Genomic DNA, 72089 nt, shown 5'->3' with positions numbered 1-72089 from the left:
GATCTAGTATTGGACTTTGAAGTCTTAGAATTTGACTTTTCCCTGACCACAATGCCTTTTTCCTTAGGCCTTGGAGGTTTCTTTGTATCAGAAGCTTTAGACTTAAGATTTGTCTTCTCAGCTGCAAATCTAGCTTCTTCCTCCTTGAGAGTTTCCAAATCCAATTCTGGATTTTGTTTCAGAAATAATCTTCTAGCTATCTCCTCATCAAGTGTCTGGATTTTAGGATTTTTGTAATAAACAGTAGTCTGCTTCCCCTTTAGCTTCAGAGTTTGTAAAAACTTCTGAGAGTCTTTAGATCCTGACTGAATCAGAATATCAGAACTTGACATCAGACTTTGTTTATCAGAACTTGACTTCAGACTTTTAGCATTCACAGCATCAGAACTTGACTTGTTCTGTGTAGAAGATTTTCCTTGAACTTTTCCTTGACCTTTACTCTTATCAGAGTTTCCCTGGTCATCACCTTTATCATCCTTTTTCTTCAGTATTTCAGTAGGTTAGCATTTGGACTTAACTACCTTCTCCCCCTTTTTGGCATCATCAGAAAGTAAGAGAGAAAGAAGAAGTTCAACTGAAGATTGGATTTCTTCCAATTGAGCTTTCTGAGAAACTTGGTTAGCCAGGACCTCATCAATTTGGGCATGTTGCTTCTCTTGAATCTTCTCAATGGCTTCAATTTTCTCAAGAGTAGGTTTGATATATCTATTCTTGTCAAGCTGAAGCTGTAGATCTAGCTTATCAGCATGTTCCTTTAGTGTATCAACCTTCTCATGAGTAGAAGAATGTAGACCTTGAAGATGTTTGGTAGATAGAACAGTGATCTTGAGTTGTGTCTTCAAATCAGCATTTGTGAGCAACTCATCAGCTTTAGCAATATGCTCTGTCAGAATGTTAGAACTTGGAATAAAATCAGTGTCATTCCACTTCTTGGTCCACTCCACACCTCTGTGAGTATCCTCCCAAGGAATAGGTGCTTCCTTTTCAACAAATTTCTTCACCAATTCTTCCTTTCCCAGAATGGGAACTGGAGTCTCAACAGAAACATTGTCTTCAGAACTTGAGGAAGACTCATTATGTTCTGAAAGCACAACAGTATGTGAAGCAACTGGAGATTCAGGAACAGCTTCATTTAAATTCTGAACATCAGAATTTATCTCCAGAGCTGGTGTGGTTGATGTAGATGGTATCTCAGCATTTAAAATTGCAAAATGAGTTGGAGATTGCTGAGCTTCTGTAGATGGAGCTTCCAGATAAAGAACATTTGGTATATTCAAATTGTGAATATCTATCTCAGAGTTTTTAGTTTGTTCTTTAGCATCATCTGTAGCTTTAATAGGAGAGACATGAGGGGTTATAACTATATCAGTAGCAGTGTCTTTGGCTTGAGCTGGATGGGCTTCAATGATAATTGGTTCTTGTGAGATCAGAGATGCCTGATTCCCTTCCTCAGCTTCAGTTGAATCCTAAGATATAGGCTTGGCCTTGTACCTTTCTGCCCTCATTTTCTTTAGTCTCCTTGAGAGTGAAGGAGTTGCTTTAGCACCTTCAGAACTTACAGATTGCTTTTTCAAAGTATCAGAACTTTGAGCTGCAGTTTCTTTCTGAGAGGTAACATTCTCAGCTCCAACTATCACAGGTTCTGATGCATGAATCCGTGCTTCAACTATTTCTCAAATCATCACAATTTATTATTGACCATAATTTTAATCAAAACATTCATCAAAGGATAAAGTTCAAATAGATGAAGTAAAGATTAACAAATTATAATTAGAACATGCACAGTCACATAATATGAGAGAAACAGAGACTAAATCTTGCAATTAAGGGAAATTTCATTAATATATCAAACGAGTACATATCATGAAATTTATAGATTACATGCAAAAATTACAAGATAGTCCTAGTCTAAGAATCTTAACATCAACAACCTTAGTCCTAGTCTAAGAAAACCTATCGACTAGTTCCTCCTGCTGTTGGCAAAGAGCCCTGTAAGACGGATGATCCGTTCTTGCTGAAGGAGAGCCTCTCTCCTTTCTTCTTCCAATTGATCAAGATGAAGCTGGTAGTCCATCGAAAAGAACAAAAGGTTTGTGTGAACCTTTTATGGAACAGAGTTCCAGAGCTCTTTAGAAATGGCGGTGACATGCCACTCCTGTTGCCAGTCATCATAACTTAACTCTATATTAAAAGTTTCATAGTTCATGAACAAATTGAAAAGAACCATTTTTGTTTATGAAGAAGAAAAATGATGAGAATTAAAAGAGAGAGTGAGTTTGTGAGAAAATAGAAGATGATTTGGCTGAGATGAATTGTCGATTTAAATAGCCAATGGAATACCAAGGGACGCGAGGACTGTTTAACGATTAAGAGTAAAACATAATGATGCCTCATCTCCCTAGACCAATGTGTAATAATAACAGTCAGTAAAAAGTAAAAGCAGGAGTTAATGGGCATAAGAAATAAACAATAATTACTGCGCACATGCAGTTTTTCAAGACAAACACGTTTACCACTAACCCATAATGATTATGACTGTTTTTATCTTACCCACATATATTCTGATTTAAATATGACTGTTTCAGTTTTTACCACAAATAAGTCAAGTAAAGAATAATGCCACGTAAGCATCAAAGATTCCATCAGGATTTAATATCAGAACTTAAACTTATATCAGATTTTAATAGTCATCAGAATATGGCTTCTGAACTCAAAAAGTGAATATCTTTTTCTGTGATTCTTCATACAAATACTGACTTGTTTTCTCCAGAGTTTAATCATCAGAACTTCCATCAGAACTTGTCCTTAGAATTTATGCAAGTGACACTTAACTGTTTTTCAAAAACAACTTAATCACCACAGTAATTTTCATCATTCATATGGAGTGAAAGTGTGTGCATTCAGCAGAATATCAGATAAAGATTAAAGTCTGATAAACTTCAGTACATCTTAGAAATAAGGCATAACTAAGAAAAGTGCTTAAAATCTGTCAACAATCATGAAGTCTACTATAGAACAAATTTATGCAAGAGTCCACCTCAACTATTTTTGCTCATTTTATGCATCTTTTGAAATTCCTTTTTACAGTGACTTCTCAGTGTAAGTGAGTCACGATTGCTTATCAGAATTTATGCTGTTGTCATAGTATTTCTCCAGTAATCAGAGAATGTGAAAAGTCACCAAGAAAATTTATTTGCTTTTCTAATGCATATTACTTAATACCAGCAATGCACTTGGGTCTTCCCTCCCACATATTTACTCTAGATCTCAAAGGAGTACCTGACTTTTATTTTCTTTCTTTTCTTTTCTTTTGATAAGTGAGGCTTATCAACATTTAGTTCATCCTTAAGATTTATTGACATCAGAATTTGACAGATAAGAAGCAAGAATCTAGTTTTTGACTTAGTAATAAGATACACAAAGTAAACTTGACTAAGCTCAAAATCAGAATTTGCTTCTGTTAATGAGTTTCCACATAAATAACTAATTCAAACATGGGATTTCTAGTATGTTAAAGACTACTAGGTCAGCGTCTAGCACAATTATCCTCATTGGATTGAATAGTCACAAATCATTCAAAACACTATCAGAGTTTAAAGATCCACATCAGATAACAATCAGTATTTAATGAATTTTAATAAAAGAACAGATTTCATGAAGATAAGACAATCTGTAAACACTGATAATAAAGTCTGATGCATGAGAACAAAAACTAAGCAGATTTAGAGAAAGAACCTGAAACCATATCAAGTTCATTTACCAGTCTTGTAAAAGTAGCTTCACATAGTGGTTTGGTGAAGATATCTGCTAGTTGTTGATCTGTTGGAACAAAATACAATTCCATTGTACCTTCCATCACATGTTCCCTTATGAAATGGTACCTAATTCTGATGTGCTTTATCATTGAGTGTTGAACTGGATTACCTGTCATAGCAATAACACTTTGATTATCACAGTAAATAGGAATTTTAGAAAATTCTAACCCATAATCCAGTATCTGATTCTTCATCCAAAGAATCTGTGCACAACATCTTCCTGCAGCAATATAATCTGCTTCTGCAGTTGATGTGGAAATTGACTTCTGTTTCTTGCTAAACCAAGAAACCAATCTGCCTCCATGAAATTGGCAGCTTCCACTAGTATTTTTCCTGTCTATTTTGTATCATGCAAAATCTGCATCTGAGTAACCTATTAGCTTAAAATCTGATTCTCTTGGATACCACAATCCCAGATCAGCTATACCCTTAAGGTACTTGAAAATTCTTTTCACAACTATCAAGTGAGGTTCTCTTGGATCAACCTGAAATCTTGCACAAAGATAGGTAGCGTACATGATATCAGGTCTATTTGCAGTTAAATAGAGTAAAGAACCAATCATACCTCTATAGTTAGTAATATCTACTGGTGAGCCAGTATCTTTTATCTAACTTGGTTGCAGTGGCCATGGGAGTGGATGTAGTTGAAGAATCTTGCATTCCAAATTTCTTCAAAAAATTTCTGGTGTACTTGGATTGACATATAAAAGTACCTTCTTCTTTTTGCTTGACTTGAAGGCCCAGAAAAAAACTAAGTTCTCCCATCATACTCATTTGATATCTTGACTGCATTAGCTTTGCAAACCTCTCACAGAGTTTGGCATTTGTAGAACCAAATATGATATCATCAACATATATCTGTACCAAAAGTAAGTCCTTCCAAGATAGTTGCGGTATCCAACTGGGAAAGACCAACTACCCCAACATAGGTTATGAGCTTTGTGGGTTTAGCAGGATATTACCAGAGATTCTTGCAAGACTTTTCTAAGATAGCCGACCCATTGACTAGACTTACCCGGAAGATAGAAAAGTTTGTATGGACAGAGAAATGTGAGGAAAGCTTTCAGGAACTGAAAATGAGACTGGTGTCAGCACCAGTGCTCGCTCTTTCCGATGGAAAGGGTGAGTTTGTGATGTACAGTGACATATCACATAAAGGATTAGGATGTGTGCTTATGCAGCACGGAAAAGTTATAGCGTATGCCTCTCGACAATTGAAGGAGTATGAGAGCAGATACCCGACGCATGATCTAGAATTAACAGCCATAGTGTTTGCCCTGAAAATTTGGAGACACTACCTATACGGTGAGAAATGCGAGATTTACACAGACCATAAGAGCCTCAAATATATTTCTACTCAGAAAGAACTGAACATGAGACAGAGGAGGTGGTTAGAGTTGATTAAGGACTACGATTGTGAAATTTTGTATCACCCGGGTAAAGCCAATGTGGTGGCTGACGCCCTTAGTAGGAAGGAAAGACTCAAAATGATAATGACATCTGAGGAATTAATTAAAGAATTTGAGAAAATGGAAATTGACGTGAGAGTAACCGGTAAAGGGACATAAGGATTATTTGAGATTAAGCTAGTGCCGGAACTGACGAAAAAGATATGAGTATGTCAGGAAAAGAAGATGAGTGAAGAAAGAGGAACATTGACTGGTGAGGAAGTGAGATGGGAGAAGGAAGAGAAAGGGATTATGAGGTATGCGTCCCAAATTTGGATTCCAAATGTGCAAGAGTTAAAGGACGAGCTGCTGTACGAAGGGCACAACTCCAGATATTCAATCCACCCAGGAAGTACGAAGATGTACCGTGATCTTAAGGAATATTATTGGTGGCCTAACATGAAGAGAGAAGTAGCAGAGTGGGTCAGCAAGTGCTTGATGTGCCATAGAGTGAAGGCTGAACACCAGTGACCTAGTGGACTATTACGGCCCCTGAAAATTTCGGAATGGAAATGGGAGCATGTAGCCATGGATTTTGTGACAGGCCTACCAAGGACAAAGACCAATCACGACGCCATATGGGTTATCATAGATAGACTGACCAAGTCCGCACACTTCCTACCAATCAACGAAAGGTACACCATAGACAAGTTGGTGGATATTTACTTGAAGGAAATTGTAGTGAAACACGGCGTTCCTGTAGCTATAGTGTCAGATCGAGACCCACACGTTAATTCCCGATTTTGGAGAAGCTTCCAAGAATGTGTAGGCACCAGACTAAACATGAGTACCGCTTACCACCCCCAGACTGATGGGCAAAGCGAAAGGACTATTCAGACCCTAGAAGATATGCTACGAGTGTGTGCCATCGACTTTAAAAGAAATTGGAATGACCACTTACCCCTGATCGAATTTGCTTACAACAATAGCTATCACGCTAGCATAGGAATGCCTCCGTATAAAGTTCTTTACGGAAGGAGATGTCGCTCTCCCCTATTTTGGGATGAAGTTGGAGAACACAAGATAATAGGACCCGAGTTAGTCCAGTAAACCAGAGAAATGGTGGAACTCAACAGGAAGAGACTGGTAGCAACTCAAGACAGACAAAAGAAGTACGCTGACCAGACCAAAAAGATAGAGTGTATGAAGTAGGGGATTCAGTGCTGTTGAAGGTATCTCCGTGGAAAGGAGTAATGAGATTTGGAAAGAAAGGGAAGCTGAGTCCCAGATTCATAGGCCCCTTTTAAATTTTAAGGAGAATAGGACCTCTAGCTTACGAGCTCGCCTTGCCTCCTAATCTGCAACAAGTGCACAACGTGTTCCACATGTCCATGTTAAGGAAGTACCATGCAGATGTGTGACATGTAATAGAATACGAGCAGGTAGATTTACAACCAGACCTGACCTACATTGATCAGCCAGTAAGGATAATGGACCAAAAAGAACAAGTGCTGAGGAACAAGACTGTGAAGCTGGTTAGAATCTTGTGGAGGAATCAAAATGTCGAAGAGTTAACTTAGGAACTTGAAGACGCAATGAGGAATAGATATCCCCACTAATTTTCTAATTGATTCCGGGACGGAATCCTTGTTAGAGGGGAAGACTGTAATAACTCAAATTTTTGAGACATTGTAAAAATATTTAATGAATAGTAACCCTGACTGACGGGAAAAACGTTTTTGGCCCACACAATGTTGTGCATGAGAAAATGAGTTTTGGAGTTGATATTATAATTATGCGTACCAAATGAGTGTATATAAACGCTATTAGTTTTCAAAGAAAACGTACTTTGAAAAACAACCATATTTATGAATCATCGAGGATTACGGGAATCACAATATAATTACGAATTTAAAACCCTACGGATTTATGGCCAAGTATTATAATTCAAACCATAAGGAATAAATATGAAATGATTTACGTCGCGAACCGTTTACGAGAAATTATTACAAAAACGTTTAAGCGACCGAGCGAACGCGTAAACGATTAAATAAATGTAATGCACTAACTAACCATGGTAGAAAAGTAACCATGGTTACTTTATCAAATAGTGAGCTAAGGTATAGGATGATCAACCAAGGGCTAGAAAATAGTAAGCTAAAGGGGCTAAGCTAATTAGCTTAGCTTGTAAACTACAAAGGCTAGCTAGTATTTGTCCAAGGATTAGGCAACAAGAATAAAATCCTAGGATCTAAAATAGAGAATAACAATCAAATAAAATATATCACAAGCATTATTTTCAAGAAGCTCCCAAGAAGCAACACAAAAACACACACTCTCTCTCCCTAAACTCTCCATTCGGCTTCTTCCAAAAAGAAGAAGAAATCAATTTCAAATCTTCAAGCTCTAGCCATGGATATATCCTCCCATTAATTCTCAAGCTTTATACCAACCAAACTAAGGTCAGATAAATCTTTGAGCTCTTTTTATCAAGGTTTGATGGGTAAAATAAATTCAACAAAGATGATAATGAATAGTGTGAATAGTAACTCTTCTTTGGTTTCTTGATTTTAATGGTTGTTTTAGGTTCCAAAAACCATACTAGGCACTCCCAAGACTTCACCATCATCAATAACACATCTCAAGCTCTCAATAAAGGTATAAATCTTTAACCCAAACTTATTTAAGATTTAAGTTCATGATCCTTTTAGAACATAGTTGTAAACCTAGTTTTGGTGGAAGTATTGTTGTAATCTTGATGTTTAGCAAAGTAGATTTAAGGTTGATTGTTGCTGCCTCAAAAACATGATGTTCTCGAGAGGAGTTAGTGTGGTGATGATATTATGTTGATTGTTGGTGGTAGTATAAAGATTTAAGGCATAAACGAAACTCCGATCGTAACCGTAATCTCGTTAAAACAAACAAAACGTAACTTTAAGTTTCTGCAGAAAGTCCCGAAGATGTAAACTATAGTTTCTTCCAAAATAACCCTTGATTATGATATACAATGTTATAAGGATCGTTTAGGCGCTTGAATCACGTGATTCTGATTTACGGATCAAAAGTTATGGCCGTTTTACTAAAAGTGATTTACGCGACAAAAACTGCTACGAATTTTAAACTTTGAAAATAAAAAGGATCGACTTAAAAATATTTATAAATCATGAAATTTTTATAGAGATTAGTAAATTGAGTTTTCTAACTGTCATAAAAATTTCAAGTGAAAATAATGATTTTTCAATTTTATTAAAATATCGGAGCCGAGACCGCGCAATTAGAAAACCGTATAATCCATAAGCGGAGCCAATGATGAAAATGAAAACGGACTTAAGGTACCCCGGGAAAGGAAGTGACCATAATGTAAATAAGGACTTAAAGAGATAATAAGGGTAATATAAGTTGAGAGGGTGTATAATAAGTAGTGCATGAGTGCGAGTCACCGTAGATTAGAACGGGACCTAAGGAAACGAATTTTGTTTATGATTATAGATTTCCGAGAAGAACCTAGAGCATCCTTCAGCTCGAGATACCTAGGCAAGTTTAGGGACTCAACTCCATTTACTGTTGTGTTGTGAAATAATTGTTTTATTATCATTGCATAAATACCATGTTTGCTATGATACGTAATAATTGAATTTTTCGCATAATGTAGTGATGTTGTACGATAAGTATGTATCGTAAAATGTTTAATTCCGCTTTAAGCGTGACGTATAAGTATAAGACCGAGAGTCGGTCGGGATTTTAAGATAAAAACCCGATGATCATCCCGGTGATATTATAGGACGATTAATAGTCCATAGTAGTATGTTTTAAAAGGACTCAACGTCCACTTACAAAATATTAAACACCTCGAACTTTTATTAAAACGATTTCCAAAAATCGTATTCCCTCAACTATACTTTATCGTTCGAACAAGAAATATTTATCTACTATTCATTATTTATGGAGAAGTATTCTCCAGTGAATATTTATTTTCAAACTCGATTAAATATTAAATATTATTAAATTATTTAAACATAAATTAGTTGAGGAATATTATTTCAAATATTCTTTTAAAAAGTTTAATTATTCGAGGTTTAATTATTTAACTATTAATATTTAATTATTTAATTCATTTAATTGTTTAATTATGATTTAAAAATTATAGAACCTGATTCAAAAAACTTTCTGATTTTCGGAAAATCATTCGAATAATTTCAGATCGTCGGAGAATATTATCTCGACTTATTTTAAATATTTTGATTATAGTTTCAAAAGAAACTCCCCCTTATATAACAAATATGTTGACAACAGTCAACGAATTGTATTCAAAAAAAATTCGTAAAATTTGGCGCACATCCTTAGTAGTTCCTCCGAAAATTCTCGAAAGTATATATATATACGTACATAACCAGGTGTACCTATCAACAAGTAATATGCTTGGGGAACAATACAAGTTCCAGATATATGATGAGATTCTTACAAGGACAAGGAGGAGTAGACTCTAGTACTTCGTGGACTGGGGAGACTACCAATTTACTACCACATGAGAAGGTATCTTATATATAGGGCTGAGCATTCGGTTGGTTCGGTCCAAAACCGGACCGAACCGAATATACCGAAAAAACCGAATAGTCATTTTTTCTTGGACCGAACCGGACCGAAGTTATATTATGGACCGGACCGAACCGAACCAAAATAATTCGGTTCTGTCCGGTTTTGGACCGAATAGACCGATTTTTTTTCAAAAATAAAATTGCATTAAAAATTAAATCACAAATTATAAATTTTAAAATATAATTAAAGTAATGTGATATGTGGAGTTCTAATACTCCATAAATATAATTACAAATTAAAAATTTTGATTATAATTTTTAAGATATATGTAAAATATATATAATACAAAATTATAGTATCTATGATTTGGTCTATTCGGTCCGGACCGAAATATTTGTGAAAAAAACCGAACCGAACCGAATTTTATTTCGGTCTATTCGGTCCGGACCGAATAGGATCAAACCGAACCGAATTTAGGACCAAACCGAACCGAATTAGCACGGTTCGGTTCAGTTTTTCGGTTTCGGTTCGGTTTTGCTCAGCCCTACTTATATATTGATAAACATGTGGAGTATACGTACTTGAGAGGGATGGGCGCAAAACCGTGTCTTGAGAGGGATAGACGCGAAGTGTGTACCTGAGAGGGATGGACACAGAAAGGCCCGAATGTGGCCAGGGTGATAACCAATAATAAAAAGGGAATCTTCCATCTACATGTAGAAAATGTTACTATTCCGTAGTACGACTGATCATCGTATGCGGTGGCTCCAGTGAATGTCATATTCTTCCAATTGGAATTGTGATGCAATACCGTAACCCAAGCCTAAGTGCTGGGTTTACCATTAAGGTATTTGCATGATAATAAATCCCCTAAAGAATTATTTTCAAAAGAAGGTGTGTATCACCACTGAAAACTATTTTTGAATAAGATATAAATATCATATATAATGTTTTTACTTGAGTTTATCGTATAGTCATTTCATACTGTACATTATTATGCTGGGCATTATAGCTCACACTTGTTTTCTTAAATTGATACAACACAACAGTGAACAAAGATACCTATCATGAGACACACATCCAGGAAACGGGTACGAAATGGCCAGCTATTTCGTAGGTTATTTGGTGTTGTACCACAGGTAGACCGAATAAGCTGAATTGGTTTTCAGTTATTTTTAGTTCGAATTATTTATAAGTATGACTTATATAAGGTAATAAATAAGCAACGTATATTTGGCCGACGGACTAGCCTTACTTAAAGGTTATTCCCCGGTAAGACTTAATTACTTTTGGGTTGTACTAATTATCACTCTGTGGTTTGATTTACTCTAGTAATGAATGGCTCGTTTCCAAGACAATAACCTGTAAGTGTGTGTGTGATAAGTGTGGGGTCATTAAGTGTGAGTATTTATATATTGTGATGCGATGTATGTGGTTTATAGTGATTGAGATGGCGTGGCCTCCGAGATCCCTGACCCCGGATTTTGGGGCGCCACAAATATACATATAGGTGTATAACTAAGTGATACTACAGTTTAAAAAAAATGTAATGATTGAAATTTATATTTATATTTTTATTTATAGGTGTGTTTACGAAAGATTACTATATTTAATTAAAAGGTAAATTTTAGCTGAGATCAATAATATACGAATTGTTATTAGTCCGTGAACTGACCAAATTCAACTATATATTTTTTTAGAGCCACAACTAACTATATTCAAATTTATATTAGTTTAATATGTTTAAACCCGAATCAATGGTAAAATTTTATGTGTCAATGACAAAAAATTTATGTTAGCTTGAGGCCCGTTATATCAACCAAATCCAGCTAATTATACTTACTATTTTGTTTAATTTTATTTTAGCCTTGGGTGATTATTATTTTATTTTAGACCGAATGGATAATATGTATTATTTTATTTTAGTTTGATAACATAATATCGACACCACAAATTTCCTTTCAAATTTTTATTTTGTTATAATTCGTTTCATTAATATAATATTTTTAGCGGGATCAATAATATTTATTATTTGATTTTAACCCGATTCTTCAAATACAACTAAATCTATGTAGTTTTTTTAAAAAGAAATTATTTAAAATCAGATCAATAGTATAATTTTGTTTAGCCCGATCGACAGAAATTTATATATTATTTTTTTTAACGAAAACATATTATAATTATGTTATGAATATTTATCTATTTATGAAAGTATTTTATTTTAAATAATACTATAATTACGGTGACTAGACGAACTATCAATCAAACTTTCATTATTTCATCTTTAATGCTGAATCGGGTTAGAAACAAAATCAAAATTTGAAAGGTAATTCGTTGATCGATATAATGCCAATATGCTAAAACAAAATAAAATATATTATTTATTCGATTTAAAACATAATAATATTCACCAAGCTGAAATAAAATTAAAAAAAGTTAGATGTAATTATCTAGATTTGGTAGATAAAGGGCATGTGGCTAAAAAAAATAATGTATATTATCGATTTACGCTAAAATTAAATTCAAATTAAAGATAATTATTATATTAAGGGTAATGGCTGCGGGTTACCTACGATAAAAAAAATTAAAAAAAAAATTAACATGTATCTAATTCATTAGTATGTATAATATAAGTTTAGAAGAGTGGGACAAGAAGGATCCGACCCTTATAGTAAAAATACTGAAGTTTGATAGTTTACTTGTGTGTACAATGTTTATAATTATACTTACTATTTTGTTTAATTTTATTTTAGTCCGGGGTGATTATTATTTTATTTTAGACCGGATGGATAATATGTATTATTTTGGTTTAGTTTTATGACATTATATCGACCCTAAAAATTTTCTTTTGTTATAGTCCGGTCCAATAATATAATATTTTTAGCGGGAACAATATTTATTATTTAATTTTAGCCCGATTCTTTAAATCCAACTAACTATATGTAATTTTTTAAATTTTTTATTTAAAATTGGATTAATAGTATAATTTTGTTTAGTCAGCAGGGTGAATTTTATATTTTATTTTATTTTAACAAAAACTATTAGTCATATTATAATTCTGTTATGAATATTTATTTATTTATGAGAGTGTTTTATTTTAAATATTATTATAATTATGGTGACCAAACCTACTATCCACCAAACTTTCATGGTTTCATTTTTAATATAATAGTATAGATAAGAAAAACACGGATAAAATCCGGCCCAATCTTCTCACGGACCTAAAATAGATCTCATATTTAAGAGGAAGTCGACCCGACACTATTTTAAAAAAGTCTGACCCTATTTATTTTAAAAACTGGACTTTTTAAAAATTGAATAAAACCTGAACCGATAAGACTTTTGCGCATTTTTAATATCAAATACAAATTTATGATTTTTTCTTCAACTAAATTATTTCTTTGCTCTGAGTTCAAATTAAAATTTTATTATTTGTCGTCCCAAATTCTGGATTCGACTGTCGTTTTGCCAAAAAATTTGAATTTTTTTTAAGAACGGTTACTCATTTGTAAGGTTATAATTCATATTTGTCAAAAATAATTATTTCTTAGCATATTTTGAATTGTAGTCGAATGCTTTATTCATGTTCATCCTTAAATAAAACACTTATGTATTAGCCTAATTATTCAAAAAAAAAAAATTACAACCTTGAAAAAAAAGGAAATTATTTTTACAAAATTGTTTATAATTTTTTTTGAAACTATTTTTAAAAATAAATACATTATTCTTATAAAATAGTAATTAAAATTTATTTAAATGTAACAGAATATTTTATTTTATATGTAATCCATGATTTTTATGTATTGGTTTTTATCTATTGATATAAAGTATAAGATCAAAACTTTGATTCCTAAAGGTAACTTACCAAAAAAGCATTCTATTATGTTATTATAAATTGAAACTTTAACTAATATTAAATAAATTTAACAAACTTCTCCTACTATATATTATATGTCAATTAAGTGTAAAAAGAGCCATTTTAATGGCCGTGAAATCACAATTTTGCCCTTTTGTTTTGAGAAATTATAAAAATGTAAATCAATTTTGCCCTTTTGTTTTGAGAAATATATGTCTGGATTTTAATTTATCATATTTTTATATTGTAAATCAATTTTAATATGATTTGATTTTAAAAATATGAGATATTACTAATGTTTTTGTATAATACGAATTAGTAGATTTTTTTTAAAAAAATAAAAATAAAAATACATGATTATTATTTTTAATTATATCAAGAATTCTCGCAGGATTCCCCATTCGAGTCGAGTGAGGACTGGAAAGGAATAGAATATTCATTCGGGGTGTAGGGTGAGTTTGGGGATCAAATAACACTTCCCGATCACGATGTGGCCCAATGCATATCCCTATAAACAAACTTCAAGTATTTTTGTGATAATAGTATAGTTTTAATTTTATTAGTAATCATGTTTATCTGCCTTAAACTAAGTATCTAATATTAAAATTATCAGGGGTGAGTCAGAATCAAACTGTACGACAAAAATAAATTTTCACCACTTGAAGTTGTCTATACGTTTGAAAAGAAAAAAATTAAGAAAATACAGTTATGACCTTTATGTCATCTCATTTTAATTGCATATTTATTTATTTAAATTTTTATGAAATGTAATTAAATTTATAAAAATTTATCATTCATTATTACGTAATTGATGTATGAATATAAAATAAAGTTAAAATAATCATTTCTTGTATTCGAAAATTAATTTCTCATAGACGTAAATTCGTTCGAAATAATATTTCGATAAAAATAGAGACCCGTGCCTAGCATGGCTTTTTACTTTAGTTAAATGTTAAATCCAAACCATAGATCGATCGGTAAACACAGGACAGGAGGAGCCTGATTCCTAAGCATAGTCGGACTATTAAAAGTCTCTATAAATATATATTGTATGAAGCCTTGATCGTACATCATCAAGTAAATTCTGAGCATCTATTGAGTTCATTCTAGATGGATTACGTAGCTCCTGCCATCGCAGCTTTCGAAAAACTCACAATAACAGATTCTTTTAGCCCTCCCATCAATGCCTTAATGAACCTCACTATAAGCGAGAGCACCAACACTTCGAAACCTGTCATGCCAAGCCCAAAAATAACCCCAGAAGAATCATGCAGCCTTGTCAATTTACGCACTCTTCTCGGACACTACTATGGAACATGCTGTAAGCCTTCCATCTGCTTTCGCTTTCAAGACCCGTCTTCCATCCTTACTCCAGCGGTAAGAATTAGCCAGTATCGATTTCATTATGCTTTCGTTAAATCGGGCATGCGAGAAAACTTAAAGATTACAAAAAAGAAGGGTAATGCTGTTGAATATGAGTTTAACACAGTACGCTCGGGAAAAGATAAATCGCCTGCTAAGCAATATGGCCGAGAAAAAAGATTGGTTAGAGCTGGCTAAACGTTATATTCAGCAGGGTGAGAATCAAGAAGAAGTTCTTAGTATTGTTAAATCGCTGTACTAATTACTGTGCGATAGGGAAATTTGTTGGGATTTGATTTTATTACGATGAAATTAGGAACTCTTACATGTACTTTATGGCTGTTTTTATATTATATTAACATTGTGTTAATTACTGGGCAAAAAAAAAAACTTTGTCTTAGTTACTTGACCTGGATTTATTAGTATTTACCTATTAATACGGGTTCATGTAATTCTCGACATGTCTTTAGTTTTTGAATCTATTAGCATTATACTTATTGGTTATCATTATCAATACGTTGAAATAATTTATGTAATTAATTGAGTTGCTATCAATTAAACGTAGGATTACATATCTTGAAAGGTATTATCAATTTTCAAAGTAATTGCAACTTGTTTACAAGTAAATTTGCTAATATTGCTTATTAACATGCTTAAATTTTTTCACGAATGTACTTTGTAATTAAAAATATTGACTGTTGAATAATTACAAATAAGGAAGCACAATTATATGTGCATCCGACATAGGAAATCTGCATTTGTCATCTTTTAATGTATCTACAATTGTTATTTCTTTATGTATACTAATTACATGTGTATTAGTCATAATTGCAAAGAGGGACAGGATATCTGCAATAAAATTTGCATATGTAGCAACAAGAGATCAAAAATACCTGTATGTATACATGTGCAGATTATACTTAAACTGTTTACAAAATTTTTATGTTCAACAAGAAATTTGGGAACTTTATCAGCGAAATATGTTTGGAAGAATAGCAGTGATGTCAATATCAGCAAGAGCACGGCATAACTAGTGTTGAAAAACTACACAATTGAAATGGAAAGTCCTCCTTTATATGAAAATAGTTACATGAAAACATAAAAAAAAATATAAGAACCATGAAACTACCTTACAAGTAAATACTGCAATTTACTATTCAATTGAGGTTGGTGTTAAACATTATTGTCTTTTACAATTTGAAGTACTATATAGCAAACATTGTTAACTATATCATGGAATGAGCAGATCCACTTTAAGTTCGAGCTGATGCAGGAGACCCTGTACTTGACTGTGAATCTAATTGATAGGTTCTTGGCCATTCACCCTGTGGTACGTAAAAAGCTCCAGCTAGTTGGGATCACAGCTCTGCTTATGGCATGTAAGTATGAAGAAGTTGCAGTCCTAGTTGTCGAAAATCTCATTAGTGATTTCTGACAGGGCGTACACTAGAATAAATATGTTATCAAGGGAAGTGCGTTTAGTCCAAGAAGCATTGGAGGAAGAATTGGATACCGCTCCCTCAAAGTCTTTCTCCACCTAGAATTTTTTTTTGATGTATCATAAACAATCCTCTTTGATCTACTCAAATTTTGAGGGATAAATAGTGTTTAAAATTACAGGATGCATGATTTTTGAGCGTACGTTTGAATATTTAACAATAAACTTGTAGAAGGATATGGAAAGTTCACCGAAAGAATTAAAGAGATGTGTTAAATGGGAAGTAGGGGGAGAGAAAAAGAGTTAAGATACAAGTTCTACACGAGGATAACAAGATGAGTACAAAACAATTTTGACCAATAAAAGATTATCACGCGGATCGCTGTCCACGAATATATGGACCACATGATAAGCAATTTTAATGAATGACTCAGATATGATGCAAGAGCAATCCGCACAAAATGCTTTTGACCAATTAAAACTTATCACGTGGATCGCCAATATGAACCGCATGATAAATACTTTCAACGGCTCAAATATGAAGTTGAAGCGATATGAACGAAATGATTTTGACCAATATAGATTACAAGATATGCATTTATAACTAGCTACTCATATTTTATAAAATGATTTCAACCAATAGTTTTGATTCATACGATTTTCAACTTATAAACTAAATTAGTTGTTAACAAATAAATTGTTTTGTAAGTTTAATATATAATATGTCCAAGATTTTATCTTGCAAATAATTTATTAATTTGATAATATATTTATTTTTAAAAAATATAATTTTGATACTCTTAATAATATATAATTTTGATACTCTTAATAACTAGTATATGAATTATTTAATGAATCATATTTAACGCATATGATGAAATTACTAACATGAAACTACAGGAGTAATTAAAAATGTATATAAAAAATGTAATAGATTATATAACATTTTGAAATATAAATTCAAATTAGATTCAATAAGTTATGTTTAATCTTTAGTAAAACTTTTCTGTTTAATCTTAATCACCTACTTTTATGGGAAAAAAAGAAAGAAGGAAGAAATATGAGGATGTTCCACGCTTCCCGGTTACTCGAAATAATTAAATATGTTTGTTCACAAGATAGAAATAAAATCCAGCTTTGTCCTCCCACTAGTGTTTTAAAACTTCGCGATATGAATGTTTATATTTATGGCTTACTATAATAATTAGAATGGAGTATAATTTATAATTTGGTTAAGCACTACTTTTTCAGAACCCCAAACAACAGTTGTTATATTATTAATAAATTTGCTTTTAAAGGTTATATAATAAACTGTTAAAACTTAAAAGGTATATTGTTAAAACACTCATCTATACTATTATCTATACTACGTGGTTGCCACATACTGAAAGAAAAGATTCAGTATTTAAACTTATATAATAGCAGATGAACTTAACTCCCAAGGGTCCACAACTACAGGAAGATTTGTTGTCAACAACCACCAACAAAAACAACTTCATACAATTATTTTATTTTACGTGAGCATGCCATGCACGTAAATATTTTGGACTTGAGCTACATCAGTTTCGCAAAAAATATCGATTCAGAATATATTTTAATGATCTTCTAAAGTCTGTTTAATTTGGCTAAAACAAATTTCTGATTATCCATTTGTTTGGTCTAAGACAAACAAAATCCTGATTTCTGTGTAGTTCAAATATAATAAAATGTATTTCTAAGGAGGATATTCGGAAACTGTTACCATTTTAGGGTAAACAATTTCCAGATTCTTGGAACAGTTCATTAAAACAATGATTTAGAACTTTACAAAGGAATCTAAATTATTTTTCAGAAAATCTTGTGGGATCTTAGAAAATAATATTCCAAAAACTTATTTTCCAAACTCAGGTTATTTTCCTGTAAACAAATGGAGCCAATAAATAAATAAATCAGTAATATATTTTTCTAAATCAAACAACTATCGAAAATAAGAAAATACTATCATTTGACTATTTTCTAGAGGTAAGACATAATTGCACTTGGACATCAATCACAAATAAGCATTTTTAAGTGCACGAAAATAGTATAGCATGTCTCTGACCAAGTACTCCCAAGAGTTGAGGTTCCATCTGCAAAATATGCCGATATACGAGCTTTTGCAAGCTTTGTCTTTGCACAAAGCAATATTCCTAAGACAAAAAAAGGGGAGGGGGAAGACAATTGCAGGATTACCATTTTTTATTTTACATAAAAAGATTAAAAATTAGTTAAATTCACCACAAGTAAAGATTTAGTATGAATATTATCCACAAATAAGTCACAATAGTCTAACAGCCTCCATAGGTTATGAGGCAAGAAATAAAAGAAATTCTTGCCGTCCTCCAACTATAAAGTAATGTATCCAAAATCCAAATACATGAATGCATTTCTTAAAAGCACAATGGTACCTTTTAACCATTATTATCTCCGGCCATATACTTTGGAAAATCATCAATATTATTTCATACTATTTATTTTATTAATTAAATACACAATTTCAACTATAATCTTAATTGTGCTTAATTTGGTCAGATACAGATATGATACTGAGAACATACCTGATGTACCTCTTCCAAGACGATGAACAGGGACAGGGTTTGTCTGTTGACATGCAAATATAGAACTTTGTTTGATTGCGTGCCACTGTAATTGAGTCAAAACAGTCCGGTGCTGGAATAGTCCTCCCGGTAAAACTTGGAGACCGGATGGCTTGTCTAGTGCAATCTGTATACACTATATACACCTCAACATTAAAAAGAAACCATCAAATAAGTGAACCTGACATCTATATATCTTATGTTTACACACAAATCATCTCATTAGAGCCACATTTGTAAGATAGCTTGCAAAGGGTTTTTCTTTTCGTCATACTTGTGGACCCTAAAGTAAAATAGAAGATTACAATACAACTTCTTCTGGGAAACAGAAGGAGAACCAAAGAAAGGCCATAAAACAATAAATTCAGATAAATATCTGATAAGACTTAAATGCACCCTATTTAACTTCCTATTAATCTGCATACATAGACTTTAAACTTTAAAAAATATGCAACTATATATATTATACTCTGGACGATGAGACTGAAGTTTGTTATATCACTACAAGGAAAACAAGCTTCAACAACGGTTTATGTCCGTTGTCTGATACCCTATTTTTCCGTTGACTATTGAGCCGCCGTCTGTTAGTTGGATCAGACAACGGCTAAAAAATATTGTCTGAGATTATACAGACAATGATTATGGATTAAGCCCGTTGTATTACATCCAGAAAAGACAACGTTTTTTGCTTGTTTTCGTCGTAACAAGCGACATTACTCAAGGGTTCTCAGAAACTCAGAAAACCGTTGTGTAAGGTATAACATTAAAGCCAATCTTACAACACTTATTGTTGTATAAACGTTGTTGTGTATTCAGATAGACAACAAAAATGAAATTGAGTTCGTAGAACTCTTGTAATAAATCTCTACACACAACAGTTTTGGATTTTAATGTATGGCATGATCAGATACATACAACTGTTTATTTGTCCAAACGTATTGCATGAATACCTTTGATACAATATCTTAATATTATATAGACAATGGTTTACTAGTGTTGTGAAAGTTAATTTTGCACCAAAGTTTTGTGTTCGAAAGCATTGTTTTAGTATTAAAGACATGATATTTTAATGAAGCTTGGTTCTTAAAAGCGTTGTCTTTCACAAAATATAACAAGTAATCAAATGAAATTAACTTTGCAAATCTAAACAAAAGTTCTAAAGTTAATCCATGATCGAAAATTACAACAACATAGTTATACAAAAGCTAAAAGCATATTGATATCACTGCCTTCATGAGTCTAAGATTTCTACTAAAAATTAAAGAAAATATAGAGTCTACAAGGATTTGATGTTGGCTACTCAGAGCTCACTTGGCCTTTTCAGGTTCTCTTCACGTTTTCCGCAAGAGCTATGTTGTCCTTGCAATATCATTACAGCTTGTGATAGGCAATTTCCCAATCTGGAGAAAACAATCTTCAAAATAAATCGACAACCACTCTTAAGTTAATATTCTTTTCCTTCCTGCATTATAAGAAAAACAAAGAACTGGATCTCTTAATATAAAGTGAAATCAAACCAAGACGTAATAGAAAATAAACAAATGCCCATAGTGTCACCTGGCTCACTTCCATGAAGAGACTGTCAATGTCCTGCTTTGTAAAGATACCACCTTTCCTCACAGTTTCTCTTGGTGAAGATTGGGAGGTCCTGCTTGTTACAACTTCATCTTTTCCTCTTTTGTCAACCTCCTTTTTCAAATCATCTATCCCGACAATCTGTAGAGAAAGTCGAAGTACACATAAAATTCACTTAAAATAAGATTGACAAACTACATGCTAGGTTCTCAAAATTTCCAAATAAAAGGAGGCCACAAACATATACAGAAGGCAATTTGTAAACCAGGGCACATAGATTTGTAAAGTAATCCATAATTATGCTTCTTTTTTCGTAAATAGTTCAGCTGCTTTGTAGCTAGCTGATTACCTAAAAATAGTTTCAAAAACCCTTAAAATAAACATCCATATTTCAACATTTAAGGTTACAGACACTACTACAGAAACGTACAGTACTACTGGCATAATATTCTCCCATCAGTACATCATTTGAAAACACCTGTTCAACACATCATCATTAGTGTTGCTAATAAATCAGTACATAGACTTCTTAAGCTACATTGCTACGTCATACCTTCACTTGTACACTGAACTTATGAAGTAAAAGCGATACATATTATTTTTCCTAAGAAATAAGAACTCCCTTAACACTATAATATAACAACTTATATTTTTCTTTCACGGATATTTTCTACGCATAAAATAAATAAATGTTATACTTTATGGGGGAACTGAACTTAAAATTCAGGGGACACAATTATGAATATTGTTAGCTGAGTGGGAGAACAATACGAACTGCAGGATGCAAAAGAGCTAGTCACACTAAATCTATATACATTATTAACAAGAATAATTTGTTATGTACATTCTCCAAAAGTGAAATATCAGGAATTCTATAAAAATGTATCCCCACGGGTACTCATAGCTCTTAAGTCGCAATCCAGACTGCACCTTAACAAATAAGCCTGCTAGATTAACTATACCTACTGGTAGACACTACTAGTAACATATCTTGTTTTGTTCACTAGTTGAATAAAAAGAAACCATCTGTCATTGCAAAATCATTCAACAGTTGTCTCAAGACAGATCATTTTTATATCACAATTTCAATCTTACTAGTTACTAAATGAAGTCAACTAAGAACTAGACTATTTCTTTAATATCTTAACTGGCGAGAAAATTTTAGAAATGAATAACAAATGAAAGATACAAGTAAAGATGTGATACAGTTCAGGCCATATCATACAGTTTCGTATTTGAGGAGTTTCAATCTCTTCCTTCTTTGTTTGTCATTCTGAAATTCCTGTTTCATGACCACAAGTATAAGGGGTTTAGCATGCTAAAAGCTAATACTGATGACTGTTTTGACTTTTTATGAAGCAAATGAATAGGAGTAATGATACCGTAACATAGAAGCGGGAAGATTGAAAAAAATAAAGAACAACCAACCTCATACATTACTTTCTTATTGACTGGTGCAGTGTTGTCACAAAGAAGCCACTCAATGGTTGCTTTCAGTTTTAAGAACTCGCCCTCACTTTCGTCATCTACGGACTATAAAATTAGAATCAATCAGCAATTGCAAGATAATCTCTGTTGCTTTAATTTAGTTTACCAACTCAACCATGAAAAAAGCATAAAAAGTTAAGAAATTGTAATAAAACCACAAACTCAAGAGCATTGGGAACATAAGGCTAAAAGAACAGGGTGAGAGACAAAACAGAGCTCCCTAACCATAAAGGAAAAAGGAAAAATATACAACAGAAATCGGTTTTTAACTAATTAAAACACACACCAATAAAAATCCCCAAATTCAATATATAAGAATTCAATACAAGGTAAACAAAAAACAAAAAAAACAAGACAAGTAAATACCTTTCGCTTAACAAATCGAACAATGGTTTGTGTCTGAGAATCTAGCTTTTGAATAAATTAAGTTGGGGTTATTCCTTAAAAGACCTGGTTTTCAATTTGAATTGAAAGAGATGAGAGTTTAGAGAAAATTTGACATGGATAAAATAGGGTTCTAATAGCAAAGACGGTGACATATTGAGGTGGAGAAAAATGGGAGATAGAGGAGTTAGGGGAGAGGGTGGGAGAGGGAAAGAGCAGCTATGAGAGAAAAAGATAGAGCCGGCCCATATTTAGGGTTATGGCCGTAGTGTTTGTGAGAGATAAAAGGGGGATTTGTAATTTAAGGGGGAACTGAAATATTGACAAAGGGGGATGAAACAATACGGGGGAATTTAAAATAATTTACTAAATAAAAACTTTAAATTTAGGTGACAAAGGAAAAAAATAATAATTTTTGATTACATGTATTGTTAGAAAATTTAGTTATTTTTATTATATGTTTATGAAACAGAATTAAAATTAATTTCAAGATCTTAATATTACGCACATTTAAGCAATCTCATTTAAAAAAATAGTGCTCCTACTAGATTTTTTTGTTGTTCAAGTGTAACGTAAAAATTTTAAAATACTTTTAAATAAATAAAATCACTACATCAGTACCATTGGAGCGTTAATCGGGGATGAGTATGGTGTTCAAAAGTAGTGCTTTTACAAGATTTTTATATTCCTTTCATTCAAGATAAATTTGAAATTTTTTAATAATTTTTAATATGAATGAAATAAGTATATCTAAACATCTTGTATCATTGAAAAAATCATTTAAAAAATTTATCGTACGAGTCTCATATTCAGAAGTAGTGTTTTTACCAGATTTTTCTAATCTTGACATTCAAGATAAATTTGAAATTTTTTAATACTTTTTTATATGAATTAAATGAATTTATGTATCATTTAGCAAAAAAATAATAATTTATGTACACATCAGTACGGCTGGATCGTCGAAAAAATTATTTAAAAATTTTATTTAGTTAATCGGGGATGAGTCTCGTGTTCGGAAGTCGCGCTTTTACCAAATTTTTCTATTCCTATTTATTTATTTATATATTATAATTAAATACTTATCTTTATTGTACTTTATATTAATAGAATAATATTTATTTTAAATAATTTCACATAATTTTTTATATAAAATTATTTGAAACAAATTTGAAAAAATTTCAATTATTTTTCTATATAACTAACGTTAATATATATTAATATTATGCAAAATGATCCTAAAACCATTTAAAAATTAATCTTGTAAATCGGGAACGAGTCTTGTTGTCGGGAGGGGTACTTTTACCGGATTTTTCTTATCCTGACATGCAAGATGAAGTTCAAATTTTTTAATAATTTTTTCATATGACTAAAATTGATATATCTTAACATCCGTACGGTTGGATCGTCAAAAAAATCATTTTTAAAATTAATCTTGTAAATCTGGAACGAGTCTCGTTGTTGGGAGGGGTACTTTTACCAGATTTTTCTAATCCTGTCTTGCAAGATGGACTTCAAATTTTTTAATAATTTTTTCATATGACTAAAATTGATATATCTTAACATCCGTACGGTTGGATCGTCGAAAAAATCATTTTAAAAAATTAATCCTGTAAATCGGGAACGAGTCTCGTAGTCGGGAGGGGTACTTTTACCCGATTTTTCTAATCCTGGCATGCAAAATGAATTTCAAATTTTTTAATAATTTTTTCTTATGACTAAAATCGATATATCTTAACATCCGTACGGTTGGATCGCCGAAAAATCATTTTAAAAAATTAATCCTGTAAATCGGGAACAAGTCTCGTTGTCGGGAGGGGTACTTTTACCAGATTTTTCTAATCCTGGCATGCAAAATGAATTTCAAATTTTTTAATAATTTTTTCTTATGACTAAAATCGATATATCTTAACATCCGTACGGTTGGATCGTCGAAAAATCATTTTAAAAAATTAATCCTGTAAATCGGGAACGAGTCTCGTTGTCGGGAGGGGTACTTTTACCAGATTTTTCTAATCCTGGCATGCAAAATGAATTTCAATTTTTTTAATAATTTGTTCTTATGACTAAAATCGATATATCTTAACATCCGTATGGTTGGATCATCGAAAAATCATTTTAAAAAATTAATCTTGTAAATCGGGAACGAGTCTCGTTGTCGGGAGGGGTACTTTTACCAGATTTTTCTAATCCTGACATGCAAAATGAATTTCAAATTTTTTAATAATTTTTTCTTATGACTAAAATCGATATATCCTAACATCCGTACGGTTGGATCGTCGAAAAATCATTTTAAAAAATTAATCCTGTAAATCGGGAACGAGTCTCGTTGTCGGGAGGGGTACTTTTACCAGATTTTTCTAATATTGGCATGCAAAATGAATTTCAAATTTTTTAATAATTTTTTCTTATGACTAAAATCGATATATCCTAATATCCGTACGGTTGGATCGTCGAAAAATCATTTTAAAAAATTAATCCTGTAAATCGGGAACGAGTCTCGTTGTCGGGAGGGGTACTTTTACCAGATTTTTCTAATCCTGACATTCGAGATGAATTTCAAATATTTTAATACTTTTTTCATGTGACTAAAATGAGTATTTCTTAATATCCGTACGGTTGGATCCTCTAAAAAATCATTAAAAAAATTTATCTTTTTCATCAGGTATGAAAAAAATCTAGTACGAGGCAACACCCAACGGTTTTTTATGAAAAAGTCTTGTTTGAAATAAATTGTGATAACAGGGTTTTTGATAAAAACCGTTGTCTTAGATGATCAACTTTTTTAAATCTTACGGCTGATATTAAATCTACTTTTAATCAACGGCTCTAATTACACCAACTCAACAATCCAAGTGAATGTTTTTTCCCCAGTCACATGGTGCCACCTCATCACAAGCAACACTTCAGAAATTTCAAGAATCAGACTTACATACAACGGTTTTTTATGAAAAAAGGTTGTCTTAGATGAACATTGACAACATTTATTTGAACAAAAGCTGTTGTGTAAGCGTAGCAGCGTTTTTTAATCTAATGGCTGATATTAAATATACATTCAATCAACTGCTCTTTTACACCAACTCAGCAATCCAAGTGAATGTTTTTTCACCAATCACATGGTGCAACCTCATCACAAACAAGTGTGAAAAAATCTTTTAAAAAATTTATCTTGTTCATCGGGAACGAATCCCGTGTTGGGAAGAAGTGCTTTTACCAGATTTTTCTAATCCTGACATTCGAGATGAATTTGAAATTTTTTAATACTTTTTTCATGTGACTAAAATAAGTATATCTTAACATCCGTACGGTTGGATCATTGAAAAAATCATTTAAAAAAATTATCTTGTTCATCGGGAAAGAATTTCATGTTGGGAAGTAGTGCTTTTACCAGATTTTTCTAAACCTGACATTCGAGATGAATTTGAAATTTTTTAATACTTTTTTCATGTGACTAAAATAAGTATATCTTCACATCCGTACGGTTGGATCGTCAAAAAAATCATTTAAAAAATTTATCTTGTTCATCGGGAACGAATCCCGTGTTGGGAAGTAGTGCTTTTACCAGATTTTTCTAATCTTGACATTCGAGATGAATTTGAAATTTTTTAATACTTTTTTCATGTGACTAAAATAAGTATTTCTTAACATCCGTACGGTTGGATCATCTAAAAAATAATTTTAAAAAATTATCTCTTTTATCGGGTATGGAAAAAAATCTAGTACGGGGCAACATCCAACGGTTTTCTATGAAAAAGTCTTGTCTGAAATAAATAGTGACAACAGTTTTTTTGAAAAAAAAACCGTTGTTTTAGATGATCAACTTTTTTAAATCCTACGGCTGATATTAAATCTACTTTTAATCAACGGCTCTAATTACACCAACTCAACAATCCAAGTGAATGTTTTTTCACCAATCACATGGTGCCACCTCATCACAAGCAATGCTTCTGAAATTTCAAGAATCAGACTTACAGACAACGGTTTTCTATGAAAAAAGGTTGTCTTAGATGAACATTGACAACATTTATTTGAACAAAAGCTGTTGTGTAAGCGTAGCAGCGTTTTTTAATCTAATGGCTGATATTAAATATACTTTCAATCAACTGCTCTTATTACACCAACTCAGCAATCCAAGTGAATGTTTTTTCACCAATCACATGGTGCCACCTCATCTCCTCTTAATGAACGTCTCTCATTATACCAGCTCACGATTACAAGTGACAATGGTTTTATGAGCAAAACGCTTGTGTGATGTCGTGACATACAACAGAATAAAAACACTTGTATGTCAAGTGATATTTAGACAACACAATGGAAGTACGTTGTTTGATTCCAGCTTAACTAATCCATTGAGAAAACACTTATCTCATTCCAACAACGGTGTTTCACAACGTTGTCTCCATTACTTTCAGACAATGCAAAATTAAACTGTTGTACAAACTACCTCATTTGCACAACATATCTTTAGAAAGGCTTATCTGTGTCGATTACCTAGACAATAGTTTTTAAAGCATTGTAGGAATGATGAAATCTTTTTATTTAAACAACACCTTATCTCATAAAACGGTTGTCTGATACGATATGCTAGACAACAGTTTTAAACCTATTGTAGTAAAGGGATTCACACAACACCCGTTTTCTGGTTTTTAAAAAACTGTTGTGTAAAATTTCTGGGCAACACTTTTTTGGTCAAGCGTTGTCTGATGGGTGTTGTCTGATGACATTTTTCTTGTAGTGTACCAAATGATCATCTTCAAATAGAACTCCAAGCAAGTATGGTGCATCAGGTTCTCTCCAAGGAATTCGATGATATTGCAATTCTGAAGCAGCACTAGTATCAAGCTTATCAAAAAATAGTACAAAGATGTACTAACTACTAAATCAAACCAATATACCACAATACCTTAGAACTTTGATAGGGTCTGTAACAATCGTGCCATCAACGGTTATCTGCAAGGGAATTCGCACTTTGAGAAACACTAGTTTCTACAACCCCAGACAATCAAAAGACATTTATGTCAATTTGAAAACTAACCTGTCCATTCTCGATTCTCTGCAACTATCTGTCAGTCATTCATTAAAAACGAGAAAAATTAGAGTTTGCACACTAACATTAACATGCACTCAGGAGTGGGCAAAGTGTAGGTCCATAAAGCTATTATTGGAAACAAATAAGCTGAAACTATGCAGATACAATTGTTTGAACGTAAACTGAAAAAAAACAAAAGAGACTTGCGTGAAGCTGTGTTCATATTTCTTATTTCATGAAGTACACTATATAGAATATGCAGATAAAGAAAAATGGCTACAAACAAGGAACTACTAAAACAAACTACTCCTACATGATCTCTAAGTCTATCCTGCTTCTCCTGGAAACTCTCCGCACAGTTATGACTAAATCAAACTAGAATGCAAGTTACTGAATAATGAAAACAAATAAATAAAAAAACAAGTTTCATATTAAAATAAATCCAACAATCTCTCCCTTAATTTGAAACTTATTTCTCCAGCTCTTTGACACCCAACAACTTTCTCATTCTTTCAAACTTAACAGTACTGAGTGCCTTTGTTAGAATGTCTGCACACTGCAAATTTGAGCTCACGTGCCTGATAACAATTTCCCTATGCTCAACGCATTCACGGATGAAGTGATAGCGTATATCTATATGGTTGCTTCTTCTATGGAAGACCGGGTTCTTAGCTAGATCAATCGCAGACTTGTTATCGATATACAGAATGACTGGACCAACATTTTCTCCTGTTATTTTACTCAGCAAATTTCTCAGCCAGATGGCCTGACAAGCAGCAGCAGTGGCTGCCATGAATTTAGCCTCACATGAGGACAAAGCAACACATCTTTGCTTTTGTGACACCTAGGTGATCAAGCTATTATTCAGATAAAAAGACACGCCCCCTGTACTTTTCCTGTCGTCCGTTTGCCCAGCTAAGTCACTATCTGAATAGCCCACGAGCATATTATTGCCGCTGTTTTTCGAATATACCAGACAAAAATCCAAGGTCCCCTTCACATACCTTAGTATACGTTTCACAGCATTTTTGTGCAGCACCGTCGGTTTCTCCATGAATCGACTTACCATTCCCACCGCATACGCTATGTCAGGATGTGTGTGAACAAGATAACGAAGCCCCCAAACCATGCTCTTGTACTCCGTTGAGTCTACCTGAATACCTCCTTCATCCTTAGTAATACGTTCCTTTGGGTCCATTGGAAATTTTGTAGGATTACACTCTCCCATTCCTGCTCTTTCCAACACCTTTTTGGCATACCCTGTCTGCTTCAACTCAATATATCCTTCTCCTTGTTTTACCTCTATTCCCAAGTAGTAAGACAGTTTACCCAGGTTGTTCATTTCGAATTTGCTGTTCATTTGCTGTTTAAACTCATTGATAGCAGTAACACTCGTCCCTGTGATCAAAAGATCATCTACGTATACACCAATGACAAAAACTTCTCCCCCTTTGCATTTTGTATAAACTGCATGCTCGTGTGGACACCTTGTGAAGCCCATACATTCGAGACTTTTGTTCAGTTTAGCGTACCAAGCACGCGGTGCCTGACGTAGACCATAAAGGGCTTTTATCAATTTATATACCAGATGCTCTTGCCCACTTTTAACAAACCCTTCTGGCTGTGTTACATAGATTTCCTCCAGTATTTCACCATTCAAAAAAGCAGTCTTCACATCTAAATGATGTACCTGCCAGCCACACTTTGCTGCTAGTGCTAACAACAAGCGAACGGTTTCAAGTCTGGTAACTGGGGCAAAAATTTCATCGAAGTCTACCCCTTGTTCCTGCACATACCCCTTGGCCACGAGTCGTGCTTTATACTTTATAATTTCTCCATCCGCACCTCTCTTTATTTTGTAAATCCACTTGAGCCTTACTATAATTTCTCGGCTCAACCGGTAGCTCTGTCAGCTTCCAAGTATTATTTTGTTCGATCGAATCCATCTCTTGTTGCATTGCCTGCCTCCAGTTACGTTCTTTAGCAGCCTGACTATAATTTCTCGGCTCATCAATGCCCATGAGAAGTAATTCATCATCCAATTCGATTTCTTCTGTTTCATTGTATATGTCACCAATGGACTTGAACCTCCTTGGCTCACTGCTATTTTCTGCATCTTCATTTTCGGATCCATGTGTGAATATTTGTGACTGGGGCATTGTTGCATCACCATCAGAGTCTGCGTCCGTCTGATGTGCATCTGCTTCAACCATTTCATCCTGTGTAAAACCATCAACAACAGTGAAAGTGTGTTGATGTTCCATCAATTCAGTTTGCTGGCCTTGATTCCATGTCCACGTTTTTTCCTCCTCAAAAACTACGTCTCTGCTCACCAGTATGTTGTTATTCTTGGGATCGTATAAGCGATATGCTTTGGTTCCAGGTTCATTACCTAAATGCACAATCACTTTACTTCTGTCATCCAATTTTTTTAAGTGATTCCCACGAACTTTCATGTGAGCTAAACAACCAAACACCCTTACATGCCCAATGCCTGGTTTTGTTCCCTTCCATGCCTCATATGGGGTTCGTTCATTCATTGAGCGAGTAGGTAATCTGTTGAGTAGATAAACCGAGTGCCTTATAGCCTCTCCCCACAAAATTAATGGTAACCCCATTTGTTTCAACAGACTTCGTGCCATGGCGACAACAGTGCGGTTCCTGCGCTCCACTACTCCATTCTGTTGGGGGGAGTACGGAGCCGTGTAATGCCGTGTTATACCACTTTCTTCGCAGAACACTTTAAAATATTGAGAACAAAACTCTCCCCCACGGTCTGTTCTGAACACTTTTATTCTTTTGGTTGTTTCATTTTCCACACGTGCCTTGAATTTCTTAAATATAGCCAATGCCTCATCTTTACTCTTAAGCATATAAACCCACATTCAACGACTGAAATCATCGATAAGAAGTAAGAAATATTTGTTACCTCCGGACGTGGTTGGGGATATAGGACCGCATAAATCACCATGCACCATTTCCAATCCCGTTTTTGCACGATAGTTGGCCTTTGGTGGGAAAGACTTTCTTGCTTGTTTTGACATTAAGCACCCTGTGCACACGCCCTTCGGCGGAGAAAATTTTGGCATGCCATATACCATTTGGTTTGAGTGCATTAGAGACAAGGCTGGAAAGTTTACATGACCCAGCCGAGAGTGCCACAACCACGACAATTCCTCAGCTTTCAGCTTCAAGCACACTGCCTTCTCTGTTTCAATGATCATTTTATACAACCTGTTTGGTGACCTCTTTACTTTCATGAGGAGTTTTCCTTGAACATCATGTACCCACAAAAACTCTCCACTCAGAACAACCCTATTTCCATCCTCAGACAGTTGCCCGAGACTAATTATATTACTACGAAGTAAAGGAATATAATATACCTCATGCAATGTACGTCTTTCTCCATTTTTGCACACGAAGCTAATAGAGCCTTTCCCTTTGATATCTACCGTTGATCCGTCACCAAACTTCACCTGTCCAGTTATATTTTCATACAACTCCCTGAATTTTGAACGAAGTCCGGTCATATGATTGCTCGCCCCATTATCCAAGTACCACAGATTTGATTCCACACGATCATCACCTTGACCCAATTTTGGGACCACCTTTTCTTCGTTCAACAACATTATATCGTCCCTCTTCCCGCTGTGTTCTGTCAGTAATAGTGCAGGTTCATCTTCATTGATCTGGGCCATGTTCACTTCCTATTTTTGATCCCGTTCTCGTCGTGGTTTTTTGCATTCAGCGGCATAGTGCCCATATGCACTACAGTTGTAACACCGTATTATGCTCTTATCACGCCCCCAATGAGTGCTTTCCTTTCCTCGAAACCTCTGGTTTGAAGATCCCTCAGCTGCCCCTTTATTGCCATTTCTTTTAATCCATTCCTCTCTAGTTAGTAACAGTTTTCCTTCGGCATTTTCCCTCTTAGACCACTCTTCTTCTGTGAGTAGGAGTTGTCCATCACTTTCACCTGCTTGCCCTTTCACTCGCTCCTCATGAGCTTTTAACGATCCTATGGCCTCCTCTACAGACATCGTTTCCAGATCAACAAATTGTTCTATGGTGGAAACAATTTGCAGAAACTTTGATGGCACCGCACGGAGCAGCTTTTTAACCACATAACTCTCCTTGATTTCTTCCCCTAGTGCACGTATGTTTGTCACCATTCCGTTCAGTTTCAAATAGAAGTCATCTAGTATTTCACCGTCTTTCATGCACAGCGACTCAAATTCACTCTTTAACGTCTGAACCTTGGCTTTTTTCACAGGCTCCGCACCTTGACACATAGTCTGAATGGCCTCTCAGGCTTCCTTTGCTGTTTCCTTATCAGCCAGAGACAACAAGACATCTTCAGGAATTCCCTGGTATATTGTGGCCAGGGCGATCTTGTCTTGTCTGTCATCAACCACACCTCCTTTCTCTTTCTTCTCCACTGCATTCCACACCCCTTGTGCTTTCATGAACACCTTCATCTTAAGTGCCCAGGCTGTGTAGTTACTTCTTGCCAGCATTGGATAGTTTAAACCAATCGCACCCTCTTTGAGCTTATTTGTCTTTGTTGTCATCTTTGGCATATACTTGGGCATACAATGTGACCTAAGCTCTGATACCAAATATTGGAAACAAATAAGCTGAAACTATGCAGATACAATTGTTTGAACGTAAACTGAAAAAAAACAAAAGAGACTTGCGTGAAGCTGTGTTCATATTTCTTATTTCATGAAGTACACTATATAGAATATGCAGATAAAGAAAAATGGCTACAAACAAGGAAATACTAAAACAAACTACTCCTATATGATCTCTAAGTCTATCCTGCTTCTCCTGGAAACTCTCCGCACAGTTACGACTAAATCAAACTAGCATGCAAGTTACTGAATAAAGAAAACAAATAAATAAAAAAACAAGTTTCATATTAAAATAAATCCAACATCTATATACCCTAATGCATTAGTATTATTCAACATATTTCTGTAGTTGATAAAGTTTCAATCATAGGGGAGATAAGAGTTACGAATTGAACTCTATCGTAGCAGAATGCAGGAGCACCTTTGCAACAGTTAACAGAACTAATTATAAATAAAGCAAACCAGACGCTTAAATTTCAAACAAAATTCGCAACATCTAGACAACTTATAAATTACGCGAGATACTACTAACTATAAAGCTACAACAATTCCAAAACTCATACAATATCAATATATGGAACAACAACTTTAATTGCAAAATCTGAAGCTTATAAACACTACTTTCTGTGGGTCAATTCGTAAGGGTTTCTCTATTGTTGTCACAATATCACTAGTTCTGGTTTCGACTCTCATTCACCCGAGAAAATAAACTCAATTGTAATTTTAAAAAAGAAGATAAGTATAGTGATAAAGTGGATTACCCTTGCAAAGGAGCTGAACTCTTGTACTTCGTGGAGTAAAAATGAATAAGTGAAGTGCGTTCAGCTAAATAGGAAGAAGGAAGGAGAAAAGATGAAACGGTGGACTGAAATTGCACATTAAATATCTTTTATTAAAATTATATTACACTATTAGATGTAAAATAAGTTATATTTGATTGATTTATCAATTTGATATTGTAAATAATAATCGTTAAATTTTAAGTAATAATTTAAAATATTTGAATGTAATATAAAAATAAAGAAAATTTGTGTAATATGTCCCAAATTTAGAGGTCACTTTATAAATATATCCCATTTTATTTCAAAACTATTTATATGTCCTATAGTTAAATTTTACCTTAAATATAACTCATATATGTATATTTAAGTTGTAAAAATAATAAATATGTGCTAAAAATTACTAGAATACCCTATAAATTAGGTTTTAATTGATCACTATAAATATAGTCACTAGCTGCGTCCAAGAGTATTATTTTTTTTTTCTTTTTGAAGACTTTGGCTTAACTACAAATGATAATTCCTTTGATGCAACTCGTTGAAGAACTCTATAGACTCCGGATGTCTAATGACATTCCAGAAGAAATGCTAGAATAATCTGAAGGATGTAAATAGCATGTCTGGCCATACAAGATTTAGTTATGCAAATTTATACAAGCCTGTATTTGATTTTCTGTTCTCAAATAATTTGGTTCATCCTCTAACCCAGCCACGGGTTTGGGTTTTGAAAGTATCGGCTATCATGCGTATATAAACAGACACAAATGGAGGTATATACTGTTTCAGAGCTTTGCTACGAATTTGGTCGTACACCTTCAAGGTAGTCCAAGCATGAAGCATAATGACTTGAATAAAAATCATGAATAAGTTCCCTCACTTCAGTAACCAACTCTAGAAAGTTGCCAAAATTAATATTGTCGATGACCTTGGCCTTCTGCTCGGTTCCGTCAAAACTTGCAAGTGCACAGAGGCCATCATATATTGCAACACCTTGATAAAAAATATTACTACTGATATAAATCAATCAGCAAATGAGTATAATATTTTCAATTCTTTTAAATGTCCTGATTTGTACACGATATTTGACAATTTATATATAAGAAAAAACATTAATGAATCCTGGAAGGTATGGATTGTGTAGTAGTAATAACCTGCATCTACAAGGGTAAAATCTAAAACTGTTAGCTAAAATATGATTAGCTAAAATTTTATTGAACCTGTAATCAATTTTGCTCCAATGGCATTAGTTATAGTTATTTGCTATATTCATAATATTACTCTTTTTATTAATTTTATATATAAATGAAAAAGTTTAGTTATTTCTTTTTTTGAAAAGAAGTTTAATTACCCCAACAAAGGTTATGAGCTTTGTGGGTTTAGCAGGATATTACCGGAGATTCGTGCAAGACTTTGCTAAGATAGCCGGCCCATTGACTAGACTTACCCGGAAGATAGAAAAGTTTGTATGAACAGAGAAATGTGAGGAAAGCTTTCAGGAACTGAAAAGGAGACTGGTGTCAGCACTAGTGCTCGCTCTTCCCGATGGAAAGGGTGAGTTTGTGATATACAGTGACATATCGCATAAAGGATTAGGATGTGTGCTTATACAGCACGGAAAAGTTATAGCGTATGCCTCTCGACAATTGAAGGAGTATGAGAGCAGATACCCGACGCTTGATCTAGAATTAGCAGCCATAGTGTTTGCCCTGAAAATTTGGAGACACTACCTATACGGTGAGAAATGCGAGATTTACACAGACCATAAGAGCCTCAAATATATTTTTACTCAGAAAGAACTGAACATGAGACAGAGGAGGTGGTTAGAGTTGATTAAGGACTACGATTGTGAAATTTTGTATCACCCGGATAAAGCCAATGTGGTGGCTGACGCCCTTAGTAGGAAGGAAAGACTCAAAATGATAACGACATCTGAGGAATTAATTAAAGAATTTGAGAAAATGGAAATAGAGTGACCGGTAAAGGGACAGAAGGATTATTTGAGGTTAAGCTAGTGCCGGAACTGACGGAAAAGATATGAGTATGTCAGGAAAAGAAGATGAGTGAAGAAAGAGGAACATTGACTGGTGAGGAAGTGAGATGCGAGAAGGAAGAGAAAGGGATTATGAGGTATGCGTCCCAAATTTGGATTTCAAATGTGCAAAGTTAAATGACGAGCTGCTGCACGAAGGGCACAACTCCAGATATTCAATCCACCCAGGAAGTACGAAGATGTACCGTGACCTTAAGGAATATTATTGGTGGCCTAACATGAAGAGAGAAGTAGCAGAGTGGGTCAGCAAGTGCTTGACGTGCCATAGAGTGAAGGCTGAACACCAGCGACCTAGTGGACTATTACGGCCCCTGGAAATTCCGGAATGGAAATGGGAGCATATAGCCATGGATTTTGTGACAGGCCTACCAAGGACAAAGACCAATCACGACGCCATATGGGTTATCATAGATAGACTGACCAAGTCCGCACACTTCCTACCAATCAATGAAAGGTACACCATAGAAAAGTTGGTGGATATTTACTTGAAGGAAATTGTAGTGAAACACGGCGTTCCTGTAGTTATAGTGTCAGATCGAGATCCACACGTTAATTCCCGATTTTGGAGAAGCTTCCAAGAATGTGTAGGCACCAGACTAAACATGAGTACCGCTTACCACCCCCAGACTGATGGGCAAAGCGAAAGGACTATTCAGACCCTAGAAGATATGCTACGAGTGTCTGCCATCGACTTTAAAAGAAATTGGAATGACCAGTTACCCCTGATCGAATTTGCTTACAACAATAGCTATCACGCTAGCATAGGAATGCCTCCGTATAAAGTTCTTTACGGAAGGAGATGTCGCTCTCCCCTATTTTGGGATGAAGTTGGAGAACACAAGATAATAGGACCCGAGTTAGTCCAGTAAACCAGATAAATGGTGGAACTCAACAGGAAGAGACTGGTAGCAACTCAAGACAGACAAAAGAAGTACGCTGACCAGACCAAAAAAGATAGAGTGTATGAAGTAGGGGATTCAGTGCTGTTGAAGGTATCTCCGTGGAAAGGAGTAATGAGATTTGGAAAGAAAGGGAAGCTGAGTCCCAGATTCATAGGCCCCTTTTAAATTTTAAGGAGAATAGGACCTCTAGCTTACGAGCTCGCCTTGCCTCCTAATCTGCAACAAGTGCACAAAGTGTTCCACGTGTCCATGTTAAGAAAGTACCATGCAGATGTGCGACATGTAATAGAATATGAGCAGGTAGATTTACAACCAGACCTGACCTATATTGATCAGCCAGTAAGGATAATGGACCAAAAAGAACAAGTGCTGAGGAACAAGACTGTGAAGCTGGTTAGAATCTTGTGGAGCAATCAAAATGTCTAAGAGTTAACTTAGGAACTTGAAGACGCAATGAGGAATAGATATCCCCACTTATTTTCTAATTGATTCCGGGACGGAATCCTTGTTAGAGGGGAAGACTGTAATAAATCAAATTTTTAAGACATTGTAAAAATATTTAATGAATAGTAACCCTGACTGACGGGAAAACGTTTTTGGCCCACACAATGTTGTGCATGAGAAAATGAGTTTCGGAGTTGATATTATAATTATGCGTACCAAATGAGTGTATATAAACGCTATTAGTTTTCGAAGAAAACGTACTTTGAAAAACGACCATATTTATGAATCATCGAGGATTACGGGAATCACAATATAATTACGAATTTAAAACCCTACGGATTTATGGCCAAGTATTATAATTCAAAACATAAGGAATAAATATGAAATGATTTATGTCGCGAACCGTTTACGAGAAATTATTACAAAAACGTTTAAGCGACCGAGCGAACGCGTAAATGATTAAATAAATGTAATGCACTAACTAACCATGGTAGAAAAGTAAGCATGGTTACTTTATCAAATAGTGAGCTAAGATATATGATGATCAACCAAGGGCTAGCAAATAGTAAGCTAAAGGGGCTAAGCTAATTAGCTTAGCTTGTAAACTACAAAGGCTAGCTAGTATTTGTCCAAGGATTAGGCAACAAGAATAAAATCCTAGGATCTAAAATAGAGAATAACAATCAAATAAAATATATCACAAGCATTATTTTCAAGAAGCTCCCAAGAAGCAACACAAAAACACACACTCTCTCTCCCTAAACTCTCCATTCGGCTTCTTCCAAAAAGAAGAAGAAATCAATTTCAAATCTTCAAGCTCTAGCCATGGATATATCCTTCCATTAATTCTCAAGCTTTATACCAACCAAACTAAGGTCAGATAAATCTTTGAGCTCTTTTTATAAAGGTTTGATGGGTAAAATAAATTCAACAAAGATGATAATGAATAGTGTGAATAGTAACTCTTCTTTGGTTTCTTGATTTTAATGGTTGTTTTAGGTTCCAAAAACCATACTAGGCACTCCCAAGACTTCACCATCATCAATAACACATCTCAAGCTCTCGAGAAAGGTATAAATCTTTAACCCAAACTTATTTAAGATTTAAGTTCATGATATTTTTAGAACATAGTTGTAAACCTAGTTTTGGTGGAAGTATTGTTGTAATCTTGATGTTTAGCAAAGTAGATTTAAGGTTGATTGTTGCTGCCTCAAAAACATGATGTTCTTGAGAGGACTTAGTGTGGTGATGATATTATGTTGATTGTTGGTGGTAGTATAAAGAATTAAGGCATAAACGAAACTCCGATCGTAACCGTAATCTCGTTAAAATGAACAAAACGTAACTTTAAGTTTCTGCAGAAAGTCCCGAAGATGTAAACTATAGTTTCTTTAAAAATAACCCTTGATTATGATATACAATGTTATAAGGATCGTTTAGGCACTTGAATCGCGTGATTCTGATTTACGGATCAAAAGTTATGGCCGTTTTACTAAAAGTGATTTACGCGACAAAAACTGCTACGAATTATAAACTTTGAAAATAAAAAGGATCGACTTAAAAATATTTATAAATCATGAAATTTTTATAGAGATTAGTAAATTGAGTTTTATAACCGTCATAAAAATTTCAAGAGAAAATAATGATTTTTCAATTTTATAAAAATACCGGAGCCGAGACCGCGTAATTAGAAAACCGTAGAATCCATAAGCGGAGCCAATGATGAAAATGAAAACGGACTTAAGGTACCCCGGGAAAGGAAGCGACCATAATGTGAATAAGGACTTAAAGAGATAACAAGGGTAATATAAGTTGAGAGGGTGTATAATAAGTAGTGCATGAGTGCGAGTCACCGTAGATTAGCACGGGACCTAAGGAAACGAATTTTGTTTATGATTATAGATTTTCGAGCAGAACCTAGAGCATCCTTCACCTCGAGATACCCAGGTAAGTTTACGGACTCAACTCCATTTACTGTTGTGTTGTGAAATAATTGTTTTATTATCATTGCATAAATACCATGTTTGCTATGATACGTAATAATTGAATTTTTCGCATAATGTAGCGATGTTGTACGATAAGTATGTATCGTAAAATGTTTAATTCCGATTTAAGCGTGACGTATAAGTATAAGACCGAGAGTCGGTCGGGATTTTAAGATAAAAACCCGATGATCATCCCGGTGATATTATAGGACGATTAAAAGTCCATAGTAGTATGTTTTAAAAGGACTCAACGTCCACTTACAAAATATGAAACACCTCGAACTTTTATTAAAACGATTTCCAAAAATCGTATTCCCTCAACTATACTTTATCGTTCGAACAAGAAATATTTATCTACTATTCAATATTTATGAAGAAGTATTCTCCAGTGAATATTTATTTCAAACTCGATTAAATATTAAAGATTATTAAATTATTTAAACATAAATTAGTTGAGGAATATTATTTCAAATATTCTTTTAAAAAGTTTAATTATTCGAGGTTTAATTATTTAACGATTAATATTTAATTATTTATTCATTTAATTTTTTAATTATGATTTAAAAATTATAGAACCTGATTCAAAAAACTTTCTGATTCTCGGAAAATCATTCGAATAATTTCAGATCGTCGGAGAATATTATCTCGACTTATTTTAAATATTTTGATTATAGTTTCAAAAGAAACTCCCCCTTATATAACAAATATGTTGACAACAGTCAACGAATTGTATTAAAAAAAAATTCGTAAAATTTGGCGCACATCTTTGTAGTTCCTCTGAAAATTCTCGGAAGTACATATATATACGTACATAAACAGGTGTACCTATCAACAAGCAATATGCTTGGGGAACAATATAAGTTGCAGATATATGATGAGATTCTTACAAGGACAAGGAGGGGTAGACTTTAGTACTTCGTGGACTGGGGAGACTACCAATTTACTACCACATGAGAAGGTATCTTATATATTGATAAACATGTGGAGTATGCGTACTTGAGAGGGATGAGCGCAAAACCGTGTCTTGAGAGGGATAGACGCAAAGTGTGTACCTGAGAGGGATGGACACAGAAAGGCCCGAATGTGGCCAGAGTGATAACCAATAATAAAAAGGGAATCTTCCATCTACATGTAGAAAATATTACTATTCCGTAGTACGACTGATCATCGTATGCGGTGGCTCCAGTGAATGTCATATTCTTCCAATTGGAATTGTGATGCAATACCGTAACCCAAGCCTAGGTGCTGGGTTTACCATTAAGGTATTTGCATGATAATAAATCCCCTAAAGAATTATTTTCAAAAGAAGGTGTGTATCACCACTGAAAACTATTTTTGAATAAGATATAAATATCATATATAATGTTTTTACTTGAGTTTATCATATAGTCATTTCATACTGTACATTATTATGCTGGGCATTATAGCTCACACTTGTTTTCTTAAATTGATACAACACAACACTGAATCAAGATACCTATCATGAGACACACATCCAGGAAACGGGTACGAAATGGCCAGCTATTTCGTAGGTTGTTTGGTGTTGTACCACAGGTAGACCGAATAAGCTGAATTGGTTTTCAGTTATTTTTAGTTCGGATTATTTATAAGTATGACTTATATAAGGTAATAAATAAGCAACGTATATTTGGCCGACGGACTAGCCTTACTTAAAGGTTATTCCCCGATAAGACTTAATTACTTTTGGGTTGTACTAATTATCACTCTGTGGTTTGATTTACTCTAGTAATGAATGGCTCGTTTCCAAGACAATAACCTGTAAGTGTGTGTGTGATAAGTGTAAGGTCATTAAGTGTGAGTATTTATATATTGTGATGCGATGTATGTGGTTTATAGTGATTGAGATGGCGTGGCCTCCGAGATCCCTGACCCCGGATTTTAGGGCGCCACAAATATACATATAGGTGTATAACTAAGTGATACTACAGTTTAAAAAAAATGTAATGATTGAAATTTATATTTTTATTGTTATTTATAGGTGTGTTTACGAAAGATTACTATATTTAATTAAAAGGTAAATTTTAGCTAAGATCAATAATATACGAATTGTTATTAGTCCGTGAACTGACCAAATTCAACTATATATTTTTTTTAGAGCCACAACTAACTATATTCAAATTTATATTAGTTTAATATGTTTAAACCCGAATCAATGGTAAAATTTTATGTGTCAATGACAAAAAATTTATGTTAGCTTGAGGCCCGTTATATCAACCAAATCCAGCTAATTATACTTACTATTTTGTTTAATTTTATTTTAGCCTTGGATGATTATTATTTTATTTTAGACCGAATGGATAATATGTATTATTTTATTTTAGTTTGATAACATAATATCGACACCACAAATTTCCTTTCAAATTTTTATTTTGTTATAATTTGTTTCATTAATATAATATTCTTAGCGGGATCAATAATATTTATTATTTGATTTTAACCCGATTCTTCAAATACAACTAAATGTATGTAGTTTTTTTTTAAAAAAATTATTTAAAATCAGATCAATAGTATAATTTTGTTTAGCCCGATCGGCAGAAATTTATATATTATTTTTCTTTTAACGAAAATATATTATAATTATGTTATGAATATTTATCTATTTATGAAAGTATTTTATTTTAAATAATACTATAATTACGGTGACCAGACGAACTACCAACCAAACTTTCATTATTTCATCTTTAATGCTGAATCGGATTAGAAACAAAATCAAAATTTGAAAGGTAATTCGTTGATCGATATAATGCCAATATGCTAAAACAAAATAAAATATATTATTTATTCGATTTAAAACATAATAATATTCACCAAGCTAAAATAAAATTAAAAAAAGTTAGATGTAATTATCTGGATTTGGTAGATAAAGGGCATGTGGCTAAAAAAAATAATGTATATTATCGATTTACGCTAAAATTAAATTCAAATTAAAGATAATTATTATATTAAGGGTAGTGGCTGCAGGTTACCTACGATAAAAAAAATTAAAAAAAAATTAACATGTATCTAATTCATTAGTATGTATAATATAAGTTTAGAAGAGTGGGACAAGAAGGATCCGACCCTTATAGTAAAAATACTAAAGTTTGATAGTTTACTTGTGTGTACAATGTTTATAATTATACTTACTATTTTGTTTAATTTTATTTTAGTCCGGGGTGATTATTATTTTATTTTAGACCGGATGGATAATATGTATTATTTTGGTTTAGTTTTATGACATTATATCGACCCCAAAAATTTTCTTTTGTTATAGTCCGGTCCAATAATATAATATTTTTAGCGGGAACAATAATATTTATTATTTAATTTTAGCCCGATTCTTTAAATCCAACTAACTATATGTAATTTTTTTAATTTTTTATTTAAAATTGGATCAATAGTATAATTTTGTTTAGTCCAGCAGGGTGAATTTTATATTTTATTTTATTTTAACAAAAACTATTAGTCATATTATAATTATTTTATGAATATTTATCTATTTATGAGAGTGTTTTATTTTAAATATTATTATAATTATGGTGACCAAAACTACTATCCACCAAACTTTCATGATTTCATCTTTAATATAATAGTATAGATAAGAAAAACACTGATAAAATCCGGCCCAATCTGCTCACGGACCTAAAATAGATCTCATATTTATGAGGAAGTCGACCCGACACTATTTTAAAAAAGTCTGACCCTATTTATTTTAAAAACTGGACTTTTTAAAAATTGAATAAAACCTGACCGATAAGACTTTTGCGCATTTTTAATATCAAATACAAATTTACGATTTTTTCTTCAACTAAATTATTTCTTTGCTCTGAGTTCAAATTAAAATTTTATTATTTGTCGTCCCAAATTCTGGATTGAATGTCGTTTTGCCAAAAATTTTGAATTTTTTTTAAGAACGGTTACTCATTTGTAAGGTTATAATTCATATTTGTAAAAAATAATTATTTCTTAGCATATTTTGAATTGTAGTCGATTGTTTTATTCATGTTCATCCCTAAATAAAACACTTATGTATTAGCCTAATTATTCAAAAAAAAAGTTACAACCTCGAAAAAAAGGAAATTATTTTTACTAAATTGTTTATTATTTTTTTTGAAACTATTTTTAAAAATAAATACATTATTCTTATAAAATAGTAATTAAAATTTATTTAAATGTAACATAATATTTTATTTTATATGTAATCCATGATTTTTATGTATTGGTTTTTATCTATTGATATAAAGTATACGATCAAAACTTTGATTCCTAAAGGTAACTTACCAAAAAAGCATTCTGTTATTTTATTATAAATTGAAACTTTAACTAATATTAAATAAATTTAACAAACTTCTCCTACTATATATTATATGTCAATTAAGGGTAAAAAGAGCCATTTTAATGGTCGTGAAATCACAATTTTGCCCTTTTGTTTTGAGAAATTATAAAAATGTAAATCAATTTTGCCCTTTTGTTTTGAGAAATATTTGTCTAAATTTTAATTTATCATATTTTTATATTGTAAATCAATTTTAATATGATTTGATTTTAAAAATATGAGATATTACTAATGTTTTTGTATAATACGAATTAGTAGAATTTTTTTAAAAAAATAAAAATACATGATTATTATTTTTAATTATATCCAGAATTCTCGCAGGATTCCCCATTCGAGTCGAGTGAGGACTGTAAAGGAATAGAATATCCATTCGGGGTGTAGGGTGAGTTTGGGGATCAAATAACACTTCCTGATCATGGCCCAATGCATATCCCTATAAACAAACTTCAAGTAATTGATGTATGAATATAAAATAAAGTTAAAATAATCATTTCTTGTATTCGAAAATTAATTTCTCATAGACGTAAATTCGTTCGAAATAATATTTCGATAAAAATAGAGACCCGTGCCTAGCATGGCTTTTTACTTTAGTTAAATGTTAAATCCAAACCATAGATCGATCGGTAAACACAGGACAGGAGGAGCCTGATTCCTAAGCATAGTCGGACTATTAAAAGTCTCTATAAATATATATTGTATGAAGCCTTGATCGTACATCATCAAGTAAATCCTGAGCATCTATTGAGTTCATTCTAGATGGATTACGTAGCTCCTGCCATCGCAGCTTTCGAAAAACTCACAATAACAGATTCTTTTAGCCCTCCCATCAATGCCTTAATGAACCTCACTATAAGCGAGAGCACCAACACTTCGAAACCTGTCATGCCAAGCCCAAAAATAACCCCAGAAGAATCATGCAGCCTTGTCAATTTACGCACTCTTCTCGGACACTACTATGGAACATGCTGTAAGCCTTCCATCTGCTTTCGCTTTCAAGACCCGTCTTCCATCCTTACTCCAGCGGTAAGAATTAGCCAGTATCGATTTCGTTATGCTTTGGTTAAATCGGGCATGCGAGAAAACTTAAAGATTACAAAAAAGAAGGGTAATGCTGTTGAATATGAGTTTAACACAGTACGCTCGCCATATATACGGGAAAAGATAAATCGCCTGCTAAGCAACATGGCCCAGAAAAAACCCGAGTACAGGGATAGGTTAGAGCTGGCTAAACGTTATATTCAGCAGGGTGAGAATCAAGAAGAAGTTCTTAGTATTGTTAAATCGCTGTACTAATTACTGTGCGATAGGGAAATTTGTTGGGATTTGATTTTATTATGATGAAATTAGGAACTCTTACATGTACTTTATGGCTGTTTTTATATTATATTAACATTGTGTTAATTACTGGGCAAAAAAAAAGAACTTTGTCTTAGTTACTTGACCTGGATTTATTAGTATTTACCTATTAATACCGGTTCATGTAATTCTCGACATGTCTTTAGTTTTTGGATCTATTAGCATTATACTTATTGGTTATCATTATCAATACGTTGAAATAGTTTATGTAATTCATTGAGTTGCTATCAATTAAACGTAGGATTACATATCTTGAAAGGTATTATCAATTTTCAAAGTAATTGCAACTTGTTTACAAGTAAATTTGCTAATATTGCTTAGTAACATGCTTAAATCTTTTCACGAATGTACTTTGTAATTAAAAATATTGACTGTTGAATAATTACAAATAAGGAAGCACAATTATATGTGCATCCGACATAGGAAATCTGCATTTGTCATCTTTTAATGTATCTACAATTGTTATTTCTTTATGTATACTAATTACATGTGTATTAGTCATAATTGCAAAGAGGGACAGGATATCTGCAATAAAATTTGCATATGTAGCAACAAGAGATCAAAAATACCTGTATGTATACATGTGCAGATTATACTTAAACTGTTTACAAAATTTTTATGTTCAACAAGAAATTTGGGAACTTTATCAGCGAAATATGTTTGGAAGAATAGCAGTGATGTCAATATCAGCAAGAGCACGGCATAACTAGGGTTGAAAAACTACACAATTGAAATGGAAAGTCCTCCTTTATATGAAAATAGTTACATGAAAACATAAAAAAAAAATATAAGAACCATGAATCTACCTTACAAGTAAATACTGCAATTTACTATTCAATTGAGGTTGGTGTTAAACATTATTGTCTTTTACAATTTGAAGTACTATACAGCAAACATTGTTAACTATATCATGGAATGAGCAGATCCACTTCAAGTTCGAGCTGATGCAGGAGACCCTGTACTTGACTGTGAATCTAATTGATAGGTTCTTGGCCATTCACCCTGTGGTACGTAAAAAGCTCCAGCTAGTTGGGATCACAGCTCTGCTTATGGCATGTAAGTATGAAGAAGTTGCAGTCCCAGTTGTCGAAAATCTCATTAGTGATTTCTGACAGGGCGTACACTAGAAGAAATATGTTATCAAGGGAAGTGCGTTTAGTCCAAGAAGCATTGGAGGAAGAATTGGATACCGCTCCCTCAAAGTCTTTCTCCACCTAGAATTTTTTTTTGATGTATCATAAACAATCCTCTTTGATCTATTCAAATTTTGAGGGATAAATAGTGTTTAAAATTACAGGATGCATGATTTTTGAGCGTTGGTTTGAATATTTAACAGTAAACTTGTAGAAGGATATGGAAAGTTCACCGAAAAAATTAAAGAGATGTGTTAAATGGGAAGTAGGGGGAGAGAAAAAGAGTTAAAGATACAAGTTCTACACGAGGATAACAAGAAGAGTAATTTATAGGAGTAACATGAGTTGTGCTTGACAAAAATCAACCAACGGTTAAGTTCAGAATTGAACGTGTACAACGAATATGGATCGCTTGATATGCAAGATGCAAAAGCGATCCGCACAAAACAATTTTGACCAATAAAAGATTATCACGCGGATAGCTGTCCACGAATATATGGACCACATGATAAGCAATTTTAATGAATGACTCAGATATGATGCAAGAGCAATCCGCACAAAATGCTTTTGACCAATTAAAACTTATCACGTGGATCGCCAATATGAACCGCATGATAAATACTTTCAACGACTCAAATATGAAGTTGAAGCGATATGAACGAAATGATTTTGACCAATATAGATTACAAGATATGCATTTATAACTAGCTACTCATATTTTATAAAATGATTTCAACCAATAGTTTTGATTCATACAATTTTCAACTTATAAACTAAATTAGTTGTTAACAAATAAATTGTTTTGTAAGTTTAATATATAATATGTCCAAGATTTTATCTTGCAAATAATTTATTAATTTGATAATATATTTATTTTTAAAAAATATAATTTTGATACTCTTAATAATATATAATTTTGATACTCTTAATAACTAGTATATGAATTATTTAATGAATCATATTTAACGCATATGATGAAATTACTAACATGAAACTACAGGAGTAATTAAAAATGTATATAAAAAATGTAATAGATTATATAACATTTTGAAATATGAATTCAAATTAGATTCAATAAGTTATGTTTAATCTTTAGTAAAACTTTTCTGTTTAATCTTAATCACCTACTTTTATGGGAAAAAAAGAAAGAAGGAAGAAATATGAGGATGTTCCACGTTTCCCGGTTACTCGAAATAATTAAAAATGTTTGTTCCCAAGATACAAATAAAATCCAGCTTGGTCCTCCCACTAGTGTTTTAAAACTTCGCGATATGAATGTTTATATTTATGGCTTACTATAATAATTAGAATGGAGTATAATTTATAATTTGGGTAAGCACTACTTTTTCCAAACCCCAACAACAGTTGTTATATTATTAATAAATTTGCTCTTTAAGGTTATATAATAAACTGTTAAAACTTAAAAGGTATATTGTTAAAACACTCATCTATACTATTATCTATACTACGTGGTTGCCACATACTGAAAGAAAAGATTCAATATTTAAACTTATATAATAATAGATGAACTTAACTCCCAAGGGTCCACAACTACAGGAAGATTTGTTGTCAACAGCCACGAACAAAAACAACTTCATACAGTTATTTTATTTTAGCTGAGCATGCCATGCACGTAAATATTTTGGACTTGAGCTACATCAGTTTCGCAAAAAATATCGATTCAGAATATATTTTAATGATCTTCTAAAGTCTGTTTAATTTGGCTAAAACAAATTTCTGATTATCCATTTGTTTGGTCTAAGACAAACAGAATCCGGATTTCTGTGTAGTTCAAATATAATAAAATGTATTTCTAAGGAGGATATTTGGAAACTGTTATCATATTAGGGTAAACAATTTCCAGATTCTTAGAACAGTTCATTAAAACAATGATTTAGAACTTTACAAAGGAATCTAAATTATTTTTCAGAAAATCTTGTGGGATCATAGAAAATTATATTCCAAAAACTTATTTTCCAAACTCAGGTTATTTTCCTAGTACTCCCAAGAGTTGAGGTTCCATCTGCAAAATATGCCGATATACAAGCTTTTGCAAGCTTTGTCTTTGCTGATATAAGAGTTGACCATGAACAGGGACAGGGTTTGTCTGTTGACATGCAAATATAGAACTTTGTTTGATTGCGTGCCACTGTAATTGAGTCAAAACAGTCCGGTGCTGGAATAGTCCTCCCGGTAAAACTTGGAGACCGGATGGCTTGTCTAGTGCAATCTGCATACAATATATACACCTCAACATTAAACAAGAAACCATCAAATAAGTGAACCTGACATCTATATATCTTATGTTTACACACAAATCATCTCATTAGAGCCACATTTGTAAGATAGCTTGCAAAGGGTTTTTCTTTTCGTCATACTTGTGGACCCTAAAGTAAAATAGAAGATTACAATATAACTTCTTCTGGGAAACAGAAGGAGAACCAAAGAAAGGCCATAAAACAATAAATTCAGATAAATATCTGATAAGACTTAAATGCACCCTATTTAACTTCCTATTAATCTGCATACATAGACTTTAAACTTTAAAAAATATGCAACTACATATATTATACTCTGGACGATGAGACTGAAGTTTGTTATATACCAAATGATCATCTTCAAATAGAACTCCAAGCAAGTATGGTGCATCAGGTTCTCTCCAAGGAATTCGATGATATTGCAATTCTGAAGCAGCACTAGTATCAAGCTTATCAAAAAACAGTACAAAGATGTACTAACTACTAAATCAAACCAATATACCACAATACCTTAGAACTTTGATAGGGTCTGTAACAATCGTGTCATCAACGGTTATCTGCAAGGGAATTCGCACTTTGAGAAACACTAGTTTCTACAACCCCAGACAATCAAAAGACATTTATGTCAATTTGAAAACTAACCTGTCCATTCTCGATTCTCTGCAACCATCCGTCAGCCATTCATGAAAAAAGAGAAAAGTTAGAGTTTGCACACTAACATTAACATGCACTCAGGAGTGGGCAAAGTGTAGGTCCATAAAGCTATATACCCTAATGCATTAGTATTATTCAACATATTTCTGTAGTTGATAAAGTTTCAATCATAGGAGAGATAAGAGTTACGAATTGAACTCTATCGTAGCAGAAGGCAGGAGCACCTTTGCAACAGTTAACAGAACTAATTATAAATAAAGCAACCCAGACGCTTAAATTTCAGACAAAATTCGCAACATCTAGACAACTTATAAATTACGCGAGATACTACTAACTATAAAGCTACAACAATTCCAAAACTCATACAATATCAATATATGGAACAACAACTTTAATTGCAGAATCTGAAGCTTATAAACACTACTTTCTGTGGGTCAATTCGTAAGGGTTTCTCTATTGTTGTCACAATGTCACTAGTTCTGGTTTCGACTCTCGTTCACCCGAGAAAATAAACTCAATTGTAATTTAAAAAAAGAAGATAAGTATAGTGATAAAGTGGATTACCCTTGCAAAGGAGCTGAACTCTTGTACTTGGTGGAGTAAAAATGAATAAGTGTGAGACCTGTTTATATAATGTAGTGAGTTAGAATAATGATTACACAAATTTATTTTGTGTAAGAGAAAATAGAAAATAGTTACATAGATATAAAATACCAGAATCAGAGGGTCGGACGCGATTGGAATAGAAGAGGCCGTCGTTTAATTCCGGCAAGGGTTCTCCGATTGTCCGCATTTCACTGTTGTTCCGGAACAGAGGACCGAAATTCCGGCCCATACTGAAAAAAACTACAAAAAAAGCCCATCAAGAAAAAAGTCCAACCTGGCGAGGGCCTTAATTATTTTTTCTCAGCGTGAAATTCGAAAAATCCCAGATAAAGTTTAGTTTAGACCCCGATAAAAGTTTAGCATTTTAAGAAGTCTAAATAAAAATCTGATTTTTATATAAAATATATAATATTTTAAATATTCTTTATTAAAAATTATATTGAACTATTAGAAGTAAAATAAGTTATATTTGATTGATTTATCAATTTGTTATTATAAATAATAATTGTTAAATTTTAAGTAATAATTAAGAATATTTGAATGCAAAATAAAAAATAATTGCAATAATGCCGAAGTGAAGTGCGTTCAGCTAAATAGGAAGAACGAAGGAGAAAAGATGATACGGTGGACTGAAATTGCACATTAAATATCTTTTATTAAAATTATATTACACTATTAGATGTAAAATAAGTTATATTTGATTGATTTATCAATTTGATATTGTAAATAATAATCGTTAAATTTTAAGTAATAATTTAAAATATTTGAATGTAATATAAAAATAAAGGAAATTTGTGTAATATGTCCCAAATTTAGGGGTCACTTTATAAATATATCCCATTTTATTTCAAAACTATTTATATGTCCTATAGTTAAATTTTACCTCAAATATAACTCATATATGGATATTTAAGTTGTAAAAATAATAAATATTTGCTAAAAATTACTAGAATACCCTATAAATTAGGTTTTATTTGATCACTATAAATATAGTCACTAGCTGCGTCCAAGAGTATTATTTTTTTTTTCTTCTTGAACACTTTGGCTTAACTACAAATGATAATTCCTTTGATGCAACTCGTTGAAGAACTCTATAGACTCCGGATGTCTAATGACATTCCAGAAGAAATGCTAGAATAATCTGAAGGATGTAAATAGCATGTCTGGCCATACAAGATTTAGTTATGCAAATTTATACAAGCCTGTATTTGATTTTCTGTTATCAAGTAATTTGGTTCATCCTCTAACCCAGCCACGGGTTTGGGTTTTGAAAGTATCGGCTATCATGCGCATATAAACAGACACAAATGGAGGTATATACTGTTTCAGAGCTTTGCTATGAATTTGGTCGTACACCTTCAAGGTAGTCCAAGCATGAAGCATAATGACTTGAATAAAAATCATGAATAAGTTCCCTCACTTCAGTAACCAACTCTAGAAAGTTGCCAAAATTAATTTTGTCGATGACCTTGGCCTTCTGCTCGGTTCCGTCAAAACTTGCAAGTGCACAGAGGCCATCATATATTGCAACACCTTGATAAAAAATATTACTACTGATATAAATCAATCAGCAAATGAGTATAATATTTTCAATTCTTTTAAATGTCCTGATTTGTACACGATATTTGACAATTTATATATAAGAAAAAACATTAATGAATCCTGGAAGGTATGGATTGTGTAGTAGTAGTAACCCGCATCTACAAGGATAAAATCTAAAACTGTTAGCTAAAATATGATTAGCTAAAATTTTATTGAACCTGTAATCATTTTTGCTCCAATGACATTAGTTATAATTATTAGCTATATTCATAATATTACTCTTTTTATTAATTTTATATATAAATGAAAAAGTTTAGTTATTTCTTTTTTTGAAAAGAAGTTTAATTAATTATGTTTTATATTAGTGGAAATAAAATAATATATTTAATAAAAAGATATTTTATATAATATTATAACATTTTTATATTTATATCAATATTTTAAAGTAAACATTATAAAATAAAAATGAGTAATTATTATGAACATTACTTACATATAAAATAAAATATATGACTAAAACATATATTAATATATTAGAATTTTTATAAATTTAGTTAACAATAAAATAACTTTATCACAGTTAATATTACATAACATTTTTTTGATAATAAAAATACTAAGCAGTACATCTATACTTATAATAATTATGAAGATATATATAAATATATATATCATTTTCATATTATAATATTATATATTTAAATTTTAAACATGTTATAAAAACAAATAATAAAATTTTGAATAAAATTTAGGTTAGATGACGTGCTTGTTTTTCATTATCTAAATTTATATCTAACACGTCTTGCCATTACGTATAATAGAGTAACACGTAGATATTATACCTAACAGGTGTAGTGAGTTGGAGATGCTCTTACAATTAAATTAGAAAAAAAAATTCAATTTGGGATATATTTATGTTAATTATAAACTAAATTCTTTATATTAGAAATATCAAAAGACACATTAATTGTGGTCCATGGAACTCAAAGGATGTAACTGATAGGTTCATGTATGATCTTCTAAATTCTCCTACTATAAGTGGAGAAGGTTGTATTATTTTTAATCATCAGAACACAAATATAATGTAGTAGTAGCAGAGAACAAGTTCCAGCAGTAACTGTTCAGCCTTTGTGTTTGAGATTACTGAAATTATACTAGAATTCTATACACAGCAACACCCCAATACCCTAACAGATTGGTATCAGAGCTAGATACATCAGAGCCATCATCAAATTAAAATGAGCAATTTTGTTTCAGTCCCAAAGCTTACAAAAGACAACTATGGTCACTGGTGCATCCGGATGAAAGCATTGCTTGGATCACAGGAGGCATGGGAGATTGTCGAGAAAGGATACGATGAACCAGAGATTGAAGGAGCCTTGAATCAGGCTCAGAAAAACAAACTATTACAAGCACGGAAACAAGATCAACAAGCCTTGTCTATCATACATATGGGCTTAGATGAAGCCATGTTTGAGAAAATCGCATCTGCAGCAAGAGCGAAGGAGGCCTGGGAAATTTCGCAGAACAATTTTAAAGGCGTGGATAAAGTAAAAAAGGTACGATTACAAACCCTACGTGGTGAATTTGAGTCTTTGCATATGAAAGATACGGAATCAGTTCCGTATTACTTCACGAGAGTTTCCTCGGTTGTAAATCAAATGAAGAATTACGGAGAAAAGATTGAAGATGCTCGTGTTAATGAGAAAATATTACGATCATTGAACACAAAGTTGTAGCTTGTTGGGATTTCTATTGAAGAGTCAAATGATACAGAAACTATGACCGTTGATCAACTCATGGGATCATTACAAGCATATTCAGAATGTTTGTTGAAAAAGGAAGAGGTGGACTCTCAAGTACTAAAAACTGATGTCACTGTTGAAGACAAAGAGAAGGTGTTATACACGCAATATTCTAGAGGACCAGGAAGAGGACGTGGACGTACAAATCATAATTTTTCCAGAGGCAGAGGACGTGGGCCTGGAAGTAGTAGATATGAAGAAAAGGCTCAAACATATCAACCAAACTGGAGAGGACAAGTACGAGGTCACAGCAGAGGAAGAAGGTTCAATCCTGTAAGAGGTAGCAGATCCGTTGAATGCTACAATTACGGAAACATGGTCATTTTGCCAAAGACTGCTGGTATAACAAGAAGGTTGAGGAACAATCAAATCTGGCCGAAACGGAGGAAAAGCAAGATAAAGGTGTTCTACTCATGGTATGCAAATGTATGATTCCTGAAGATGAAATTGTGTGGTATCTTGATAGTGGGGCCAACAATCATATGTCTGGCCTCAAGCATCTATTTACTGATTTAAAGGAAATAAATTCTGGAGTTATATCATTTGGAGATTCGTCAAAAATTGAAGTGAAAGGAAAGGGTGAAATTTGCATCACTAGAAAGGACGAAAAACAAGGAACTATTGAAGATGTTTACTACGTTCCTGACATGAAGAATAATATTCTAAGTCTTGGACAGCTGCTTGAAAAGGGATACTCTATTTTTATGGAAAATAAAGTCATGTCCCTGAAGGACAAATATGGCAGAATAATTGCTAAGGCTGAGATGTCTGAAAACCGGATGTTCAAATTAAATTTGAAAAATATTCAGGAGATGTGTTTGCAAACAAAGTCAGGGGACAATGCAATTTTATGGCACAAGAGACTTGGACACTTACATTATGGTGGTTTGAAAGAGATGGCGAGTAAAAGAATGGTCTATGGGATGCCATGCTTGGATTGTACAGGCGATTTTTGTGAAGTGTGTGTGCTGGGCAAGCAAACAAGGAACTCATTCCAGAAGAAGGCAATCTATCGAGCCTCAAAGCCTCTCGAGCTAGTGCACACAGACATATGTGGTCCAATTACACCCTGTCATATGGTTCCAGGAGGTACTTTATTACTTTCATCGATGATTATTCTCGAAGAACATGGGTTTATTTCTTAAATGAAAAATCCGAGGCATTGAAAGTTTTCAAGAAATTTAAAGTGCTGGTAGAAAAGAAGGCAGGACTACAAATCATGTCATTGCGTTCAGATAATGGCGGAGAATATACATCAAAAGCATTCACTGAATATTGTGAAGAACATGGAATTAGAAGGTTTTTAACTGCTCCATATTCACCACAACAGAATGGCGTGGCTGAACGCAAGAATCGAACTATCTTAGACATGGTTCGGTCAATGTTAAAGTGCAAAAAACTGCCTAAAGAGCTCTGGGCAGAGGCTGTGCAGTGTGCCGTTTATATTCAAAATCGGTGTCCTCACTCAAACTTGGGAATTAAAACTCCTCAAGAATTATGGAGTGGAAAAAAGCCTACTGTGTCACATCTTAAAGTTTTTGGGAGCCTAGCATATTCACATGTACCGGATCAAAGGAGGAACAAATTGGATGACAAGAGCAGGAAGTACATTTTCATTGGATACGACGAGAAAGCAAAAGCATATAGGCTCCTGGACCCGATTTTTATGAAGGTGGTTGTAAGTCGAGATGTGAAAATTGAAGAAGATGATGCGTGGAACTGGAATAAAGCACCAGCAGAGGAAGATGTTCAAATTTCTAAAATCCCAGTTAAAAGTTTTGATACACTTGGAGAAGAAGAATTTGACGAGGATGAGCCCAGAAATCCTAGAATGAGAAGCTTACAAGATATATATGAACATGGTGAGGTACACCTAGTGTGTTTGGTGGCTGATGCAGAAAGCATAGACTTTGGAGAAGCAGTGAAATACAAGAAATGGAATGCCGCAATGGATGAAGAAATTAAAGCCATCGAAAAGAACAAAACCTGGGAACTTGTTGAACCTCCAGAAGGTTGTAAGCCTATTGATGTTAAATGGGTTTATAAAAAGAAAATGAATGCTCAGGGGGAAGTAGAAAGATATAAAGCGCGATTAGCTGCGAAGGGCTACCAACAAAAGGCCGGAATAGACTACGATGAGGTCTTCGCCCCTGTTGCCAGAATGGAGACAATACGCCTATTGATCTCTCAAGCAGCTCAATGTAAATGGCCCATTTACTAGATGGACGTAAAATAGGCTTTCTTAAATGGAGCACTAGAAGAGGAAGTGTACGTGAGCCAACCACCCGGATATGTAAAGGCAGGTAAAGAAAAGATGGTGTTGAGATTATATAAGGCCTTGTATGGTCTAAAACAGGCGCCACGAGCATGGAACACTCGCATTGATGCTTATTTCAAGAAGAACGGGTTTGTGCAGTGTCCTTATGAAGCTGCTCTCTATGTCAAGGAAACACAAGGGAGTTTACTGTTCGTTACACTTTACGTTGATGATCTCATTTTTATGGGAAACAATGAGAAAATGATTAAAGAGTTTAAGAAGGAGATGACCCAAGAGTTCGAGATGACTGACTTGGGTCTGCTGAGATTTTTTCTTGGCATTGAAGTGAAGCAAGATCAGTCAGGTATATTTATATCTCAAGAAGTATATGCCAATAGTATTTTAAAGAAATTTCGTATGGAACACTGTAATCCAGTTGCAACACCTATGGAATTGGGCACAAAGCTGTCTAAATTTGAGGAAGGAAACGCGGTGGAGACAAACTTATATCAAAACTTAGTTGGGAGCTTGAGATATCTCACATGTACGAGACCTGATCTATCATATAGTGTTGGAATTTTGAGCAGATTTATGGAACACCCAAAACAAGCTCACTGGAAGGCAATAAAGAGAATTTTACGATATGTGCAAGGAACAAAATCTCTAGGATTATTTTACTCGAGGACAGAGTATTACAAACTGCTAGGCTATTCTGATAGTGATTGGTGTGGAGACGGAGATGATCGCAAAAGTACGTCTGGATACATGTTTTTCATGGGAGACACGGTTTTTACATGGTACTCCAAGAAGCAGCCCATTGTTTCTTTGTCAACCTGCGAGGCCGAGTATGTGGCAGCATCTTACTACGTATGTCATGCGATATGGTTAAGAAGATTAGTTCGTGAGCTGAAAATTCCACAACCGATGTCAACTGAAATTAGAATTGATAACAAATCTGCTATTGAGCTTGCCAAAAATCCAGTGCATCACGAAAGGAGCAAACACATTGATATGCGATTTCATTTTATTCGAGAACACGTAAAGGAGAAGAATGTGCAGTTGCGTCATGTTGCTAATAGAGATCAGATTGCTGATGTTCTCACTAAACCGTTGTCCAAGCCTCTGCTAGATACTTTCAAAATGTTGATGGGCATGAAGGATCGAAAGGAATTAGTTTAAGGAGGGAATGTGTTAATTATAAACTAAATTCTTTATATTAGAAATATCAAAAGACACATTAATTGTGGTCCATGGAACTCAAAGGATGTAACTGATAGGTTCATGTATGATCTTCTAAATTCTCCTACTATAAGTGGAGAAGGTTGTATTTTTTTTAATCATCAAAATACAAATATAATCTAGTAGTAGCAGAGAACAAGTTCCAGCAGTAACTGTTCAGCCTTTGTGTTTGAGATTACTGAAATTATACTAGAATTCTATACACAGCAACACCCCAATACCCTAACAATTTATAATAAAAATTAAAAATAGGATATACCAATAATTCACTTTTTAAATTCAGACATAATAGAAAAAACCCAAAAATAAATTATGCCAAACGGCTTTTGTTCAACCAAATAGGAAGAAGGAAGGAGAAAAGATGAAAAGGTGGACTGTAATTGCACATTAAATTGATGCCTATGGAATGCACTAACAATTTCTAATTCTTTTAAAATCTTGGTTATTGATCTTAAGTTATCAAAATATTCTAATTTTATGCAAAAGGTTTTGGTCCAAGCTGTTTAATCTCAACATATACTATTTTATGATTGTATAATATTTTTTTTTGTATTATTATGATTGTATAATATTGTAACCCGTAATCTAAGGAGATTTTTAAAATGTATGGTTTTGTATTATACTTATTGTAGGTTCTAAAAGAGTAGATAGGCAAGAAACCGGTAACACTATAGAATATAGATTTAATTGCACTTTATATACCTGAATAATATTAATTTTGCACAGAAATTGCTAAAATTTTATTCATGCCAGTATGATGGCTAAATTTTATTTTTTTTATAATGTAGAGGCTCCATACTTAAACCGTTAAAATTTTATGTTAAATATTAACAGATGCAGGGGTAAAATTATCAAAACATGTTTAAATAAATATAATGTATACATATATTCATTTTTTTTTGTTTTTTTTATGCTAAAAATATTATTTGGACTCGAAAATTATATGATAGCTTAATGTTAGTCCTACTAAACACTAGTAAAAAGTTGGAGTTTATTTTAAAAATATTCAATTTATTAAATATATTTTGGAATAACTTATGGATTAAATAGAAAATTGTATATATAAAATCATTTTGTAATTTCTTTTTTATGATGAACAATTTTTTTTGACTTGAAATTTTTATGATAACTTATTCAACATCCTAATAAGCACTGACAATTATTTTGGATTTATATAAGAAATATTCAATTTATAAAAAATTAACATAATAAAAAATCATTTTTTATGCTTAAACTAACTTTTTGACTTAAATTTGTGTGCTGGGAAGCACTAATAAAAATTTGGGATTTATTTAATATAATTTCAATTTAATAAAATTATTAAAAGACGAATATATATACATGTTATAATTATATAAGTGGTTTTTGACAATTATACCCCTGGATTCATTAATATTTAACTAAAAATTTAACGGCTAAAGTGCGGAGCCCCTACGTTATAAAAAAATAAAACTTTAGTCATCACATTGGCTTGAAAAAAAATTTAGCCATCTTCATGTAAAATTATTATTATTCAGGAATTAAGTCAAAAATGATTTTATATATACATTTTGCTATTACATAAGTTATTCCAGAACATTTTTAATAAATTGAAAATTTCTTAAATAAACTCCAACTTTTTATTAGTGTTTATAGTAGGACTAACATTAAGCTATCATAAAATTTTTGTGTCCAAATAATATGTTTAGAATAAAAAAATAAAAAATGAAAATATGTGCACATTATAATAATATAAACATGCTTTGAGAATTTTACCCCTGCATTTGTTAATATTTAACAGAAAATTTTAACGTCTAAAGTACGGAGCCCTACGTTGTGAAAAAATTAAAATTTAGCCATCACATTGGCATGAATAAAATTTTAGCCATTTTTGTGCAAAATTAACATTATTCACGTATATAAAGTACAATTAAGTCATCATTTTTTAATTGCTTTTTTTTGACTTGAAATTTTTATGATAACTTATTCAATATCTTAGTACGCACCGACAATGATTTTGGAATTATATAAGAAATATTTAATTTATTAAAAATTAAACAAAAAAGCTTACGTAATAAATAAATCATTTTTTATGCTTAAACTAACTTTTTGACTTAATTTTTTTTTGTGAGCTTAATCTGTGTGCCGGAAAGCACTAATAAAATTTGGAATTTATTTAATATATTTTTAATTTAATAAAATCATTAAAAGACGAATATATATACATGTTATAATTATATAAGTGGTTTTTGACAATTGTACCCCTGGATTCATTAATATTTAACTGAAAATTTAACGGCTAACGGCGGAGCCCCTACGTTATAAAAAATAAAATTTTAGCTATAATATTGGCATGAAAAAAATTTAGTCATCTTCGTACAAAATTATTATTATTCAGGTATATAAAGTGTAATTAAGTCTAAAATATACTCCTTCATCCCTTCCAATTATTTACATTTCTGAGCAAGTGTCTGACACGCATTTTAAAGTGTATAAAAAGTATAGTTATGTAACTTATTTTTACAATTTTCTTTTTCTGAATAAAAGTTGAATGTTTTATTTTTTATTCAGAAAAACAAAATTATAAATTTTTTTTACAGAACTATACTTTATATGCACTGTGTGTGGAACACTCTCTAAAAAATGTAAACAAGGGACGGAGGGAGTAGTGCTTATTCTAGTACTGTCTTCCGGACAATCCTTGAGAATGTTGACTCAAGAATAAGTTTTTTGTTTGCTTTTACAAAATTAAATTTCTTTTGTTTCGTATCTATACCGCTCTCTCTTTAATAATTTAATAATATTATATTGTTCAGTGCAAGGTTAAAAACATTAAATAGCATTTAATATATATAAATAAGAAAAATACGTTTAAAATCAGGCCTAATTCGGCCTGACTCACGGACCTAAAATAGATCTCATATTTGAGAGAAAGCCGACCCGACCCTATTTAAAAAAAAATCTGACCCCATTTTATTTTAAAAAAGAGGACTTTTTAAAAATTGAATAAAATCCGAACAGATGAATTTTTGCGCATTTTTAATATCAAATACAAATTTACGATATTTCTTCAACCAAATTATTTCTTAGCTGTGAGTCTGGTTGAATAACTCAAATAGTTAAAAGTTTATTTTCAGTCGGTTCTCATTCGACTCTCGCTCCCCCCGAAATTTTGGATTTTTTTAAAAAATGGGTAATCATTTGTAAGTTTATAATTCATATTTGTAAAAAAAAATCATATATTGAATTGTACTTGATTACTTTATTCATGTTCATCCCTAAACTTATTAAAACACTTATTTATTAGCCTAATTATTCAAATAAAAGTTACAACCTTGAAAAAAAGGAAAATAATTTTGAACATTGCAAAAAAAGTTTATAATATTTGTTTTTGAAACTTTTTTTAAAAATAAATACATTTTCTTATAAAATATAAGTGATTAAAATTTATTTAAAAGTAATTTTATATGGAATTCAGGATTTTTTTGTATTGATTTCGTTATGCTTTGGTTAAATCAGGCATGCGAGAAAACTTAAAGATCACAAAAAAGAAGGGTAATGCTGTTGAATATGAGTTTAACACAGTACGCTCGCCATATATACAGGAAAAGATAAATTGCCTGCTAAGCAACATGGCCGAGAAAAAACCCGAGTACAGGGATAGGTGGATTTAGAGCTGGCTAAACGTTATATTCAGCAAGGTGAGAATCAAGAAGAAGTTCTTAGTATTGTTAAATCGCTGTACTAATTACTGTGCGATAGGAATATTTGTTGGGACTTGATTTTATTACAGAGTGAAATTAGGAACGCTTCCATCTAATTTGTGGCTGTTTTATTATATCAACATTGTGTCAGTTACCGGGCAAAAAAAAGAATTTTGTGTTAGTTATTTTACCTCTGTTTTTGGATTTATTAGTATTTACCTATCGAGTTCATGTAATTGTCGATATGTCTTTGATTTTTGGATTTATTAGCATTATACTTATTGGTTATCATTATCAATATGTTGAAATAGTTTATACAATTAATTGAGTTGCTACCAGTTAAACTTAGGATTACATATCTTATATCAATTTTCAAAGTAATTGTAACTTGTTTACAAGTAAATTTGCTAATATTGCTTAGTTACATGCTTAAATCTTTTCATAAATGTATTTTGTAATTAAAAATATTGACTGTTGAATAATTAGAAATAAGGAAGCACAATTATATGTGCATCAGGCGTAGGAAATCTGCATTTGTCATCTTTTAATGTTATATGTATCTACAATTGTTATTTCTTTATGTATACTAATTACATGTGTATTAGTTATAACTGCAAAGAGGGACAGTATATCTGCAATAAAATTTGGATATGTAGCAACAAGAGATCAAAAATACCTGTATGTATACATGTGCAGATTATACTTAAACTGTTTACAAAATTTTTATGTTCAACAAGAAATTTGAGAACTTTATCAGCGAAATATGTTTGGAAGAATAGCAGTGATGTCAATATCAGCAAGAGCACGGCATAACTGGTGTTGAAAAACTACACAATTGAAATGGAAAGTCCTCCTTTATATGAAAATAGTTACATGAAAACATAAAAAATATAAGAACCATGAAACTACCTTACAAGTAAATACTGCAATTTACTATTCAGTTGAGGTTGGTGTTAAACATTATTGTCTTTTACAATTTGAAGTACTATACAGCAAACATTGTTAACTATATCATGGAATGAGCAGATCCACTTCAAGTTCCAGCTGATGCAGGAGACCCTGTACTTGACTGCGAATCTAAATGATAGGTTCTTGGCCATTCACCCTGTGGTACGTAAAAAGCTCCAGCTAGTTGGGATCACAGCTCTGCTTATGGCATGTAAGTATGAAGAAGTTGCAGTCCCAGTTGTCGAAAATCTCAATAGTGATTTCTGACAGGGCGTACACTAGAAGAAATATGTTATCAAGGGAAGTGCGTTTAGGCCAAGAAGCATTGGAGGAAGAATTGGATACCGCTCCCTCAAAGTCTTTCTCCACCTAGAATTTTTTTTTGATGTATCATAAACAATCCTCTTTTTTCTACTCAAATTTTGAGGGATAAATAGTGTTTAAAATTACAGAATGCATGATTTTTGAGAGTACGTTTGAATATTTACAGTAAACTTGTAGAAGGATATGGAAAGTTCACCGAAAAAATTAAAGAGATGTGTTAAATGGGAAGTAGGGGGAGAGAAAAAGAGTTAAGATACAAGTTCTAAACGAGGATAACAAGATGAGTAATTTATAGGAGTAACATGAGTTGTGCTTCTTTCCGATGACAAAAATCAACCAACGGTTAAGATCGGAATTGATCGTGTACCACGAATATGGATCGCTTGATATGCAAGATGCAAAAGCGATCCGCACAAAACAATTTTGACCAATAAAAGCTTATCACGCGGATCGCTGTCCACGAATATATGGACCACATGATAAGCAATTTTAATGAATGACTCAGATATGATGCAAGAGCAATCTGCACAAAATGCTTTTGACCAATTAAAACTTAGCACGTGGATCGCCAATATGAACCGCATGATAAATACTTTCAACGACTCAAATATGAAGTTGAAGCGATATGAACGAAATGATTTTAACCAATATAGATTACAAGATATGCATTTATAACTAGCTACTCATATTTTATAAAATGACTTCAACCAATAGTTTTGATTCATACGATTTTCAGCTTATAAACTAAATTAGTTGTTAACAAATAAATTGTTTAGTAAGTTTAATATATAATATGTCCAAGATTTTATCTTGCAAATAATTTATTAATTTGATAATATATTTATTTTTAAAAAATATAATTTTGATACTCTTAATAATATATAATTTTGATACTCTTAATAACTAGTATATGAATTATTTAATGAATCATATTTAACGCATATGATGAAATTACTAACATGAAACTACAGGAGTAATTAAAAATGTATATAAAAAATGTAATAGATTATATAACATTTTGAAATATAAATTCAAATTAGATTCAATAAATTATGTTTAATCTTTAGTAAAACTTTTCTGTTTAATCTTAATCACCTACTTTTATGGGAAAAAAAGAAAGAAGGAAGAAATATGAGGATGTTCCACGCTTCCCGGTTACTCGAAATAATTAAAAATGTTTGTTCCCAAGATACAAATAAAATCCAGCTTGGTCCTCCCACTAGTGTTTTAAAACTTCGCGATATGAATGTTTATATTTATGGCTTACTATAATAATTAGAATGGAGTATAATTTATAATTTGGTTAAGCACTACTTTTTCCGAACCCCCAACAATAGATGTTATATTATTAATAAATTTGCTTTTAAAGATTATATAATAAACTGTTAAAACTTAAAAGGTATATTGTTAAAACACTCATCTATACTATTATCTATACTACGTGGTTGCCACATACTGAAAGAAAAGATTGAGTATTTAAACTTATATAATAACAAATGAACTTAACTCCCAAGGGTCCACAACTACAGGAAGATTTGTTGTCAACAGCCACCAACAAAAACAACTTCATACAGTTATTTTATTTTAGCTGAGCATGCCATGCACCTAAATATTTTGGACTTGAGCTACATCAGTTTCACAAAAAATATCGATTCAGAATATATTTTAATGATCTTCTAAAGTCTGTTTAATTTGGCTAAAACAAATTTTTGATTATCCATTTGTTTGGTCTAAGACAAACATAATCCTGATTTCTGTGTAGTTCAAATATAATAAAATGTATTTCTAAGAAGGATATTCGGAAACTGTTATCATACTAGGGTAAACAATTTCCAATTCTTGGAACAGTTCATTAAAACAATGATTTAGAACTTTACAAAGGAATCTAAATTATTTTTCAGAAAATCTTGTGGGATCTTAGAAAATTATATTCCAAAAACTTATTTTCCAAACTCAGGTTATTTTCCTAGTACTCCCAAGAGTTGAGGTTCCATCTGCAAAATATGCCGATATACGAGCTTTTGCAAGCTTTGTCTTTGCTGATATAAGAGTTGACCATGAACAGGGACAGGGTTTGTCTGTTGACATGCAAATATAGAACTTTGTTTGATTGCGTGCCACTGTAATTGAGTCAAAACAGTCCGGTGCTGGAATAGTCCTCTCGGTAAAACTTGGAGACCGGATGGCTTGTCTAGTGCAATCTGCATACAATATATACACCTCAACATTAAACAAGAAACCATCAAATAAGTGAACCTGACATCTATATATCTTATGTTTACACACAAATCATCTCATTAGAGCCACATTTGTAAGATAGCTTGGAAAGGGTTTTTCTTTTCGTCATACTTGTGGACCCTAAAGTAAAATAGAAGATTACAATATAACTTCTTCTGGGAAACAGAAGGAGAACCAAAGAAAGGCCATAAAACAATAAATTCAGATAAATATCTGATAAGACTTAAATGCACCCTATTTAACTTCCTATTAATCTGCATACATAGACTTTAAACTTTAAAAAATATGCAACTACATATATTATACTCTGGACGATGAGACTGAAGTTTGTTATATACCAAATGATCATCTTCAAATAGAACTCCAAGCAAGTATGGTGCATCAGGTTCTCTCCAAGGAATTCGATGATATTGTAATTCTGAAGCAGCACTAGTATCAAGCTTATCAAAAAACAGTACAAAGATGTACTAACTACTAAATCAAACCAATATACCACAATACCTTAGAACTTTGATAGGGTCTGTAACAATCGTGCCATCAACAGTTATCTGCAAGGGAATTCGCACTTTGAGAAACACTAGTTTCTACAACCCCAGACAATCAAAAGACATTTATGTCAATTTGAAAACTAACCTGTCCATTCTCGATTCTCTGCAACCATCTGTCAGTCATTCATTAAAAAAGAGAAAAATTAGAGTTTGCACACTAACATTAACATGCACTCAGGAGTGGGCAAAGTGTAGGTCCATAAAGCTCTATACCCTAATGCATTAGTATTATTCAACATATTTCTGTAGTTGATAAAGTTTCAATCATAGGGGAGATAGGAGTTACGAATTGAACTCTATCGTAGCAGAAGGCAGGAGCACCTTTGCAACAGTTAACAGAACTAATTATAAATAAAGCAAGCCAGACGCTAAATTTCAGACAAAATTCGCAACATCTAGATAACTTATAAATTACGTGAGATACTTCTAACTATAAAGCTACAACAATTCCAAAACTCATACAATATCAATATATGGAACAACAACTTTAATTGCAAAATCTGAAGCTTATAAACACTACTTTCTGTGGGTCAATTCGTAAGGGTTTCTCTATTGTTGTCACAATGTCACGAGTTCTGATTCGACTCTCGTTCACCCGAGAAAATAAACTCAATTGTAATTTTAAAAAAGAAGATAAGTATAGTGATAGTGGAGAAAAAATGTTAAAAATAACATTTTTTTGGTGCAAATGATTGAAAATACCCATTCTGGAAGTGGATGGCTTAAAATACCGTTTTGGATACGCATTTGCCATTTGGGTATCCTGTTTTGTACTAGATACATATTTGTCAAATGGGTATCCAATTTATTCTTTTTTAAGATCCCAATGGTAATACCCAAACTACAAATGCGTATCTTTCGTAATTTTCTTGGATACCCAATTCTCAAATGTGTATTACACTTAATCAATTACAAAATACGTTACCAAAACGATATTTTCAGCCATGTGTTTTAAAAATTGGTATTTTCAGCCATTGCACCCGGGTATTTTTAAACATCACCCTAAAGTGGATTACCCTTGCAAAGGAGCTGAACTCTTGTACTTGGTGGAGTAAAAATCAATAAGTGCCAGACCTGTTTATATAATGTAGTGAGTTAGAATAATGATTACACAAATTTATGTAAGAGAAAATAGAAAATAGTTACATAGATATAAAATACCAGAATCAGAGGGTCGGAAGCGATCGAAATAGAAGAGGTCGTCGTTTAATTCCGGCCAGGGTTCTCCGACTGTCCGCATTTCACTGTTGTTCCGGACCAGAGGATATAGATTCTGCTACTTAATATTGGTTATATACAAAATAGAAAGCTTCAAAGAATCAGAACTCAGAGGGCCGATCCGGAAAAAAGTCTGGCTCGGCCGAGTGCCTTAAACAGACCTTACTTCTTCGCGGCAGACCTTCAAAAAAAATCGAAAAACCCAGTATTCTTCCGAAAATCCGCATTCGTATCCGAAATAAAGCGGATATTATATGTATTCGAACAAAGCGGATATTATTCGTATTCGAATCCGTCAATCACTACAACAAATCTGGCCATTTATGACGGTTTTTTTGAACTGAAATCGTCGTAATTGAGCCATTTACGACGGAAAAAAATCGTCGTTTTTGGTCGAGTAGTAAGTTCGTTTTTTCGTCACAAGATAAAATTGCGTCGCAAGTTAGAAAGGGGGGCCCACATTCTCAATAAAATAATAAATCTACTTACGATGAAATATTCTCAATAGATATATATATTAATGATATAACCAAAATTTCATATCAAAATAATTTTATTTGGTTTGACATTTTAAGAGTTAAGCATTTGCTTCACTCGTACAACTAACTAGTATTGAATCCTAAATTAGTCTTACGATTATTTCAAAAATATTTTTCAATGATCTAACCGTATGGATGTCAATAGATATATATTAGTGATATAATCAAAATTTCATATCAAAATATATTTATTTGGTTTGACATTTTAACAGTCAAGCAACAGTTTATATAGTACAACTAACTAGTGTTTAATCTTGAATTAGTGTTTCGACTATTTTAAAAATATTTTTCAACGATCCAACCGGATGGATGTCAATAGATATATATATTAATGATATAACCAAAATTTCATATCAAAATATTTTTATTTGGTTTGACATTTTAACAGTCAAGTAACAGTTTGAATAGTACAGCTAACTAGTGTTAAATCTTGAATTAGTGTTTCGACTATTTTAAAAATATTTTTCAACGATCCAACTGGATGGATGTCAATAGATATATATATTAGTGATATAACCAAAATTTCATATCAAAATAATTTTATTTGATTTGACATTTTAACAGTCAAACATCAGTTTGACTAAGACGGCTAAATAGTGTTTAGTTCTGAATTTGTGGTTCGATTATTTTACAATATTTTTAAACGATCTAACCGTATGGATGTCAATAGATATAAATATTGGTGATATAACCAAAATTTCATATCAAAATAATTTTATTTTGTTTGACATTTTAACAGTCAAACATCAGTTTGACTAGGACGGCTAACTAGTGTTTATTTCTGAATTTGTGGTTCGATTATTTTAAAAATATTTTTCATCGATCAAACCGGGTGGATGTCAATAGATATACATATTAGTGATATAACCAAAATTTCAAATCAAAATAATTTTATTTGGTTTGACATTTTAACAGTCAAACATCAGTTTGATTAGGACAACTAACTAGTGTTTAGTTCTGAATTTGTGGTTTGATTATTTTAAAAATATTTTTCATCGATCCAACCGTATGGATGTCAATAGATATATATATTAGTGATATAAACGAAATTTCATATCAAAATAATTTTATTTGGTTTGACATTTTAACAGTCAAACATTTGTTTCACTAATACATCTAACTAGTGTTGAATCCTGAATTAGTGTTACAATTATTTTAAAAATATATTTCAACAATCTAACCGTATGGATATCAATAGATATATATATTAATGATATAACCAAAATTTCATATCAAAATAGTTTTATTTGGTTTGACATTTTAAGAGTCAAACATCAGTTTGACTAGGACAACTAACTAGTTTTTAGTTCTGAATTTATGGTTCGATTATTTTAAAAATATTTTTCATCGATTCAACCGTATGGATGACAATATATACATATATATATATATATATTAGTGATATGATCAATGTTTTATATTAAATTATTTTAGCAAAAAATTTAATTTTTTTCTGAAATTCTTGAAATGTCACCCAAACAAATAAATGCTGATATTAATATGGTTAGATCATAAAATAATATTTTTTAAAAATTAAAATTATCAAAATTCGTGTGCCAATTCACGACGGAATCCGTCCTAAATTATTATCTGTAAAATTTTAGAACAGTCAAATTTACCAACCAAATTTTGGAAAAAAGTTAAATTTCCCTCTTTGATAACTTACGACGAATTTAATTTCCGTCGTAAATTGGATGTTCCAATATTTTCCGTCACAATATTTCGTCGTAAAATTTAGATGAAAACATTTTTTTCAATTAATTTCAAGTTAAATTTTAATAAAAATATTTAACTTACGACGAAATTTTCAAGTCGTCGCAATTTCAAATGATTTTAATTTTCCCGCCAATTTTTTTGGAAAAAAGTTAAATTTCCCACTTTGATAACTTACGACGAATTTTAATTTCCGTCGTAAATTTGACGATCCGATTTTTTCCGTCGCAAATATTCCGTTGCAAATTTAGATAAAATATTTTTTATTCAATTTCAATTTAAAATTTTAATAAAAATAATTAACTTACGACGAAATGTTTAAATCGTCGCAACATCAAATTATTTTCACTTTTGTTTAATCGTGTTGTGCATAATTTTATTAATAAAATACTAAACTTACGACGATTATCCAATTTATTCTTTTTTAAGATCCCAATGGTAATACCCAAACTACAAATGCGTATCTTTCGTAATTTTCTTCGATACCCAATTCTCAAATGTGTATTACACTTAACCAATTACAAAATACGTTACCAAAACGGTATTTTCAGCCATGTGTTTTAAAAATGGGTATTTTCAGCCATTGCACCCGGGTATTTTTAAACATCACCCTAAAGTGGATTACCCTTGCAAAGGAGCTGAACTCTTGTACTTGGTGGAGTAAAAATCAATAAGTGCCAGACCTGTTTATATAATGTAGTGAGTTAGAATAATGATTACACAAATTTATGTAAGAGAAAATAGAAAATAGTTACATAGATATAAAATACCAGAATCAGAGGGTCGGAAGCGATCAAAATAGAAGAGGTCGTCGTTTAATTCCGGCCAGGGTTCTCCGACTGTCCGCATTTCACTGTTGTTCCGGACCAGAGGATATAGATTCTGCTACTTAATATTGGTTATATACAAAATAGAAAGCTTCAAAGAATCAGAACTCAGAGGGCCGATCCGGAAAAAAGTCTGGCTCGGCCGAGTGCCTTAAACGGACCTTACTTCTTCGCGGCAGACCTTCAAAAAAATTCGAAAAATCCAGTATTCTTCCGAAAATCCGCATTCGTATCCGAAATAAAGCGGATATTATATGTATTCGAACAAAGCGGATATTATTCGTATTCGAATCCGTCAATCACTACAACAAATCTGGCCATTTACGACGGTTTTTTTGAACTGAAATCGTCGTAATTGAGCCATTTACGACGGAAAAAAATCGTCGTTTTTGGTCGAGTAGTAAGTTCGTTTTTTCGTCACAAGATAAAATTGCGTCGCAAGTTAGAAAGGGGGGCCCACATTCTCAATAAAATAATAAATCTACTTACGACGAAATATTCTCAATAGATATATATATTAGTGATATAACCAAAATTTCATATCAAAATAATTTTATTTGGTTTGACATTTTAAGAGTTAAGCATTTGCTTGACTCGTACAGCTAACTAGTATTGAATCCTAAATTAGTCTTACGATTATTTCAAAAATATTTTTCAATGATCTAACCGTATGGATGTCAATAGATATATATTAGTGATATAACCAAAATTTCATATCAAAATATATTTATTTGGTTTGACATTTTAACAGTCAAGCAACAGTTTATATAGTACAACTAACTAGTGTATAATCTTGAATTAGTGTTTCGACTATTTTAAAAATATTTTTCAACGATCCAACCGGATGGATGTCAATAGATATATATATTAATGATATAACCAAAATTTCATATCCAAATATTTTTATTTGGTTTGACATTTTAACAGTCAAGTAACAGTTTGAATAGTACAGCTAACTAGTGTTAAATCTTGAATTAGTGTTTCGACTATTTTAAAAATATTTTTCAACGATCCAACCGGATGGATGTCAATAGATATATATATTAGTGATATAACCAAAATTTCATATCAAAATAATTTTATTTGATTTAACATTTTAACAGTCAAACATCAGTTTGACTAAGACGGCTAAATAGTGTTTAATTCTGAATTTGTGGTTCGATTATTTTACAATATTTTTAAACGATCTAACCATATGGATGTCTATAGATATAAATATTGGTGATATAACCAAAATTTCATATCAAAATAATTTTATTTTGTTTGACATTTTAACAGTCAAACATCAGTTTGACTAGGACGGCTAACTAGTGTTTATTTCTGAATTTGTGGTTCGATTATTTTAAAAATATTTTTCATCGATCAAACCGGGTGGATGTCAATAGATATACATATTAGTGATATAACCAAAATTTCAAATCAAAATAATTTTATTTGGTTTGACATTTTAACAGTCAAACATCAGTTTGATTAGGACAACTAACTAGTGTTTAGTTCTGAATTTGTGGTTTGATTATTTTAAAAATATTTTTCATCGATCCAACCGTATGGATGTCAATAGATATATATATTAGTGATATAAACGAAATTTCATATCAAAATAATTTTATTTGGTTTGACATTTTAACAGTCAAACATTTGTTTGACTAATACATCTAACTAGTGTTGAATCCTGAATTAGTGTTACAATAATTTAAAAATATATTTCAACAATCTAACCGTATGGATATCAATAGATATATATATTAATAATTTAACCAAAATTTCATATCAAAATAGTTTTATTTGGTTTGACATTTTAAGAGTCAAACATCAGTTTGACTAGGACAACTAACTAGTTTTTAGTTCTGAATTTGTGGTTCGATTATTTTAAAAATATTTTTAATCGATTCAACCGTATGGATGACAATATAAACATATATATATATATATTAGTGATATGATCAATGTTTTATATTAAATTATTTTAGCAAAAAATTTAATTTTTTTCGGAAATTCTTGAAATGTCACCCAAACAAATAAATGCTGATATTAATATGGTTAGATCATGAAATAATATTTTTTAAAAATTAAAATTATCAAAATTCGTGTGCCAATTTACGACGGAATCCGTCCTAAATTATTATCTGTAAAATTTTAGAACAGTCAAATTTACCGACCAAATTTTGGAAAAAAGTTAAATTTCCCTCTTTGATAACTTACGACGAATTTTAATTTCCGTCGTAAATTGGATGTTCCAATATTTTCCGTCATAATATTTCGTCGTAAAATTTAGATGAAAACATTTTTTCATTTAATTTCAAGTTATAATAAAAATATTTAACTTACGACGAAATTTTCAAGTCGTCGCAATTTCAAATGATTTTACTTTTCCCACCAATTTTTTTGGAAAAAAGTTAAATTTCCCTCTTTGATAACTTACGACGAATTTTAATTTCCGTCGTAAATTTGACGATCCGATTTTTTCCGTCACAAATATTCCGTTGCAAATTTAGATAAAATATTTTTTTATTCAATTTCAGTTTAAAATTTTAATAAAAATAATTAACTTACGACGAAATGTTTAAATCGTCGTAACATCAAATTATTTTCACTTTTGTTTAATCGTGTCGTGCATAATTTTATTAATAAAATACTAAACTTACGACGGTTTTGTGTTTCGTCGTATATAATTACGACGTTTTACTTTTTTCCGTCGTAAGTTGGGCGCGCATTTTTTTCCGTCGTAAGTTGGTCGTCGTAATTGGCCTATTTTGTTGTAGTGAATTGCGGATACGGATACTAGACATATTCATATCCGATAATATCTGAATCCGAACAAATATATTATATGTAAATATTTATATAATTTAAAATTTATTATATTAAATTTATACTGTGTGTACGTGTATATAAACACACACACATATATATACTTAAATATTATGTTTGTACAAATTTTATATAATTGGAAAAATATAATTGACATATATAAAAATTATTTGAGTTCAACAATTTAAAGATAACAAATATATTGAAAAGATAAATAAAATTAATTTTTGAATAAATTAAAATAGGTTTAAATTACTTTAACTTTTCTTTAATTTTAAAAAATGAAATTATAATTTTTACTGTATTCTTTATTTTTATTTTTTATTTTTAATATAAAAATAAAAAATTTGATTGAAATTCGGATTCGGATATTATCCGTATCCGGATAGTATCCGTCGGATCGGGATTCAGATATTATTCTTTAAATATTTCCGATTCAGATACGGATACAGATACGAATTTTCGGATTCGGATCCGAATACGGATATAGGCAGATTCGTATCCGAATTGTCCGTTTGACAGTCCTACTTTGCGGTGTGAAATTCGAAAAATCCCAAATAAAGTTTAGTTTAGACCCCGATAAAAATTTAGGCATTTTAATAAGTCTGGATAAAAATCTGATTTTTATATAAAATATATAATATTTTAAATAATTTTTATTAAAATCATATTGCACTATTAGATGTAAAACTAGTTTTATAACTCGTGCGAGGCACAGACATTCTCTAAACTCACGTGTTAATTAATTGTGTACATATTATATAAATGAAATATAAGTTATGTTATAAGATGCATTTTCTTCTATTTTATATCGAATAATTGATATTTTATATTCGTAAAAGTTGTACTTGTTTTATATTTTGCATTCTATTGCTAAATTGTTGTCATTGAGCACTTGAAAATATCAAGTTGATCGATTGCTCTATAACATGTGCAATGCACAGATATGCTCTAGATTGCACGCTTTTATGACAGTTGTTGGCAGTGTATTCGTGTTGTTTCTAGGTGAATTAATGACATAAACGTATTTATATGAGTAGTTTTTGACTTTTTGGCATGTGATTATATTGATGCAAAACAAGTTATTCGGCATTTAACATTAAGCTGAAACAATAGAGAAATGTAAGGGTGTTCTTTGCCCGAAATGTGAATAAATAATTTTTTAAATACCTAATATATTTGAATGCTAAAAGTGCGATAAGTGGGGTACATAATTGTTGATTTGAACCGGAAGTATGTGTTGTTAGACTAATGATCCCATCAACTCGAAGTATGTGTAATATTAATGATTCTTGAGTTTTTTCAACTATTTTTCTTATATGCATGAAAGTTTAATATTTGTTATATATTGATACGGTTAAAAAATTCAGTATTATGTCATATATATCTTTAAAATTTTAATCTGATCATTGTTTACGTATAGTTTTAACCATATTATGAAAAATTATACTTTTTTATAATAGTTTGTTAGGTCACACACACTGTAGACGGGTTGAATACAGTGTTTACTACAATCAAATCGAATTAAAGAACACAAGTAACCGAACATAGATTTTATTCAACACAATAAACTCTATTACAATATGGAACTGTCCTCTCTCAGTGATGAACATATTATCACGAGAGCTGCTAGGGTTATAATGAATAATAATTTCGATAATGATAACACGTATAGTGTAAACCCTATGCCTGTGTTTATATACTACACAGTTACAAGATAATCTTCTAATTGATATTGAATATAATTCTGCTTCCTAAAATATATCAATCAGTTATC

At 32.1% G+C, this 72089-nt stretch overlaps 1 protein-coding gene and 2 pseudogenes across 1 annotated transcript; 1 reads left to right on the top strand and 2 right to left on the bottom strand.

The window, feature by feature from the left end:
- Nucleotides 1–18420: 18420 nt before the first annotated feature.
- On the bottom strand, nt 18421–48807 carry LOC141686696 (RNA pseudouridine synthase 5-like; annotated as a pseudogene).
- A 2593-nt stretch (nt 48808–51400) lies between these two features.
- On the top strand, nt 51401–51901 carry LOC141686687 (uncharacterized). The gene has a single exon (XM_074491743.1). It carries the CDS (start codon nt 51401–51403, stop codon nt 51899–51901), a length of 501 nt encoding a protein of 166 aa, XP_074347844.1.
- Nucleotides 51902–62371: 10470 nt separating this feature from the next.
- On the bottom strand, nt 62372–67523 carry LOC141686673 (RNA pseudouridine synthase 5-like; annotated as a pseudogene).
- Between the last annotated feature and the right edge of the window lie 4566 nt (nt 67524–72089).

This window comes from Apium graveolens, chromosome 2, assembly GCF_009905375.1.
Source record: "Apium graveolens cultivar Ventura chromosome 2, ASM990537v1, whole genome shotgun sequence".
In the NCBI taxonomy this organism is placed as follows: domain Eukaryota; kingdom Viridiplantae; phylum Streptophyta; class Magnoliopsida; order Apiales; family Apiaceae; genus Apium; species Apium graveolens.
The sequence above is the reverse complement of the archived record's forward strand: the minus strand, read 5'-3'. Positions and strand labels throughout refer to the sequence as shown.

What these genes read in the sequence shown, in the direction of transcription:
- LOC141686687 (XM_074491743.1), top strand. Translation starts at nt 51,401, where the DNA reads ATGAGCAATTTTGTTTCAGTCCCAAAGCTTACAAAAGACAACTATGGT.